This window comes from Paroedura picta, chromosome 3 (assembly GCF_049243985.1).
Source record: "Paroedura picta isolate Pp20150507F chromosome 3, Ppicta_v3.0, whole genome shotgun sequence".
NCBI classification, from domain to species: Eukaryota; Metazoa; Chordata; class Lepidosauria; order Squamata; family Gekkonidae; genus Paroedura; species Paroedura picta.
Genome location: NC_135371.1, coordinates 115,110,623 through 115,182,711, shown reverse-complemented (window position 1 = coordinate 115,182,711; position 72,089 = coordinate 115,110,623). Strand labels below are relative to the sequence as shown.

Here is a 72,089-nt window from a genome sequence, read left to right as displayed (position 1 = left end):
GTAGAAGGGGCATGGGGCGGCTCGGGGCTGCAGCGCCTCATCGTGCTCTGGTGGATGGGAGAAGCCGTGAAGTGACCAAAGCGGCGGAGGGAAGCTGGCGTGAGGATGTTGGGGGCTGAGAATAGGGGGCGGAGAAGGCGGAGCGGGGTGGCAGCGGGCAGCGGGGCTGGGCCGTAGTTGGAAGAGGGGGGGCCAGGCGTGGTGGGGATCATTGTCGGAGGTCAGGGTAGATGGGGTGGGCGTTGGAGAGCGGCAGGTGGGGTAGCAGGCAAGGCAGGCAAGCGGTGGCGGAGGAAGGGTAGGGCGAGCATCTGGCGAGGTGGGTCGGTGGGTGGTGGGCTGGGAATGGCAGGCAGCAGGCGAAGGCAGGCGACGTCGGGAGGTGGGCGGTTCGAGAGGCAGGCTGAGCAGCGGAGGGCCCAATTGGCTGATGCAAAGCGCCAGCCGATTGGGCCCTCCGCTGGTCAGTTGGGGGCAGGAGGCGAATCATCTGCCTTCCCCATCGTGGACGGACTCCTCCCAGGGAGCCCTTATTCTTTTATTTTTAACCGCGGAGCGGTTAAAGATGGTGCAGCCTTATTAGGAATACAGTGTGCAGTCTTGGTCACTGTATCTCAAAAAGGACATTGCAGAGATGGAAAGAGTACAGAGGAAGGCAATCAAGATGATGAGGGGGTTGGAGCACCTTCCCTATGAGGAAAGACTGGAGTGTCTGGGATTTTTCAGTTCATAAAAGAGATTCCTAAGGGGGGAACATGATAGAGAGTTACTAAATTATGCCTGAGGTGTAGGGATTTAACAAAGAAAACTTGTTCTCCCTCTACCACTTGACCCTCTACCCATGAAGCTGGTGGACAGTAGGTTCATGATGAACAAAAGGAAATGCTGCACTACACAGAGAATGATTACAATGTGGAATTCACTGCCAGAGGATGTAGTGGTGGCCACAGGAATGAATAGATTCAAAAGGGGATTGGATATATTTATGGAGGATATTAGCTATGGTGATTAAGGGGAAGCTCCATATCCTTCTCAATAAACCTCTGAATCCCAGAGCCAGGAGACAACATCAGGGAAGGCCTCAGGGGAAGGCCTAAATGAGACGTTGATGGGCTAGATGGACCATTGGTCTGATACAGAAAGGCTCTTAGGTTCTTAATGTAAGCATGCTTACAATTATAAACGTAAAGGTACAAAGCAGTCTTACGTTGAGTTAGGAAAGATATATTACAAAATATGCATTTAGCCATGCAAGAAGTCACAACAGTTAAAATAAGTCACAAGTCTGGATGGTGTGAAGTTCAGAGGAGAACATTAAATGGATGAACATCCTGTCACAAACAAATGTTTTACTTATCACTTATAGAAAAATGAGATGTAGGGTGACACTGGAGTTGCAGCTCAGAAAAATGAGAAGGAAACTAAAAATTGAGAAGAAACAGAAGAAAAATTCTGTTTGCTATAAAAATAACATCAAAATACAGATTGATGTTCAGTGTTTTCTGAAAAAGTTTAGAAATCTGTATTTCTAGAATGATGATAAAATATGGGTAGGTAGAAAAAATAGAGAACTATAGGAAAGGTAACTTTTTTTAAGTAGGGATGGGCATGGATCAGGGCACAAACCATATTTTCCAATGAAAGTGCCCCCCTCCGGTTCGCACAGCAGTCGCTGCAAAACTGCTGACTCTATGGAGAGTAAGGGATAAGCAAGCTCTCCATATGACTGGCTCAGGGGGGGTGGGCGGGCTCTAGGGAGGGCAGGGAGATAGTTTCTGCTCCCAGTAACCATTTAATGTGCCATTTCACTTCTCCCTGCTTCTAAGCGTTGGGGAAGCAAACCAGACCAGTACAAATTGGAATGGTTCATTTTGGAAGGTTGAGTCATCTAGGTTCGGTGAACATCCCAAACCCTGAACCAAACCGGAATTTTCTAGTCTGTGCCTATCCTTAATTATAAGCAACTGCAAATAAGTTATTGATCAAAAGAGATTTATATTTTGTTAAGATATAGTGCCAAAATATGAGATAGAATATGAAAAATGTATGCGCTAGATTGAAGATTCTGTGAAAAGGGTTGATTGGGAGAAGCTATTTTTACTATCTTCCCCCCAGTCCCCCAGCAATCCCTGGTACCCCTTGAAAAACCATTCCTAGGGGTAAGGATTCCAAAATAAAATGCATATGGTAGAGGTTTCTCAGGGGGAAATATGGTTTGGTACATATACATATCCAAAAATAAGCTCTGTACAACTTTGAGACATAGGCCCCGGGACTCATTTTGGGACTGTACCTTACAAGTTGATGCAGTGTTCAGTGCAATCTAATTCACTTATTCTATTCTAAACCTATTGATTTCAAATAGCTTAAACTGGAGTAAGTCTTCACAGGACTGGACTGTTGCAATTTCAAACTCTGGAAATAAAACCAGATAATGGTGAATTTTGGAAACATCCCTATTTATTTTTTAAAAAGAAACTGTTCAGTGTCAGCAACGAAGGCAACATGCTCAGGAATCTTAGTTATAAAGACAGTAATTGGACTCATTCTGTGAATTGTAAATCTGTATTCTTTGTGGTAAATGGATTAAAAGAAATAACCATATTTACATCTCATTGCTCTCCTTCTCAAGAATGGCTTATGAATTCCAGATTTCTTCTCTTATATATTATTAGGGATTGCAGAGGCAGATCAAAACATCTGAAAAATGTTTCTTGTGTTTTCCAAATAAGGGGAAGCAGAATCTCAGGCGATTATACAACTAGTGGGTTATAATAATTTGTGAACAGTGAATTTCCAATTTACACATATGTTTATTTTGGAAATAGCAATGCCATTATAAAATTAGGAAAACTCACATAAGTATGTCTTGTTTTGTTAATGCATTAGTGAATATTTAAATATTGCCAAGGAGTTAATCTGTGAAAATAACTTTGGAATTGCGCAATGTAGTCAAAAGGCAAGACCTTTGTCGTTTGGCAATGTCAAGAACTAGAGGAAGGAGTCAGAAGTGGCTATAGTCAATGAAGAAGAGGGGCAGCTCCCCTGGGCCCCATGCTCCCAAAGGGATGGGAGAAAAAGTACAGACCTTTGCTGCCACTTATATCTGCCCTATCTGGAAAATGGCCAGGTGGATTCTAGTGACTGCAGCTTCTTCCCACCTCATGCATGGTAAGTCCCATGCCTTGTTTAGCCCTGGTTGAGGACAACAATGGGGTGACAGTGACCCATCTGGGACCCATCCTGGAGTTTTCCCTAGGGCCTCAGAATCACTAAGATCATCCCTGAACAGAGGGGTACAATTAAAAAGTGACTCTGCATTTTACAGAAAATGGGGAGAAATGAGGCAGTCCTTCCACATCATAAGGAGTGTAATCGGTTTCCTGAATTTGGCAACAGAGATTCTTAAGTTAAAAAAAAAGTTCATTCTGCTAAGTCCAATGATGACCAGACCTTGTGAAGAATTCCCCTGACACTATTGTCAGCTCCAGATATTGTCAAACATTAAACAAGTTGCATTTATCCAAATCTCCCTGGACTTCACCAAGTAGGATTTCCTTGCTGTAGTACATTTGAAGCCCTTGACATTATATTCCTTTGGGATCACTGTCACTCAGGAAACATGTGGGGGGAGAGGGGAAGCTGCATGGGAGGAAAGAATCAGCAAAATTAACTGCACCCTCTTCTGCAAGTGGAAACACTGTTCTGTTGGAGGAGCTGCATAGCTGGATATTGATTGTCAAATATCAGTGCCTGAAAGCAAAATTTCATTGGGTAAAAAATAAACACACACATGCAAAGAAGAGAATGTCCAAGCAGTTCAGCCCTTTTTTACTGTTGAGAAACCCCAAAACATTCTTCAAGCTTTGAGAAACCCCAGAAGTGGCACGATTGTGCAGAATGTTGTTGGGAAGCATAGCTATGTACACACACCTGGGGCCCCTCCCCTTCCTACTCCCTCCAGGCCCCTCATTGCCCATTTTAGGGGGTGGGTGGATCAACATGACCATATATGGTCCTATCATCTGATAAATGCTTAACAAATTAAAAACAAATATATTTAAAAATGCCCACCCATTTGGGAAACCCTTCCAGGCCATCAAGAAACCTTGGGGTTTCATGAAATCCAGGCTGAGAAAGCATGAAGTAGTCAGATAACATCTAGGCAGTATTCAGCATCACAATTCAAAATTTTGCTCAAATGTTTTCATTTTTAAAAGAGGATACCAAATACTTTTATACTAGTGGTTTTCCTTTCCTCTCAGATAACCTCCTCCTTTTCCTTCTCATCTGGGAAAGAAGCCCAAGAATAGACCTCCTCTTGTTACCATCTGCCAGATCCCTACTATAACAGTGTAGACTCTAATGTTTCAAATGTTGTCACTTCATGTGCTAATGTGTTTTATTTGCATGCACATGGTGGATCTCTAACCCATGAGCTATAATTTGTATCAGCCTCATCTTCCTGACAATGTTCATTATGAATCTGATTTAGCATGCAAGGGGGAGCAGCATTGTTTGCTATATTTCAGAGGCTGGAGCATGTCACTGTCTTTATTCAATGTATGTAGCACCAATCATGCAGTCATATGGCCAGTGGCAGCCGCCATTCAGAGGAGAAATTCACAGAACTATAATTCTCTATAATGTGATTAAGCTTTTGGTTTCTTTGTACTGATGGAACAAAACTTGCTTTATGATCTAGGTCTCAAATTCTAAACGTAGTATCATTGTGGTCTATTGTTCATACATGAAAAGAAGCTCAAATTAGAGCTATGGGGACTTCAGAAATGACTTGTATAGATTGGAGGAACCACATTAATTTTGTTTCTCTCTCTACCTGCAGCCTCACTGTAAGGTGTATCTCATGCAATTCCTGGGTTGTTTTTTTTTAATCTTCTTGGGGCAGCTCTTAAGGTTTGGAGTACAGGTGACTTCAGAAAGAAGGAGGCAGGAAATATCTTTGTAAAGTGGAACTTATCTCGTGGTTCTTTGGATTCTGACAAATATATACGTAGGATATAATGGCATCTGTATATATGCCCCTAGGGTAGGCAATGGATGATCTACTGCAATTGGGCATACTGAGGGTAGCTGTGGAGTCCCCAGGATTAGAATATTGGCAACAAAAATACTGTACTTAGGACTGTTTCAAGAGTTATACAGACTGTTTTGTTGATGTGGCAATGAGCACGAATGATGCCAATTGAGGTTTGACTCTAATGGAACTTTGTCATAGAATAGTATTTAAATTTCTCATGTTTGCAACAAATTTCTCATGTATGCAACAAATAAGCCACATTATTCAGCAGTTATTTTTGATGTCTAATGTCTCCCTTCAGCTTGCTGTATTACATGAAGGATATTTACAAGTGTCTTAGTAAAAACCTGAAGACATGTGCAGCCCCTGTTCTTTCCCCCAGAATTTGTACAGGGGAAATTCCAATGGGACAATGGTTATGATGATACAATGGAAGTTACAATGGCAACTGCGTGTGGAAGAGACACAAATCCAATACTGCATTAATATACTGAGGGTTATTTATTTATTGACTTTAAGTCCACCCTTCCCTGAGCACTCAGGTCAAGTTACAGCAAATTAAAAACAAAAACAAAACAATTCTATAACAAATGTGACACATAAAATCTCACATACATTCTAAGAATATAAAATACAAAATATAAACTTCATGACAGTATAAAATATAGCATTGCTTGCACCAGTTCTGCATTTTGTTTGGGGGGGGGGGTTATATATAGGGATATCAGCTTTCTAATCAAATTGATTAGATGGACTCAGGCAGGGAGGCCAGCTGAAACTGGTTGTACCTTAAGGCCTCAACCATTGGCCCAGTGGAAGAACTCTCTCTCTCTCTCTCTCTCTCTCTCAACTCCATCCACATCTGCAATAAGGGAAGACTAAAACTGACCTATTATTACTTAAAGGATTGCTGAGAAAGGGAAGCATTTTAAATATTCCATATAAATGGCATATTATTATCAGCATCAGGGGAATACCAGATACTATATTCCTTGAGATCTTCTATGTACTCAGATAAATGAAACTCACAACCCATATATTTAAAAATTAGACAATTGAGTAAGCAGTGCTGTATTTAGCCCTCTGAATTCCACAGGGCTTATTTTAAGGAAGGTGACTTTGCAATGAAAGACGGAATCAGACGGCCTCCATTCTATAATGTAAACATTGCTTCTGTGCCATGATTAGGAGCATTTAAAACCCGCGTCACATCAACAAATATGACAGCCATGTATGGCTGTGCAGAATTGCTCTGGGATTTATATCGTCATTTGGTGGCTTGATCTACAACTAACTGCTTCAGCATCTATAAAACACACATTGTGCTAGACTGGTGGACATATCCATCCAAATAAAAAGCACATTCACATCACATTAAAATGGAATAGGCATAATATTTTAGCAAAGGATCTCATAAGCCTTTTTGTACTTTTACATAATAGCTAATTAAAAAAAAACCTATGAAAAACATGATTGCATCAGATTTCCCTTGAAGTCTAATGTGCTGGTTTGTAAAATAGGTATGGTGCCTATTTGACAAGTGTGTAAATAAGGCCCCTTGATACTCATGTGCTCACACTCCTCTTCATACTGGCATGCTGCAGGGACATATGAGGAAAGGACAGAAACACCTAAGGCCTGGAGAAAAAGGAGGCAAAACAATACAATAATAATTTAGGAAATCCATGCTTTCCTACTAGCTTCATAGAAATTGTGAACAGTGGCAGATGGATGATGAAACTAAATCCCAGGTGTTGCTCCTCCCCCATCATATATTTAGCACACCACAGACAAATTTTAATACTTTATTAATTAATGGAGTATATGCTCACCAATAGTTTATTGCACTTAATACAGTGGATACTAATAGCAGTTTCTGTAGTGAGTGGAGTATCCTAAATCCATATTTAGGTAAATGTACTGAGTTGGACGATATTCAGGTTTTGGGATTTGGATAATGCTATTTTGGGATGGGTGGACCTCATGGTGCATGGAGAAGCTCCCTGCAGGACCACTGAAATCCAAACCCATGTCTTTGACTTCTGCACATTATTTTTGCCCTTCATTTTATAAGCAAAAAGGGGATTGAAAGACTCTCTCCCAATAAGTACAAGAAATAATTACATTTTTTGTTGGTTGTCATCATAAGCAGCATAAACCTCTGGATCACTGAGCTTCAACCATTTGATATACAGCATAGTTAAGAAACAAATGCTAAAGGAAAAATAGTAAAACAGAAGAAAAAGGCATCAAAACAATTTTGTGGATACAATCCATTATTAGTATAAATTGGCAGTATAAATGCAAGTGGAGCAAATTCAGAACCAAGCCTAAAAATCATATATCTGTAAAAATATTTGTGTTTAATCATGTGAACAATGCTTTGGTTCAAAGCAATGGAACAGATGGCCATTTCTATTTTAATTTGTGATCTGATCTGTTGCATGCTAGTAAATCTCTGAATTACACTTGCTTTATGCGAATCCTTTGGCTGTTTCAGGACGTTATGTACCATATACCACTGATATCAAACTTAGGCCTATGTATATTTCAAAATTTAAATTAATATAAAATATGTTTTTATGTGGGCTATAGATATATTTCCCAAAGTCATCTACTTACAGAGCTATTTTGTGAAGAAATTAATACATGGATATACCTTCTGCAGCATCAGTCTTACCAGTTAAATATGCAGAAACAATTTCTGTTCTGATTGTTTGCCAGACACATGTTGCAATCTTTAATCTAATTAAACCTAAATACTTTTTAAAGGCATGAAGAAGACTGTCCTAAGAGCCTTTTACATTTAATTGACCCAAGCAGGACTCTGAATACTGCTGCCTAAACACTGTTAATTTCAATGAGAAAATGGATCTGCCAGTAAGTATGGTGCACTCCTGTGGAGATTTTGCCTGTCCTTTCTTCCACAGATCATTTAGGCTTATGATCGCTTACCTTCCATTTTCAATAGGCAAGTGATGTCTAATGTTGTGTAATAAAAGTGGAGAAACATAGTATACTAAGAACCCAAATAGGGTACATGAACCCACACTTTATGGCAGAGGAGAGAGAACTTGACAAGGATCATTTCAACCCCAAAGGTTTTGTGCCAGACTGCAGGGGTGGGGGATTAGAGCCAGGGCAGGTTGTGTCTCCTCTTCCTGCTCCCACATGGGGGAGCATTTGGCCTAGTGCATCTCATCTGCTCCAGATTTGTGTTCCCACATGGGAGCCAGGGCAGCAAAGTTCCCAGTGCAGAAACTGTCAAAGAGAAACCATTTGGCTGAAATCTCATACTGTGGGTAAAAATGCAGTTCTATAGTTAGGAACGATCAAAACTTACAGTTAGAAATGTTGGTGCTGCTTCCCCATAGCATTTACCTCACCAAGTTTGAATGAGGCATGAGACTGAAAGCATATATACATATGAAAATCCCTGCTGGAGTAGACCAGTGGTCCAGCTAGCCCAGCATCCCATCTAATACAGTGGCCACCTAGTTACTCTGAAGGGCCAACAAGAAGACAGAGAGGTTCCCTTTATTTACTGTGACTAGTAACCACCAATAGACCTATCCTCTATGAATCTGCCTAATTCCTTTCAAAACTGTACAAGGCTATGTCCATCACTACGTCATCTGGCAGGGAATTTCAATCCCTTTCCTAATAATTTGGGATACAGAGTTTATCTTTTCCCTCTGCTTTGTGGCACGTGTGGTCATTTTCACTTGACCCCAATGTCTCTTTACTTCTCAGTCTCAGCAAGTTCAGACCCCATTACCATGAGAGCCAGCATGGTGTACTGGTTAAGAGTGGCAGCCTCTAATCTGGAGAACCAAGTTTGATTCTCCATCACTCCACATGGAGCCTGTTGGGTGACTTTGGACCAGCCACAGTTCTCTCAGAACTTTCTCAGCCCATCTACACCACAAGGTGACTGTTGTGTGGAGAAGAACAGAAGGCAATTGTAAGCTGCTTTAAGACTCCTTAAAATAGAGAAAAGCAGGGTTTAAAAACAACTCTTATTTTGCTCTTGGGATTTTTTTTTTGTTCAAATATGCATTATCTTATTACACTAACCTTTATTCACTGCAGTGTTAACCACTCAACCCATTTATAGAGACCCTCCTCAAGCTCTTTTCAATCAGCCTCAGTTTTCACCATCCTAAATAATTTGGTGCCCTCTGCAAACTCAACCCCAGTTCCAGATCATTTATCAACACATTAAATAGCATCTGCCCCATTGTGAAAACCCACACTTACTTCTCTTCACTGAGAGAACCATTATTGGGTTTTTTTTCTCCTCTTAGTGCCTGACTAGGAAGCAAGGTGATCATTGGTGAGAAAGAACCACACAAAAGGCCCCACCTTCAGGATCCACGTGTTTTGGGCACGTGGAAGTAAACTACCTGTAAGTGTGAATTACTTGCTTTATTAAACAATTAAAACCACTTAAATTAAGTGGGTTATAAAGTCTTATCTCCAAAACCCTGACCCAAAGACTAACTAAACTGATGTTTAATGATTTCAGCTTTTAGGTAGCAGAGCAATAGTTAGGTCAGTGAGCCTGGGTTCAGGCCATCCATATTTTCCAGTAGTTCCACTGACTTTGGAGACACCATATCAGCTGGTATTTTAATGAGACACCTCCAAGGAATGTCAGGGTTGTGATGTGGAGGCAGGCAATGGCTGGAAGTGGCTTTGGTTAGTCTCTTGCCATATAAACCCCATGGGGTTTCCATAAATTGATTGTGATAAATTGGCTGGCACTTTCCACCACTGCAAGTGCTACCCACATGTTATTCAATGTTTTTAAAAAGCTGTACTGAAATGAATTCAGGGGAAAGGATTTGCATTTCCTTTTTCTCAGACAGATTAAAATCAACAGTATACTAACAAAAATACAACTGAATTCTACTGCATATATATTGTAGCACTTTGTATGTAACTGTGCTAGAATGCTGAATGATAAATTGTGCTGATCATAACTAGCAAACAGAGATATGTTATTTCTTAGCATGTGATACCCAAGTTGCTTCTCTTTCTCCCTCGCTGTCCTTTTTGTCCTTTAAAGATATTTCACTGCACTACCAAGCCCCATTCAAATGCTATGAAAACCTCACTCTAAACCCATCTGCAGTCCACCCATTCAAGGTTGGTGGTAACATTAAAAATATCTGGTAACTTTGAAAATAGCAAGGAAAATCTTTTTTTTTTTAATGAACATAGTGTTGAAAGATGCTTTGCTTATTCATCTTCACTGAATGCCATAATAAAAAGCCCCCAAGACTCATCTAAAGGGGGCCATTGCCGCTGTGGGGGAGGACCGCCGACAGGGACAGAGAACTCCCAGCACTGGCATTCTCTGGGCAGGGTGTGTGTTGGCATGGCAACAGGGGGCGTGGCTGAGCTAGGCGTCAGTTAAACGGATGGCCTGACATTGCTCGGACTCTTTTCCCCATCAGGGTGCCCAAAGACGCGAAACCTACCCTCCCTCCCTATTTATGAATTGTTGGACTATTGGTTAGATGTTGGAATTGTAGCATGGGAAGGATCAATTTTGGAGCGGCCAAGCTTGCGCGCTGGCCTCCCCTAGATTTGGGGGGTCCCTTAAGGGGCTGTGTGGATGCAGAGCCTGGTTGAAGGCTTGCATTTCCGGGAGGCAGGAGAACCCAACAGAGGCTGATGCCCGGAGGGGTCACTCCATGTTGCCTCCCCCCTTTTTCAGCCTGCCATTATGTCCAGGATTCTGGGCTGGATAGCCAATGCAACCTGTTGAGGGGCAGGCTGTGATGGGCTGCCTTGTGGTCAGCTGACCACAAGAGGGCAAATTTCTCTTCCCATGCTTGCAGCGCTCAATGTTGAATAAAGGCTGTGGCCAAATATTTTACACCAAATTATGGTTGTCAGTGTCCTCATTAGGCAGTCAATATACCCCTGCAAGGCAAAAATGGTTGTGTATTTTAAATTCAGGCAAAGTCTCTGACTAGCTCCACAGTTGAGCAATGGTCAATGATAAACCCTTGTCATGAATACTACCTAAAGGCCATGTATAGAAAACTCTAAAGGCTGGGGTGGATGTGGGGGATATTGATGAGGCTATCTTATGTGAGGCCTTTAGGTAAGATCCAAGATGATACTTGGTGACTGGCATTGTTTCTCAGAGTTTGCTATTCAAGACAAAAACAATCCAAAATTGCCATAATACTCAAATTACCATTGAGCACCTCCATCAAAGAGCAGTTTAGGGATTTGACTGGGTAAATTGCTCATGTGAATCAGAATTTATTCTCTTAAAGTCTTGTAAAATATTGACTTCCAGGGAATTTTTATAAAAAGGAACAGTATGAATTATCTGGGAGCAGCTTCTGAAGAGATAATTCAGATGTATGGTATGTATCTGCTCAATATGCATGACTGCATAACAATCAAAAATATCCTGGACTGGGATATTAAAGACAGAATGAAAAGAGCTACTTTGTTACATATGGTTTCATCCCCTGTTGCCTGTTTGGGATGTGCCCATGTACAGAAACCTGAGGGCCTTTTTAAAAAGAGAAAGTCATACTTGGGATCTGGTCTGAAGAGGCCAAAGATCTGATTTTATGCCACTTAACTGAGATTAAATCCCTTCAGATTGATTGGAAGTAACTTCTAAGTAAATTGGTGTAGGATTGCTCCATCTCTCACACTGAAGGTCCATTGAGATCAATTGATAACATAGGGATCTTGCATTGAGCAGGGGGTTGGACTAGATGGCCTGTATGGCCCTTTCCAACTCTAAGATTCGGTGATTCTGTGGATAAGAAACGTCCTCTGAGTGGAAGCAATGGAACTGGTAAACATGGAACTGGGCCCCTCATTTACAACCCCTTCCTAAGCACAACATAAACATCCTAAAAGCAGTCCACGGTTTCTTAGTTTCACTCATACATGAGTGTCAATATTCCCATACTTCAGATTTATCTCCATTTCACTAGGCCCATTCCACCCCTCTTTCAAGGAACATAGACCTGCTGCTGTGTGCTTGCCATCCCTGAAATTAGATACTGCACAGAGATCAAAAGCCCAGCAGACCCATTGTCCTTAGCCAATTCCAGCATGCAACAGATGTAACAGATAGTATTCGAGGGCTGTGCACAGGGCACTCAAAGGCTGGTGGGACTTCCTCTTGCAGTCGACTCCTGTGACGTTCAAAGTCGTGCCCTTTTCGTTGAGGCTTTCCAGCACCATGGAGAGAGGCGCACCGAGTCCTCTTGCAAGGGAGGGCTGCTGGAGAGCGAGAGCCTTTGCCAATCCGCTGTACGTGGCTTCTGTAAACACGTCCATTCATAAAATCGGGCGCCATATCCCACAGCTGGGTAGTGGGGAGAATGAAGCAGGGCTATCTGTCTGCCGGGAAAGTGTGCGTGCACCCTGCATGTCTAGGGAAGCCCAGTATTCCAGAGGGCACGACGGCGTCTTATTGGCCACCTGATGTTATTCTGTCGCTAGGCAGTGACAGATGCATCCTTGAACCGGCCTTGACATTGAAAGGGCGCTTGGCACGAAATTGATTTTTTTTTAAATCACAAGGATATTAAAGAATCACTTTCTCGCACCATTTGGCAAAGGCAGGTGAAGCGTTTGTTCAGAAACAGAAGTGGCACTGGTCTTTCTGGAGTGACACTGCCCAAACCGGGCATCAGACCCTCACCCCACCCCTCTGCCCAAAAAAAGCCAGCTTTGCCTTGTCATTCATAGAGAAAGGATCCCTCTAGCCCCAAAATATGTTGTCTCCTCCGGGATGTGGAGAAACCAGGGCTTGGATGGCTTCCAGTCGCCAATGCAACGCATCTTCTCCATGGAACAGAATAGCTATGCACACATGATCTGGAATTTCTCTCCCAGCTTCCCCTTCATTCATATTTATGAGCAGCCTGAATATTTGATCCAAAGACTGAATAACAAGGAAAGGGGACTGGGAAACTGGGGAAGAAGAAGGTGCTTTTGTTTACCCCCCACTCCACCCTTCCAAAGAGCTCGGTTACATCTGTCCGAAGAGTGTTCGCTCCCCGCCACTCCGATCCTCCCTCCCTCCTTCCTTCCCCATTCCCAGTTCTTCATCACCATCACCACCATCACCACCATCACCACCACAGCAGATTGTAGCCAGCCTTGGAGTGGGCAGCTGGGGGGGGGGGGCAGATTGGGGCGAGAGCGCTGGAAGTTAAATTGTGCTGCATATTTTAAAAAAGGGGGGGGGAGACGGAGAAGAAGACGGAGAAGGGCGGATTGGTCTCTAGATGAGAGCTGAGTACCACCTTCCTTTCTAAAATAAAATCTCTCTGGCATGAAGTCACAGCCTATTTCACATCCGGTTTACCCCGGGACGTACTACTACTGCCTTGGTGAAGAGCAAAGCCTGGCGGTGGGGGTTGTTTTTGGTGTGGTTTGGTTTTTTCCCCCTGCCTCGAGCTGCCATCTGAATCCCAGGCAGAGAAAATCGGGGTGTTAAAAATCGAAGAGCGGAGCAGGCGGCGGCAGCACAGGCAACAGCGGCGGCGGCGGCGGCGGCGGCGGCAGAGTCCATGATGGCTGAGAGCGCCTGAATGAGTGAGGCGGGCAGCAGCAGCAGCAGCAGCCGCCGCTTCTCCGCCGCTCCAAGGCGCCCTGGTCCCTGCCCGCCCGCCGCGGCTTCTCGTCCGAGGCGCTTCTCTCGGGCGGACTTGGCCAGTGCAGCGAGGAGGCGGCGCGCGGAGGGTCTCGAGGTAACAGGCGCTGCCTTTCCTCCTCGGGCGGCTGCCCCCTCGCGCTGCCTCGCTCTGGCTGGCCGACGGAAAGAGCCTGGCTGGATGGCAGGGGCTCATTTCGCGGGCTTCTCCCAGAGCAGGTACAGCGCGGCGGGCAGGCTCGCCCCGGCTTCGCTCCCCCTCCCCACCCCCACCCCCACCCCCACCCCCCACCGCATCCCCCTCCCCAGCCCGAAAATCCGCAGCGATCGATGGGCGATTGATAAGAGGGAGGGGGATACATGGGGGGGGGGGGGGAGGCGGCGGCGGCGGCGGCGAGGAGGGGGCTCCGGGAGCCGCTCATCATCCTCATCCGCTCCCATTGGGAAGAGGGTGAGGAGGGTCGGGGGGGGGGGCGAGGCTGGGGGTCGGGGGGGGGAGATGACTTTCTGAGCCAGGGGTGAGAATGCAAAGTTGCCATGCAAAAGGCAAGTCTCCGTCTCCTCCTCGGGAGCAAGGCAAGGATTCGCCGCTACCCGCTCCGGAAAGGCAGCTGGCTGGGGGCTGTTTGCCGCCCAGCATGGGAGAGACGGGTGGGCATCTCCTCTCGGTCTGGCTCTTTCACGGAAGGACTGGGCGAAAGGGTGGGGTGGGGTGGGGTGAGGTGGGATTGTGCTCCCCCTGAAGGGCCGTTGGGGTGGGGGGCATTTGTCGTGTGTGTGTGTGTGCATGTTCTAGAGGCTGCTTCCCAGCATATATGACGACCTGGTGATTTTCCTGTGCATTCGTCTATATCATGCCACCCTGGGAGGGTAGTAGTGCAGGAGAAGCTGGCTGCCGGCAACTGGCATTTTATTACTGTTTGGCCGAGGAAGAGCGGAAAAGTTGTTAGTGGTAAAGGGTGCTTGTGCTTTTTTTCCGCGTCTACAGATGCAACACTCCTTTTGCCAGGGAAAGCAAGCCCTGCAACTCACAGCCATGAGGATCTCTCTCTCTCTCTCTCTCTCTGTCTTTCCCCTACAGCCTCTATGGAAAAAGCCCCTCTCTTTTTTGCTCAGGATCCTTCAGTGTTCTACTCCAAGCGGATCTCTTCTCTGACAGCAGTCTTTGCTCCCTGGTAGTTCCTTGTCTGACAGTCTGCTTCCTTATTTTTGCCATTTTAAAGAAGAAGAAAAAAACCCACAATGGTTATTCATTATTGTTTTTGGTGTGCTTTTTAAAAAAAGTGTTTTCCAAATAGTCTCAGTGCCAGGATGAAGTGATGCATCTTTTTCTTTTTGCCTTCTTGGGCCGAGCCGAGCCACTGGAGTGGATTCCAGCACTAGGCAGAGGAAAGCAAGAGGCAGGCAGGCAGGCAGGCAGGCAGGCAGGCAGCAACAGGGTTGCCTGGGCGAGCCATGTGAATGGGGAAGAGAAAAATCATGGAAGTTTGAGACAAAAAGGGGGGGGGGAGAAGAGGCAGACTTTTCTCCCCCCCCCCCCCGCTCTAAGCATGGGGCTGTGCTGAATCCCCGAAGTGTCAAAGAAAATGGAGTCTTTGGAGCAGGGGTGTCTTCTCAGCACAGGCTGAGAGAGTGGATGAAGATATAGGCAAGGACCATCTGCATGCCAGTCTCTCCACCTGAGTTGCCTCTGGTGCCTGCTCTCAAAAGGCTTTGTGTATGGCTGCCAGGCATCCCAAACCAGGCTCTGAAGGGCTGGACTGCTTCCTTCATGTCCATAGGCTTGGCAACCCAGAGGATGGGCATGGAGAGAGCTTCAGTTCTTTTCATGAGGCCTCTGATAGAGCTTTGAAACCACTGGGGGCATCCTCTCAAGTCTTGAGGGACATGGTCAGGGGATGGTTTCTTCCTTGCTGAAGCAAAAAGTATATTTACATTCTCCCTGCCCCCCCCCCCCAATGTGCACCATTTGTGTGTGTGTGCATGCGGGGAAGAATGCTAGAACTTCATAAGCCATTTTATTTGACAGAATTGGGGCTCTTCAACCATAAACGAAATTAAATGCAGGTTGCTTTGCTGAGTTCAATGAAGAATCTACTCTCTAGAAAACCAGAAGTGGAAAGTGTGAAATGGACAGGGCCTTTTGATTTTTCTGTGAATGGCCCATTATCATTTACTTCTCTGACTACAAGGAGAACAGCCTACATTTATTTTAGATCTATTTCAAGTCAGTTCTGATGTTCACTGCATGGAATATTTACTTACATTCTTTATATTTTGTTTTCAGTTCTCCTAACCTACCATGAAGATGACAACTCTTCCCTATGATCGTCTTTGGGCCTGTGCTCTCCTCATGAGCACACTAACTGGAAGAAGGTGGGAAAAAAGATTTTGTTAATATATATATATATATATATATATATATATATATATATATATATATATATATATATATATATATATATATATATATATATATATATATATATATATATATATATATATATATATATATATATATATCCCAATTTCAGTTTGGAACTCTCATTACAAGAGAAACAGACAACACATGGAATGGGCTACTGCTAAAGTGTATTTGAGGGAAGTTAATCCTGCTCAAATCCCGGCTAAATCAAAATACGAGAAGATTGAAAGAAACATCTGTAGTGCAATGCTGTTCAGAAAGGCTTCAGGAAAGACTAGCCACACTAAGGCTAGATTACTGATTTAAGTGCAGTGAAGAGTACATAGTCTTTTATACAGATACAATGTGCAAGACACAGCTTCCTTTTTGCAATGTATATGTGGGTTTCTTGATTTCTCCCCCACCCCGCCTCACTGAAATAAGTAGGACTGGCCTGTTACTACAAATACTGCCCCCCCACACAACTTATTAGTACTTGCTTAAACTTGTTAAAACAGAGTTTACGCTTCAAATCTATTTTGGATGTGAAAGCTTCGGCAATGCTGCATAGAGTCAAATTATGCTATGAATGGGAAGAGTTAATTTGTGGCCAATGCAGAAATTTGTCATTGGCATCATAGAAAAGAGATATCTTAAATACACTGAATGGGGTATGGGGGAGAACTATTAAATTAGCAAATGGATCTAAAATACTATAGTTTATCAATAATGAATAACTGAACATATGGTTTGACTCTGAATTGCAAATGATGGGGAATATTATTGTACCAATATCTCAGTCATCTGAGTCACATCCTTTATTCAGCAATATTTAAAGCATTGGGATAGTTCATTAAGGGAAAAAAGCTGCATTTGTGTAGAATTGGGATGGTGAGAATAATCAAATTGATCTTCAGCACTTCTTCTCAAGGGAAAGGTCAAGAAAATAGACAACAAGAAAAAGATGTTCACAGCCTTAGCTTGTGTAGCTCACTTTTTTAAAACATTTAATCAGGTTTTTATAAATAAAAGGAAAAGGAAATTATACCTTGGCTATCTTTCTCCTGTATGCATCTCATTCGTGTCATGTGATGGCATGTATGTTTCACCAGAATTGCTGATTTGGAAGTGAAAATCAAAGATGCATTTGCTTGCCTTTGAAAAATTACATGAAGTGTCACTATTATAATGACCTGTAGATGGAGTTAGTACACAGTGTTTTATTACACAGTTGTTTAGTGTGAAACCACAAATGCAGTAACTGACATTTCTCTTCAATATGTTCAGACTACACGTTGAAAACAATCATTTCTGAAATAAAATGTTTGCCCAGCCAGGTTTGCCTTATGGCTGCTTACAAAATGTGTTAAAGTCACCTGTTTGTAATTGGGTAGTGCAGTTTGTAAATACTACTTCCAAAGCTTGTGATAGTTTGTTAAGATATATGACAAAAGGAACTATTTGTAATTTAATAAAATCAGAGTCCAGTAGCACCTTTAAGACCAACAAAGATTTATTCAGGGTGTGAGCTTTCGAGTGCAAGCACTGGAAAGCTCACACCCTGAATAAATCTTTGTTGGTCTTAAAGGTGCTACTGGACTCTGATTTTATTGTGCTACTTCAGACCAACACGGCTACCCATTTGTATCTATTTGTAATTTAGCATTTTAAAAGTTTTGTTATATAATATTAGAGCACGTTGTCCCTGCTATTATTGTATGTTGACCTATTCATGGGGAAAAAGGATAGGGTGTTTATTCAGGGTGGTGGTGATCCAGGATCTTTATATATCATTGCAATCCAAAATAGGCAAAATCCCCACTACACTGTTATATCACATTGGAATTTAGATGTATTTATGCACACATGTCAACTTATTGCAGGAGTATTCGAGAGGTCATAACAGACATTGAATTCAATATCACTTAAGGCTTTCACTGTTTATTATATCCCCATTAAATCTCAATTGTTTTTAATGGGACACAGCAAAGAATTATTGCTGTGACCATTGTTCTAACCACCTGTCACCTCAAAATCAAGGTGGAAGTTAAACAGCACTAAGATTGCCAGGAAAAGAAACAAACTAATTTCCCAAGATTTTGGTTGACTGACAATTACTGACATGTGCCCAGGGTAACCACTTAAATGTCATACTGCTTGTAGAGAATACACTCTTGAACTAAATATATTGAAATCTGGTACTTCGTCTAAGAAAAGATGGATCCTGCACTTCTGTTGAGTGTATCATCATAGCAAATATTTGAAGGGGATCTTTCTGACTGAACAACAAAAGACATATTTGTGCAGGGAAATATCTATCAATTAGGGCTGTTGAAGGCATGCTTATGGTGCATTTTCAAACATACAAAATGACCTTCAAATGTTACCAAATGGGTATAGTTGACCCATGGTGGAATTGCAGAGGCCTAGCTTTTGTTGAATCTTTGATTACTCTTACTTGTTGATCAACAAATTATACAGGCTTTCAAGAATTAGAAAAGCTTCTCTTCTGATGCTTAAAAACATCATAGTTTGCAGATTCATTTTTACGATTATCATTAGATTAGCTTGATTACATTTAAAAAACTTATTGTTAATTATTACATATATAAAAAGAATATATATGTATTAACAATAAAATAATATATATACACAGACTTGTATTAATTTGAAGTTGTAAATTACAGGAATATAACTGATATGTTTATTTGTATTGAGCTCTCACTGGAATTATGAAGGGAAAAAATAGCTGTTTCCATTGGGGGTTGTTAATTACAAATTTATTTGGACAGACTCTTTCATCCATAAAATAAAATATACAAATTGATTCTTCTCCATATTTATGCTCTTGGCAACATTTATTAAGGTTAAATGATAGTTTAACATCATACTATATATTTGTTACTATTGACAATTATTGGTCAGATTAAGTGAATCTTACAAAACACTGATTCCATTGTTCATGAAAACATGCTTCACAAAGAGGTTTTGGAAAAGATATTGCTGTGAATCTTATCACACCAGATACATAAGGAAGACTGATTCAGTAATAATGTATGTGACAAAGTGATCAAGAGGAAAGTAGCTTGGGGTTCAAGGGCTAAATCCTGCTGAGTTTACTCTGGCAAGTGTCCCACTTTGCAAATAGGAGCTTTCCCAGTTAAAGGGCAGAAGAAGGACTCCAAGATTTGGCTCTAAGACAACCATGATAGATGATTAAGAGAAAACAGCATGACTTGTACTTGAGAGTGCAGAAGGGGAATCATTATCTTAATCATAAGTACTTGAGGTATCTGAGAAGAGGCCAGAATTTAGCTCATGTCCATGGTAAACCCACAGGAACAATTTGCTACAGAAATTTATATACTACTGTTAAATTGCATTCTGGAGGAAAGGAAACCATACTGACTATGGAATACACAAACCACTGGTAAACACTTTTTGCTATGATAATATAAAATAATAACCTGAACCCCAAACTTGCCACATATCAAAATGAAATAATTATACTGAATTTGCTAGGGTGTTACCTTGTACTGCAGTCATTGGGTGCAGAAGTTTGGGTACTAAGTCTGACAGCTTGGGAAAATATGGGTGAACACCATCTAATGTTAGCTCAAAATATGGTTTCTTGGTCACAAGGAAATTATCAAAGTACATAATAAGCAAAAGTAGACCAATTTTATTTCAATGAAAATCTGATTACATATATTGTTAAGGCATCTGCAGGGATATGGACAGGGATTTATAATGTAAAGATGGCATCGCTGGTTACAATACTTCCTCATAATCTGGGACATTTCTAATCAAACTATATGTTTAGGAGCAAGCTATTAACTTACAAGCTGAATTTTTTGGGGGGTGGGGGGGCTTTTTTAGATACACCACCAATTTCATTCATGACACATTTAATTCCACAATAAAATAAAGCATTTTGAGGTTTAGTAAGGAAACATAGAATCCTGTGCTCACAAAAGCAGCGTAGAAAGGAGAAATACTGCAGACAGGAACTATGGTGTAAAACAAAAAAAATCCAGGAAAATCATTCATTTCCAAGCTTGCCTGTGTTTTGGTGTGACCTTTATAATGGATATGCTTACTTTGGATAATATATAGGAGAAATAATACTATAATGCTCTCACAATCTGGCATGATGGAAGAGGTTTTGTACTATTAGCAAAAGGAAACAGAGTTCATAGTAATGCCTTTATAGGTTTATTAGTGGATAGTATATATTTTTGACGATAATGATTTTTTTCCAGCTATGGACAAACTTCTTTACAAGACGAAATTAAGGACAACACTACAATATTCACTCGTATTCTGGACCGACTACTTGATGGTTATGATAATCGCCTGAGACCAGGACTAGGAGGTATACATTGCTGTGATTTTTCAATTCATTATAGTGAAAAATAGCAATTAAATGATTGTTTGTTTTTTCTTTTCAAAATTGCTTTCTTCTATGTTATAGGACCATAAGGCTACTTACTAAGATTTGGTAATTAACTAATCAATCCTGCTGTATATGTCAGCATTTGCACTAGGTGCCATGTTACTTACTGGATAAAAGTCCACATTCTGTGTCTACATATTCTGGACTCCCTGATAATTTTGATAGACAACATACCTATGAAAAATGGGCTTCTTCCCTCATGAATGAAGCATCAGACTAAAAGAAAAAAAATCATTTTTATTTTACCCCTCAATCAGAAGATTAAATCAAGTTAGTCGGAGGTTTGTGATCAGGGTGTCACCTACTGAAGTATAGGGAATTAATTCAAATACTACCCACTCTGTTTAACTGAGCAGAGGACAAAGATGCTTGAAAACAAAATCTGTCTACCCCCCTAAAAATATATATATTGTCCCCAAAAGCATGATAATGTGATGTCTCTTTGGTTTAAAAAATACTGAACAAAAAAGGAGGGCTTCAAACATAATGTTCTGAACCAATACAGGTAATCTGACTGACCTGCATTTGTGCATGGCGTCCACACTTTGACTTCTGTGTGCCATTAGCGTTTGGTGCAAATTACTCTATCCACGCAGTTCTCCAGTGTTCACTGCTGAATTTCTATTCATGGATCAGAAAAGACATTCTTTAAAATACGTTATTAAATTCTACTTCTATACCAAGAAGAAACTTGCTTACATACAACTATAGTAGAGGAATGAAGCTGCAGTGGTTTATATCATGTGATTTTCCTATTTTTACTTCAGTCTGTTGTTAAGGATATTCCTGAAGGTCTTCCAGTAGGTCTTGTAGTATTCAGCAGCAAACTTGAGGGTGATGTTAAATTAGGCAGGAGCAGGAGTCAAGAGATGTTGTTCAGCATGTTTGATGCATAAACTTTGCACTGAAGAAAAACATGCTGTTGAGTCACAATAGACTCATAGTGACAGCCTCCACAGGAGGTTTCAGGTAATCATTTACCATTCCCTTCCTCTGCATAGCTACCTCTGGGCAGTCTCCCATCCAAGTACTGACTGTGGCCAACCCTGCTTAGCTTTAAAGTCCTGATGAAATCAGGGTAAGCTGGGCTATTGAATCCAAGGTACATCACACTAACAGCTGTCACCAGTGGCATTGACCAGATGTGCTTCACAGTCTTTGATGTATTGTAAGATCAGTTTTTAATACAAACTCAGTGAATATGAACTTCTGCTGAATTTAATAGCTGCTGTCTTTTATATCAGATTTCAGGGTCTTATACATTTCCAAGGTCATAAGATCCTGGAGAAGATATTTGTGCAAATGGGAAAGATCTGAGTTTGCAGGCAGAGTGTTGAGTTCCATGTCTGGTTAACCCATTTCCATAGTAATCCAAATGATGCCTGACAGTTCAGAAGTTGGGATTGCCCTGTTCCTGAAGATGTCAGAGTACTATATCAGCTGAATTGCATTTTAATTATGACCAGAACTATGCATAAATTAAATTCACTTTCCAGTTGTATAGACTCAAAGGGCTCCCCTATTTCCCAGCATTTTGGACAAATTCATCACCATAGGCCATACTTTGCTTCTCCTCACCTGTACCAAACCTGTACCTTTTCCTCTCCTGTATCTATCAACCCCATCTCCTCTCACTGTCTAAAGCAGTGGTTCTCAACCTTCCTAATGCCGTGACCATTTAATACAGTTCCTCATGTTGTGGTGAGCTCCAATCATAAAGTTATGCTAGTGTTCTTTCACAGAAATTAAACCGAAACTGACCAATGGCATGGAGATCCATTGTTCATGATTGTGTATAAATTGGTTTCTTCCTGGGGGTGCTGCTGGAGCAGCTAGCGGCCAAATGCAGGCAACTGCAGGAGGAGCAGCAACAGTGGTGGTGCCCCCTGGCCAAGCTGCTCGCCCTGCTGCGAACCCTATGAAAGGATTGTTCGACCCCCAGGTTGAGAACCACTGATATAAAGGTTCAAATGCTGATGCACAGCACTGGGAACCATTACGTCTTGAGTGAACTGCTTGTTCCCATTCTAAAATGTCTCAGCATGTTCACCAATCTAATCTCATAATACGCACCTTACCTACACAAATCATGACCAACCCTTTAGGTTCAGCTTTGTTTGTGCATAAACAGATGTGAAACAAGTGAAAAGGGTTAATTATCCTGGCTAATCATATAGGGGCTGAAAATTTCTATCCAGATTAGAGTTGCCAAATCCCCCCAGCTGCCCATGTGGCTGGGTAGGGTAGTCAGGTTGGAAAACTCATGGAAGTGGAGCCCGGGGGAGGCCAGGGACCTCAGTGGAATGCACTGTTATAGAGTCTACCCTCTGAAGCATCTAGTTCCCCAGGGGTACTGATCTCGGTAGACTGAAAATGAGCTGTAATTCTGGGGAATTCTCAAGTCCTACCTAGAGGCTGGAATTCCTAGCTCAGACCCAAGGAGTTCTCACATTACTGCCACAGAGAGCTCCACAGTAAAAAAAGAAAAGAAAAGAAAAGAAAAAAAGCCAGGTAAGGTGGGAGTGCTTCAGGTGACTTCCATTTCCCATTGGCAGTACAGCTGGAGGCGACTGTTCTGCCTAACCCAATGTCTGCTGCCTCCTTTCTGAGGGGGTGGAAAGCAAAGCTGTTTCTGCCGCTATGTAGGCAGGAAACATGCTAGCTGCAGCAAAACGCAAAGCAAAATCCCACCACTTCTGTGTTCTGTCTCATGCACACAAGGCCTTTTTTGGTTCCCAAACCATTGGCTAAGCATAAAGAGATCAAAGAGCACTCAGGTATCAGGTATGCACGCGTAACTAAAAAACAAAGAGCCAGACACTTGTTGCCTTTATTTTTTAACAACCTGTCCTCAAAGACGCTTTCATGGACCACAAAAGAGAAAAAGGTGTGTCATCTCATCTAACATAGCATGCCTTTTATCTGTTAATTCTATCATTTTCTACTCAATAGATGGGGAATAAAGTCTTTGGTTTCATTTTTTCCCCTTTGCATTTGGGAATGATTATTCTTGAACTTCAGCTTTTTAGACTGTTCATATAAAATTCTGCTGTTAGGAACTTGAGAAAATAAAGGCTTGTTTTTTGACGGAGGATTTTGAATGTAACATGTAACAAAACAAGTAATCATTTTGTTCACTTGCTGTGATAATGTTTCCTCTGCTTTGATGTAAACCCTGGGATTAGTCCAGAATAAATATTTCTTGATCCTTGATTAATACAATGGTATTAATTAATACAATGGATTAATACAATGGTTTCAGTCTGCCTTAATGGCAAGTATTGCTAAGTATATTATAAAAGCACATCTGGGTACAACTTGGTTAAGGAGAATTGCCAATGTTGTCCCCCCCCCCCCCGTTTCTTGTTTGGTTGGATTCAACACTATTAGATGTGGGTCAATGCAGTTATCTCAGCCCTAATTCTCCACCCATCTCCTAGAGACTGGCAGGGAACAGGAGTGATCTAGGTCTGTCTAGTGACCATCCTGGCAGCTGATCTCAGGATATTGCTCTGTGCCAGTTTCATGGGGCCTTTCCCATCCTATTGTGCAGCAAGCCCTGCCTCCTTCAGGTGGCCTGTCACACTCTGAACCCCATATGTATATACAGGTTTTGCATATGCTCAAGAGTTCAGAATAATAGTCTGCTGGGGAAAAATAATTTCATTTGAGTTCATAACCAAATATAACAATACCAAGTCACAGTATGGAACAAAGTTTGAGTTCAGTGACACTTTTATGACCAACAAAGATTTATTCAAGATATAAGCTTTTGGGTGCAATCACACTTCTTCAGATATAATGGTTCAGAATTATCTCAGGCAAATATATTCATTTTTCAATATGTACCCCACCACTTCCATCCAGTGGCTCGTGGTGGGTAACATCCATCCTCACAATAAAATCCCATTAAAACAATCTAAAACCCCATTAAAAACCATCCTAGATAGCAACAAATCATCCCCTGCTCAACAGACTTTTTAAAAAAGCTTCAAGGGGAAAACAGGGTCGCCAGATGGAAATGGCTGGCTCTGGGAGGGACCCAGATCTAACTTGTTCTGGCCTCAACATATACCTAGTGGAAGAGCTCCATCCTGCAGGCCCTGCAGAACTGAATGAGCTCCGTCAGGGCCCTCAGATCTCCTGGGAGCTCATTCCACCAGGTTGGGGCCAGAACTGAAAAGGCCCTGGCCCTGGTTGAAGCCATGTGAACCTCTCATGGGACAGGGATCTCCAACAGATTCACACCTGCAGAACAATGTGCCCTGCAGGGGGCAAGAGGAGACAGTCCCACAGATATGTGGGGCCAAACTGCAGATGGCCTTAAAAGTTAACACCAGAACCTTGAACCTGATCCAGGCTGCAACTGGCAACCAATGCAGCTGCCTCAATACAGGCTGGATATGGGCCCTCCAGGCTGTTCCTGTGAGGATCCTAGCAGCTGCATTCTATATCAGCTGCAGTTTCTGGGTCAGGGACCCACATAGACCGTTTATGCACTGAGAACTTCACTGCCCCAGATCCCGTGCAGGAGCTCAAATCGTGGGCAGATGAGGCACACTGAGCCAAATGCTCCTCTGTGTGGGTGCAGGAATAGGTGGGGCAACCTACCACAACTAAAACTCCAGCCTGCAGCCCGGTATGAAACCTCCAGTGCATAAACGGTCATAGAGAGAGTTACATAAGTCCAGTCTGGAGGTGATCATTGCATGGATAATTGTAGCCAAGCAATCCAACAACAGGTAGGGCAAGAGTAGCCTTGTTTGGTGCAGACGGAAGAATGCCATGCGGGCTATCACTGTGATCTATTGTTGCTTCAGACCAACACAGCTACCCACCCGAAGTCATAATACTGTTTGGCTTTTCTGTATTCCACATTTACACTGACATATATTTGTCAACCAAAATGATTGTAACTTTTTTTTGTTCATATAGGATTAGATTTTAAATGAGGTCATCAGGTTTGTAATGTTTAAAACTGGGCATATTTTTATTTGGTTATCTAACACAATAAAATAGTAATCATGATTTCAGGAATTCAAACACAAATGAAGACACGAATCAACAGAGAGTAAGAATACATACTAACCCATGTGCAGGTTCTGCTTTTGACACTAGCTGTGAGGTGTACATGGAGAGAATGGCGAAACGTGCAGTCTGTAAATTGCTGCAGTGCAGTTGGTGAGGGTCAAGTGAGCATTTGAGAACATCTGGCACTATAGATCTCCTCTTGCCATGGATACAGGAGGCTAAGAATTAATTAATGATCCACCTTTCACTAGGGAAGATATCATGAGGCTTTCTTTATTATTGCTATCATCATTTGTGAAAGTGAAATTATTAAGTGAATATATTAAGCAGTCACCTAATCACAGTCTATAGAATATCAAGAGTAATAATAAGTATAATGAGAAGCGAAGATTTCAGCTGGAGGATTATTGCTTGCTTTAGCTATGTGGGTGATGGCTAGAAATGTTTTTCTTTGTTAAAACTGCAACATTGACACAGGATGCTTCCAGAGACAGCCGAGTGGGGAGAAAGCATGGCAGCCGATGAAGGCAACCTGGAAATGGCAGGAATTACATCCACATCCTTCTGTTCCCACGACACTCACAGGTGCCACAGCAAATGTGCTCAGCTGCCTCAGGGCATGGAGCCCTCTCCTCTTGTTTTGCTTTCCTCGTGAGACAAATTGTGCTATACAGCAGTGTTCTATAAAGAAAGGGATTAAAAAACAATTTCAAGGGCCAGAATGGTGGGGGATATGACGTGGTAGCTCATTGCTACGTGTCATTTTGCAAGCAAAGCTAAGCTTCAGCCCCCCAAACTCCTCCTTTGGGTAATGCAAGGAATGTTTACTCCTTCACTTTGCAGATTCCCCCTTGACCAAAAATGCCTATTCACTTAAAGGGGAAAGCCACAGAAAAGCCTCTCAATACCCCCTTCCTTTCTGTTCCCCCATGCCATGGACAGATGTAACCTGCCATAGTCAACAGGCAGGAAAGATAAATGATGGCTGGGATGGGTAGCAATGGTGGTTAGGTAGTTAAGTTCAGTTGTTAGTGAGTTGATGGCAAATTTTAAAAATCTTGATTTTAATCTTAAGTAGACAGAAAACTGTTTAACCATGTTGTAAACTACCTTAAGCCCGCTACTGGAGAGAGGTGGTATAAATATATAATGATGGTGATGATTAAGATGCCCTGTAAGGTAAGCTGAGGTAATGGTATCACCACCACATACCAGAGCCTGGAGCCCTCCAATCCAGACCCAGACTGGGCTCTAGTCCAAAATTTGATAGCTTTTGATCTTGGAGATCTCCAAATCCAGCAAAAATTTCTAAGGTTTGCAAAGCTCTCTGTATCTCAGTCAGTTACAGTTCATAAAAATCTGACTGTGTACTATAATCCATCCGGGAATACATTCTTGTACATTGTCTATATGGTGTCTTAAACGAAGCATTTTAATGATCCCCTCTCCCCTTTCTTGGCCAACATGAAAAATACTCCAGCTCTTGTATTTTTCTATTTGTATAAATGAACTAAGAGAAGCTCTGCTGGATAGATTTGTATTTTATGAATTTCTGCATTGGGGGAGCATTCCTACCACTTGTGAAAACGATGCAGTTGACAGGATTCTAATCCCCAAGCACATTCCGATTCTGTTTTCATATTTATCTGGCTCGAAGCTATACGATCTTGTTTAAACAGAATACAGCAGGTGGTGAAGGTCACTTTGTGGTGGCTAGATGCTATCTATTAGGCAATCAACTATTCTGTAGCAGTTCTTTCTTTTAAGTGTACTGAATGAATCTCTAGATTGAAATCTAGCTCCCATGAACAGAAAATGTAAAGAGGTCTTGGATTCATATAAGCACCTTGGAGAGAGAAAAAAGATTAGATTCTTTGGTCAGGCCACTAGCTATTGTTGTTGTTAGGTGCAAAGTCCGACCCATTGCGACCCCATGGACAGTGATCCTCCAGGCCTTCCTGTCCTCTACCATTCCCCGGAGTCCATTTAAGTTTGCACCTACTGCTTCAGTGACTCCATCCAGCCACCTCATTCTCTGTCATCCCCTTCTTCTTTTGCCCTCATTCGCTCCCAGCATTAGGCTCTTCTCCAGGGAGTTCTTCCTTTTTTATGAAGTGGCCAAAGTATTTGAGTTTCATCTTCAGTATCTGGCTTTCTAAGGAGCAGTCAGGGCTGATCTCCTCTAGGACTGACCAGTTTGTTCGCCTTGCAGTCCAAGGGACTCGCAAGAGTCTTCTCCAGCACCAGAGTTCAAAAGCCTCAATTCTTTGATGCTCGGCCTTCCTTATGGTCCAACTTTCACAGCCATACATTGCAACTGGAAAGATCATAGCCTTGACTAGACGCACATTTGTTGGCAGGGTGATGTCTCTGCTTTTCAGGATGCTGTCTAGATTTCCCATAGCTTTCCTCCCTAGGAGCAAGCCTCTTTTAATTTCTTTGCTGCAGTCCCCATCTGCAGTGATCTTGGAGCCCAGGAAAATAAAATCTGTCACTACCTTCATCTCTTCCTCATCTATTTGTCTGGAATTGAGAGGGCCAGATGCCATGATCTTTGTTTTCTTGATGTTGAGTTCTTAAAGCCAGTTCTTATATATACCAGTTCTTATATATATATACACACACAAATGTATATAGCTGTACAATAAGTCATGCTCAAAATCCTACAAGCTAGGCTCCAGCAATATGTGGACCGAGAACACACACTCCTTTTTTTGAGGAAGAGACACCTCTCCTCGAAAAACCTCCCAAGTTTGAAAAAGGTTGGAGCAGGATCTAATTCCATCAGCCCCCAAAGAAAGTGCCCTCATCTACCATTGTTTCTATTGGAGGAAAGGCAATTAAACTTTAAAGGGAATGCAATCCTTTAAAAATATGAATGTCTTCAGCAAGCCATGGTAGTGTGTGAGTGAACTCCAAATACATCTAAAGGCTGCACAGTCCCTTTGAATGTCTTCTCCAAGCTGAGAGTTCACTTGAAAAGAATGTAAAGGAAGTAAAAGGCCTTTAAATGCACTTTAGCTGTGGCCATCCAGTGGTCCTGAAGAATCCCAGATATTTTCAGGATTTTTTGGGCTGGCCATTTCAGAAAACCCTCACCCAAAATCTGACTGACATAATTAGGGATGCTTTAGTATTTGGGGTGTTTCCAATCAAAATCCTTGAATCCAAAAGACCCAGACCCTGAAACAAACTGGCTACATTCAGACTGGTCTTTTTCACTTCCCCTTGCTTAGAAGGAGGGGAAACTAAATGGAGCACTGAAATTGAAATGGCTTGCTTCTTCTTCATCCTCACAGTGTGGCATGCACATCTGTTCACTATGAGCCCCAAAACAGCTGCCAACCATTTTAAGATTCCATTTTGCTTCTAAGGAGGAAGAAGCAAAATTGATTCCTGGAATGGCCTGGAGCCATTTCTGAAATGGCTTGTACAAAATGACTGAATTGTAGCCATTTCAGTATCACAGCAGGACACACATGCCTGTTCACTGTGAGGCCAAAAAAACCTCCATTTTGTTTCCCTCCATTTGAAAGGGGCAAAATGAAACAGAGGGCTAAAATGGCCCGAACCCTGAACCAAACCAGACAAGAGGTCTGGGAAATGATCATTCAGGGGAAGGGAGGGATGAATCAGTGAAATTCATAATGGATTTAAGTTTATGAACCAGTTCATGCCCACTCCTAGAAATACTACCTCAAAAATACTGATAACATATTTTATGGGTATTTTTTCAGCTCATATTAGTCAAATGCACATCCTTATCCGGTGTAAAGTTTGCTAATAATGTTGAGTGGGTTAATTGGTTTATAATTAGATAGATCACCCCTCCTCCTCCCTTAAAAATGGAACTATAAATGGCAGGTCCCAGTTCTTAGGGAAATGGCCAGAAGTATCAATAGGAGAAACAAACTCTCCCACCCAAATCACTGGAGCTACGAGCAGTACCAGCCAGGGATCTGCACAAGGATCTTTTCCTCTTCTGAGTCGGCCAGTTAGTGATTTAACCTCTCTTATGTATACTAGGAGCCATTTAGGCGAGTCCTCTATTTTTTGTAGGGGGTGGTGGGGTCATAAGAAAAGTCTTCATACACCTTCTGGAAATACGTTTCCCACGTGTTTGACAAAATGAGGGATTCCAAGATGGCTATTTAAATGCATAGATCTTCTTGCCAAATCCTTGTGGCAGGTAAGGCAACTTGATCCAGTCCTATTAGTATAGTAGGATTTAAACTGATTTAGTACTACTGATTTCAGACAGAATCTATACCTTGAGATTTCATGCCAGCCAAGAACTGCACCAGGAAGGTGCAAAACAAATGTTGTGCAGCACAGTGACATTATGTTCCCGGGAGAGAATAACAGTTTTGTCCCAGCTTTCTACAATGTTGGACAAATGAGGGTGGAGTCTCAGCTCTAGCATCAAATGCTAGATCGTCATGCAAAACCATGGATGGGGACAGTGCCAGTACAACGTGAATAGCCACTGTCTATGATTTCCAGACGTCATATAATATCTAAAATGAATACCTATTACCTAGCACAGAATGGAGGGTGAGAGAAAATGAGTGGGATGGAATAACTAAAAATCATCTTCAGACATTCTCCATTAAAATATAATTCTGTCTTTATTTGGGAATACTTCCAGATGTGTGTTCAAACTATGGGAAAGTGTCCCAAGTCTTCACAAAGACCAGGTTCTAAAAGATTATGAAACATGATGGTGGTAGTGGAGGGAATGTCTGGTTTTAGAACAGGATATGTACTGTGTTTCATGGAAACTCAAGAATCAGTTTATTCCCATAACAAAAAAAATCTATATTACAAAATAGTAATATGGATATTTTGGGAACTGGTTTGAATTCTGACCATACACTTCATATAAATACTACCTGAGAGTCCATTAAAAACTTTCTCCCCGGAAGATCTATTTTGAGAGATAGCAATTTGGCACAGAAATAGGAATCAGATAAAACTTTAGGAATTCTTTCTATCGTGCAGGTCGCTCCTGTGTATATATAATATAACATCTAATTCTTATTCTGGCTAATTTTTAGCATACTAAAATCTAGAGACTGGAACAATGAACAAACAGGAAAGATATTTCTATAAACCTGAAAAACACCCCAGGCTTGCCATTTTTTTGAAATCTAAAAAATTGTATTCTGGAGGGCTAATCCCCGAAATAATAAAATGAGTGCCTGCAGCTTTTAGAAATGAATGCAATCGGTGCCTAGCAACTGCACAGAATTGCTAAAAATTCAGGCCTTGGTTTCAGTCAGGAAAAGGCAGGGCCCTTTCCAGGGTTGTTATGACCATTGAAGGAGGACTTATTGGGGCCAAACCCAGAAGCAATTCCTGGGTGAGAAGGAGAAAAGGAAGCAGGCAATGATAAGGCTGTCTGGAGTAGGGGAAAAAATAGTGAAAAAAGTACTCTGGGGATCTAACCCCCCAATAATAAAATCAATGTCTGTAACTTTTAGAAACAAATGCCATCAGTGGCTGTTGCTAGTATTGCCAACATTCAAACCTTGAAGCAGGTTGATTGCTTCCAGTGGGTATACTATGCCTCCACCTAGTTGCTAAGAATAATTGAGCTGCAGCATTTTGCATCAGCTGGAGTCGATTTCATAGGGAGACCTATGTAGAATGCATTATAATTGTCATTTCTCATGCTTTCCAATCTGCCCACATCTGTTTTGGCTGGATTCAGTTCCGATTTGTTTACTTTCAGGCATTTAACCCCAGCATTTAGGCAGTGTCTCAGTACCTCTGCCACATTACCAGGGGATCGGGACAGAGAGATATAGAACTGGGAAAGACATATGTCTCTTCATACATAGCGATATATGCTGAAGGCATCCAGTTCCAAAGATACTGATTAATTATCCTAAAGGTTTAACACAGAGGTTGGATAACATGAGGAATAAGACTGCACCATGAGGAATCCCACATGTTAACCTGTAGAAATAAATGCATGTGGCCTGCAATGCTCCCAGTGGTGCACTGATGACCTCAAAAAGGAGGGGCTTGTTCATCCCAACCAGACAGTAGCATTGCTGGGGCACTCAAGGGGGAATTTGGGGAACAAAGTATATTGGGGCATATTCAAATGTCTCATTTCCATTGTTGCAGCTTGAAGGTCTTCCTTTTGATTCCCTTGTGCAAATTATTCTGCTGCCATTTTTCTGTTTACTCCATTGAATTTATCCAATAAAAATGCTTTTTACTTATTTGTCCATATTAAGGATATGGATTGTAAATATCAGTATTATATAAGTGGCATGCAAAATCACCAAACATGCATGAACAGTACAAATAAACCTGTAATGGTAACAATTAAAAATATAATACCTGAGAAAAACAGCTTTGCCCATATGCAACCTATGTTCCACTCTGTGTAATTATATGTAGTGGCCTTTTCAAATAGGGATGTACATCTGACATTACAGATGGTTTTTCTATAATCGCTCCAATATTCAGGAATGGTCTCCCACTGAAATTTCAAATCACCTGCTCACTGCTTGTTGCAAAATGGCTTGATAAGACAACCTTTGCAAAACCTTATCTTCAGGATTAGTCAGGTGGCTCTGTTTTGCATAGATTTTATGTATATTATCTTTCTCTATATTGTATTTGAGTATTTTTTCAGAAGGGCAGTCTCTGCATCTTTTAAGAAGTAACTAAATAATTATAACTAAATAAAGAACTGCAACTGTTGGCACAAACAGAAATGTATAAAAAAAGAAATGAAACAGGAAACAGTTACTTGTCTCCAAAATGTGTACCCAACAGAATTTGTCCTTTTTAGAAACTCTTGTGCCAGATGATAAGAATTGTATTTCAAGAAAGATTTCAGAAATCTGAAGGCACTGTCTGGGGGTTCTTCTGAGAAGGAAATTCAGAGAAGAATTTGGATATTTTTGCCAGCATGTGATGTGAATAGGACTTTGCAGACCTTGGATTAAATCATTAGGATTATGTTGTCGATGAGCAAGCTGAGAGCTTCACCAGGAGAACGTATCTTAATCAACTATTTCCTGAACTATATACAAGGCAATCTCCTGATGTGCCCTGATGACATTCAGGCCCATTCTGCACAAGGACCAATGTTGCCAATTGCTTTCACAAAGCAATAATGGTATTTTAAATAGTGGAATCTCGGCGTTCCACATACCTTCATTTGTAGTGGAATCCAGTAGCATTTCATTTGTTCCCCACAGGTTTCCGGTCTCGCAGGAATCGGTAGAAAGGAAGCGATTTTTTTCTGTGTTTGTTCCCACCCCTGGCCGTCAATCAAACAAACAGCCAATGGGCGGTTGTTATCATGCTCCCGAAAAGCCCCTTTCCCTTTAAGCACAGGTTTAAAACACACACACACACATACACATTTCAACGAATATGCCTTGATTCTTCCTAATGTAGAGACCCATCTAGCTGGCGTGTGAGCTGGCGAGTCACCATTACCACGCTCCCCCGAGTGGAAAAAAATCCCCCCCCTGCACGGGTGCGATTTTTGCCCGAAAGTAAAGGGAACTGGGGGGCTGTGTTGTGCTTGGGGACTTAGGGGAGCTTTAACACACTTCTGTGGAGGGACTGTAGCTGGAGAAGCCTCGCTGGGTGAATCAAGCCTCACTAGTTTGTTGCTTTCCCCGCTCACTCCGAGGAAAAAAAATGGCGATTGCTTCACCGGAAGTTCGGAGGAGAGAGCCTGGGGGAGGGACTTTGTTGCAACCGCAACATTGAGAATGCACATGTCTTTTTTGCAAGTGTTGCAGGTTGTTGGCAGGAGTGTAGTGATTTTCTGAGGGTGAATCCACTTTTCTGGATTCCTCGGAAATCGCTACAACAAAGCGATTTTCGTGCTAGTGTTGCAGGAGTGTTGCAGATTGTGTGCGACGTCATGCGGAACGTCAAATTTGTAGCATTTACCTTATGTAAGACTTCTGCTACTTTTAACTCATGCGGAATGGACCTCATTGTGAGCCCAGTGCATGCTGAGCAGCTTTGCCTCTGCAAAATATCCAGATAGTCAATCCAGCACTCTCCAAAAAGATCTGCAATCCACCTCCTCCAAATTCATACTGAATGGGATTGATGCAATATCTTGATAAATGTACTGGTTTTAAAATAATTTGATTGTTTAACATATGTTGTCACCTGCCCTGAGCTACCAACAAGGGTAGAGATTTATACAATAATAAAGATTTTTTTTTATTTAGTCACTGGAAAAGTCACTCGGGTTATTACACTAACCAGCTTTTGTAAATCACAGAACTGCTTGCGATTTCTCCTGACTTTAGGCCTGCAGAATCATATACATCCTTTAAATGACTGACAGTAGACAGAACATCATGCCCTATTTTTGTAGCCATGCAGTCATATCTAGAACTAACTGAAGATTATCCAGGTTCATGGACAGATACTGAAGTCTTTAGTAATATATCTCACCCTCAAAATCTCCAAGTGATTTAATTTTATTTTAGTCTGTTCCCGTTAAAAAACAGATGTGGAGCAGAGAGGTGGCAGGAGATGGCAGAGGCAATGAAGCAATCTAATCATGTGAACAAACGCCCATGATCATGTCATGAAAACAGACATGTTTTGGTGTATTTAGAAGCTGAACAAGCTTTGCCAAATGATCAGCTGCCTGTTTGCGATTGGCAGGCGGAACATGAGCTGAACAAGTAGATACCTGAACATGGTTAGTGGTGGACCAATTTCAGCATACCTAATCAAAGTCAATACATGCTCTGTTTTGATAAAAGCTTCTAGTAACTGATCTGATGAAAGGTATCGATAAGCACTCACAGTCCTAATTTCCTGCTTCATCAGAGCGTGTAACTGCAGTGAAGACTGACATCTTTGTCACCAGCTTTGGGCCTGTTTCAGACCATGATATGGTAAGTGACATCCTATATTTTGTTTTATTTCTTAGCTTTCAAAGAGAGCATGGAAATCTGTGAGAACCTATTTTGTTCGACCTGCTTTCTAGACAGATACCATCTGTTTTTGCTATGTTAGCCATTGCCTTTCACATTGACTCTTTGCACAAGAGCTTAAGCTCTCATCTGTTAGGTTCACAATACTGATTTGGAATGCTTTTCATCATTGGTTCACTTGGTATCAGTGTTTGTAAACTGGGCCAAGCACCACAGTAACTGGGCAGGAAACTTTTCCTATGAATTTCAGTGTTCAAGGATAAAAAGGAAACAAAATGTTTAATAAATTAGAGACATCCAGAAGGTATTAAATAACTTCCTGACTGATTGTTTCCAAACATGATCAGATGTAGCTATTATCAGATGTATCTTTTCTCTCGCTGCCCGGCTTCTGTTGAATTGCCTCCTGGAAAGTATGGTGCCTTCTGGCAAGGCTGGAAGGCAGAACAATTTAGAAGAGTTTATGGGACAGCTTGAATCAGCTCTGAATAATTTCTTATTTTTTAACTATATGTTTTCTTTACTTTCTTGAATGGCATGTTTTGATGATTATTTTATAGTGTATTTATTGTTATCTACTTTGGATCCAGAAGAAGGGCAGGATGGATAGACAGATGACAGCCAGAAAAATGGAAAATACATTGACATATCTGTTTCATTAGTTAGATCACTCCTCCTCTTCTCTTAAAAGATGGAACTATAATTGGCAGATTAGCTGCTAGGAATCGGTGGCAGCTCAGTGCAGCCACTGCCATGCATAATTGGTCAAAGCTTTCCTGTATCCTTATCAGCTCAGCAACTCTTTAAAGTTGGATATAAATGAATAAATGGACCAATATCTCCTCATTAGTCTGCTACTTATTCCCATTGGCCACATTCTTTCTGAAGATATTTGATGCGACTGACCCAAGTGATTAAAGTTTGGAGTTTTGCTTTGCATGGTGTTACCATGTATTTTCTTGGTAGCAGGAAACATAATTAGTGATAATTAGTGATAATTAGTGATACGTGACATGTACTGATTATACACAGGGAGGGAAGGGTGAGTAGGCACCTGCATGACAGTGGGGCTAATCCCTGCTTATGCACAATGCTGATACCATCCAGGGCCCCTCCTGGCCCTGGGCCATGTTAGGGCTTCTGATGGCTCATGGCAGATTCTTTCTTGTCATTCCCTTTCTTGTCATGGTGGCCATTAGAGGCCCAGCTGGGTTGGACCCATGCATACAGGAAGAGCTGGGCCAGCCCTGCCTCCTCCTCCTCCCACCTATGGTGTCCCTGCATGGACACAAAACACCCAGTTAGGCTTTATGGTGCTACAGACCCAAACGGGGAGGTTTTACCACAACACGATGGTGGGAAAGCAGCACTGCAGTGGAAAGCTGCCACTGCTGTGCATAACTAGTCAAAGGTTTCCTGTATCCGTTTCTTTAAAGTTGGCACTCTTTAAAGTTGGATATAAATGAGTAAATGGACCATAATAGCATAAAGAAAGAACGTAGTGTTATTTTTCATTCAAGACTGATCTCAGTAGCTAAGCAGAATCAACTCTGGTATTTGAGTGGGAGACTTCCAAGGATTTGGGTGGTAAAGGTAAAGGTAAAGGTATCCCCTGTGCAAGCACCGAGTCATGTCTGACCCTTGGGGTGACGCCCTCCAGCGTTTTCATGGCAGACTCAATACGGGGTGGTTTGCCAGTGCCTTCCCCAGTCATTACCGTTTACCCCCCAGCAAGCTGGGTACTCATTTTACCGACCTCAGAAGGATGGAAGGCTGAGTCAACCTTGAGCCGGCTGCTGGGATCGAACTCCCAGCCTCATGGGCAAAGCTTTCAGACGGCTGCCTTACCACTCTGTGCCACAAGAGGCTCTTTTCGGGTGGTAGTTCCTCCAAAAGAACTAGCGGTCATGATGCAGAGGCAGGAAATGGCAAACCATCCCTGAATGTCCCTTGCCTGGCTGCTCAACAATCCTCAGATTTTCTAACTACACTACACACCATATGATAAATAATAATGTCGATTATCCCAACACACATTTGTCAAGCCAGTTTTTAGGAGTTATGTTATAAATATGGGTTATATGTCATATACATCTTTTGTACATAAAATGTACCAATTATAAAGATATTTCAGTAATTGCACACACACTTGCAAAACCAATTCTGATCTTAAGTGCCATGAAGTTCTTGGAATTGCTGGTACATTTAAGAGAATATATATATTCTGGTTGCGCCCCGGTCACCCAGAAGCTGCGCTTTCTTCTGCATTTCGCTAACGCGGCTTTTTCGACGGCATGCACTGAAGCTGCGGCCGGTTGCAGCCAGCTCCGTGCATTATCGGTGGTTTTAGTCACCACCATTCTACCCCAAATGTGCGTTATTCCTCCCATGCATAATGGGTCAGAGAGATGAAAGAGAAAAGCCAAGATTATCTGAAAAGTGACCCTTTTCCTTTTGAGTATTCACTGTTGTGGCTAAGACTGGAAATTTCGGTTTTGAACTTAATGTGATTTAAAAGTTCTCTGTTCTGTGATCTCCTATATGGGCTTTTCATGTTGATTATTTTGAAGAACTAGATGCAGGAGAATGGATGAGAAACACGCTGCTTAAGCCAGTTTGAGGTTTCAGAGACTCATCTGTGTGGCCAAAATGGAGAATATAAGTTTAAATATCAACAAAATTATAAACTTCCTGTTCCATTAGGGAGATCACTTAGCCTCAGAACCAATTTCATGGTATGTTGATGTCCTGCTTGCTGGTGATTTCAGGGATCTTCTTTTTTTATTAGAGAGAGATCAGTCACCTGATTTATCCTCTTCATATCAAAAATAATACATGTTATTTTTTTAAAAGCTCAGTATCAATCTTGATTTTCTGTGCCTCTCTATTGCTAGATAGACTGTTTCAAAACACCCCATTTTCTAATTTTAGGAATATACAATAGATGTATTTTTCCGGCAAAGCTGGAAGGACGAGAGGCTGAAGTTCAAAGGACCCATGACGGTCCTCCGGCTGAATAATTTAATGGCTAGCAAAATATGGACACCAGATACCTTTTTTCATAATGGAAAGAAATCAGTAGCTCACAACATGACCATGCCAAATAAACTCTTGCGGATAACAGAAGATGGGACATTGCTCTACACAATGAGGTGAGAATCACATAGTGTCTTCTTATTTATGAAAAACTACCATAGCAAAAATAATTTGCATGAAGAATTCCATATTAGTCCTTTAAAAGCTGTTAGAATTTCAGATTCTTTACAATCGTGAATGTCAGCCCAGAAACAATTTGAATATAGCTGTCTGCATTTTCCTCTTCTCTCTTCATGCTTATCTTTCCTTTTGCTGACCTGTAAGCAGTCTTAAGCCTACCAAAGTATTTGGAATAAACCATGCTTCCTACTTCCTTTAAACAAGTTTCGGGATTAGGCTCTTACAGCTTTAGCTGCTGCACAGTAATAAGCAGCTTGCTCCATAGCATTCAAGTAACATTCAGTAGATGAAAAAGAGTGCTTGCACTCGAAAGCTCACGCCTTGAATAAATCTTTGTTGGTCTTAAAGGTGCTACTGGACTCTGATTTTAGTGGGCTACTTCAGACCAACATGGCTACCCACTTGAATCTATCTAGGCAAGAAAGTCTGCTGTCCTTTGCCATCCTTATCCCCATTCAAGTATTTAAAGGGACAAGTGGAATATAGTTGTTTGTTACCAGACCATATACTTACTACCCTCTACGTGGGAGGGGGGGGGGCAGGATAAAAATAAGTCCTTGTCTCTAAAAAGCTTTTCTGAAATCCAAGCATCTGGTCTTTGTAGCTTTCTAAAATTTCAAAGTTAGAGTAAATGAATTACAGACTGGTCTTTGCTATGGCGGACTAATCTCTGGGAATACTTTGAAAGTTTGCCAAATATCTATTCACAGTTTGGAGTTATAAATGACTGCATGGTTCTTATACAATAAGGAATTACCCAGTGTTCCATTTTTAAAAATCTATTAATTTTGTACAACACAATATTCTGGTGCAAAAAACTCAATGAGCAATAGTATGTCTGATTGGGTTCTTTCAAATGATCATTTAATACACTGCATTCACCAACGTGCAATGGAATACAGGTCTCTATATTATAATAGGTTGTAAAACCACTTCCTTGTACTAAACTATTCTATTACCTGTGACCTTCCTCCCTCCTTGTAGACTCACAGTGAGGGCAGAATGTCCAATGCACTTAGAAGACTTTCCCATGGATGCACACGCTTGCCCTTTGAAATTTGGAAGCTGTAAGTCACTTTTAACAATCATCCCTCCCCCTTTGAAAGGCCATTTAATTATCAGAAGAGAATATCTACGAACCTGAGATGGTATATGTGTGTTCATGCTTTTTAGTCTGTGTAGCTTTATTTCCTAAATGAAGATGATTTTCTAAATGAATGAATATAATCCAATATCTGGCACAGCTGTGAGCCAAAAGGGGAATGAATACACTCAAGATACAGAACACTGTATTATAAAGTATACCATATCTTTTTGGCTCAACTGTAGCTACATTTTTATGGGAAACAATATGTTCAGCAGCACATAGAAAGAATCTGTAAACTGGTTCCAGTGATAAAGAACGATCATCAACCATGACATTAAAAAAAAAACACAATGATTTTCTTTTTTTTTTTTTTTAATTCAGTTTTTATTGTTATTTGTTCTTATAAAAAGCATTTACAGAAAAGCAAAAAACAAAAACAGAAAAGTAAAAAACAGAGAAAGCGACCAGCTGATAAGTGTCATCAATACACGTATATCATACTTGATGTAGTCTGATATTATCTCAAGAGATATATAGTCAGTTCCCATTACATATTGGTCCTACTCTAACAGTTACTGCTGTCTTTCTTAAGAAAGTCCAAATAATCACTCCACTGTTCATCATATTCTTTCGGAGATCTCTTCTTAACCATGTTGGTGAGTCTTGCCATTTTTGCTAAGTCCGCTAATTTATCAAGCCATGTAGAAATAGTTGGAGTCTCAGTCGCCTTCCAGTGCTTCGCCCACACCAACCGTGCCGCCGTAGTTGCATGGAAGAAGAAGATTCTAGAAGAAGTAGGTAAAGCACTTGGGTGGAAGCTTAGCAGCATAGATTCAGGCTTCATTGGGTATCGCATTTTAAATATTTCCTGTAACACCATATGTATTTTAACCCAATACTTTTTTGCTTTTTCACAATTCCACCACATGTGATAAAAAGAACCTACTGCTTTATGACATTTCCAACATTTATTATCAAACCTATCTGAGATTTTTGCAATGACCTTTGGAGTAATATACCATCTATAAAACATCTTATACCAATTTTCCCTTAAAATTTGGCTGTTAGTTTGTTTAGGAATTTTGGTCCAAACTCGCTCCCATTCCTCCATACCAATTATGGAGCCCAGGTTTTGCATCCATTTAATCATACAATTCTTTACTTGTTCTGACTCAGTCTCGTATTTCAAAAGAAGTTTATAGATCTGGCCCTGTAGGTGTGGTTTTTTGAGCAATAACATGTTTTCAAAATCACTAAGAGGTGAGTTTTTGTCCACTCGAATCTCAAAGTCTGTTTTTAGTCTGGCTTTCAGTTGGTTATACTCCATCCATCGTAGCTCATATCCTTCTTTGTTTAATTCTTGCAGACTCTTGAGCTCACCTGTTCTCGTTAACAAGTCCTTGTACATTGGGCATGTTATTCTTCTTTGCTGTTGTCTGGAAAAATACGCCTCTATTGGCGATTTCAGTAAATATGATGAGGAGCAAAGTCTTGTTTTGTATTTATTCCAGATCTTTAGTAGGGATCTTGTCCAAAAGCTGACCTTGGGTTTTTCCTTTCCTTTTGTTTTCAAAGAGGGCCAGAGCATTTCATGGAAGCTTTGCTTACTATCTGCCTTTTCCAACACCAAATCTCTTGTCATTGGATCAATTATCCAGTCTGCCACTGCTGTCAGTGTTGCCGCATGTAGGTATAATTTTAGATTTGGAACGCCCTGTCCCCCTCTCTTCTTGTCATCTTGTAGAATTCTAAAGGCAATTCTTGGCCTCTTATAGTTCCAAATGAACTTATTTATTTCAGACTGCCATTTATTTACCACAGAGTCATTAATATCTATTGGCAGAGTTTGAAAGAGGAAGTTAAATTTTGGTAATATTGACATTTTTACTGTGGCCATTCTTGCTGACCACGAAAGGTTCAGGCTGTTCCACTTCTTAATGTCCTGTTGGATTTGTGACCAGAGCTCCCCGTAGTTGTTAGCAAACAAGGTATCAGAGCGATTTCCAATTTGTACTCCTAGATATTTGACCTTTTTAGGGTTGATCTCACACCTTAGTGCCCTTTTGACTATCTCTATGTTCAAGTCTGATATGCCAAATAGCATAATCTTGGTTTTAGAGAGATTTATCTTGTATCCAGAGTGTTTCCCAAAGGTGTTTATCTCTTCAAACAACAATTCTAAAGTGGTGCTTGGATTGGTTAATACACAAACAACATCATCAGCATAGCTTTTAAGTTTAAATTCTTCTCCCGCAATCATAAGTCCCGAGAGCTTTGCGTTTGCTCGAATTTTACGAGCTAGTGACTCCAATACCAGGTTAAATAGTAGGGGGGATAGCGGGCATCCTTGTCTAGTTCCCTTCCCAATTTGAATAGGGTCTTTAGTTAGCATTCCATTAACCAAAATTCTTGCCTCTTGTTTTGAGTATACATGCTTGATTAGATTCCAAAAATTGTCCCCACATTTTAGTTGGGTAAGCGTGGCTAGTAGGAACTTCCATTGCACCTTGTCAAAAGCTTTTTCAGCGTCCAAAAACACAAAAGCCGCTTGAATTCCTTTAGTGCGGACCACCTCCATTGCATTAAGGACAAATCTGACGTTGTTTTTCATGTACCTTTTGGGCATGAATCCTGTTTGGTCTGGATGGATGATTTCATTAAGGCATTTCTTCAGTCTTTCTGCTAAAGCCTTTGCAAAAATTTTGTAGTCCACATTAAGTAGTGATATTGGTCTATAAGCATTTGGTGATAGTGAGTCCATACCTTCTTTATGTATGAGTGTTATCGACGCTTGCTGCCACGATTTGGGGAGTGATTTTCCAGAATTGTCCACTACCTCATTCACCATCTGTGTCAGGACTGGTAGTAATATATGATTTAATTTCTTATAATAAGTTGCGGAGAGTCCATCTGGGCCTGGGGCCTTATTTAATTTCATAGCTGTTACCGCTTCGGCCAGTTCCTGAGCTGAGAATCTCTGATTTAATATCTTTCGTTGCTCATCTGTGAAGGTTAAGGATGGGGTACCTCCAAGATATTCCATGCTGTCAGGTATGGTTTCTTCGTCTGTTTGGTATAGCTTTTGGAAAAAGTTTGAGAGACATTGTTGTATTTCCTGATCTGTACGAAAGTGTTTGTCTCCATATTTAAGGCTGGATATAACACTTTTGTTATGATTTCTTTTTAGTTTATATGCCAGCCATCTTCCAGGTTTATCAGCATGTTCAAAATTCTTTTGTTTTATCCAATCCAGTTTTTTCCTCATATCTTCGGTTTCCAATGCATCTCTTTTTAGTCTTAAGAGCGTTATTTGTTTGGCTGTCTTCTTAGACAGATGGGCTTGGTGCTGGATTTCTAATTGTCTGATTGACCAGACAATTTCGTTCAGCTCTTTTTCTTTCTTTTTCCTTTTGGCGGTGTTCAGGCTTATCAATCTTCCTCTTATATACGCTTTACTCGTATCCCAGACCGTGGATAATGGAATCTCTTTTGTGCAGTTAAGTTTGAAAAATTCTTTTAAGTCAGCTTCGCACAGATTCAAATTCTCTTTGTCTTCTAGGATGTATTCATTCATTCTCCATCTTCGCATACCAGCTCTGCAGAAGGAAAATTCTGCCCATATTGGGTTGTGATCTGCAAAGGTGTTGGGGAGAATTTCCATATTTGTCACTTTTGGTAATAACGATTTTGAGCACCAGCATTGGTCTATTCTGGAATATGAGGAGTGTCGAGAGGAATAGAAGGTATACTGTTTGCTTTTGGGGTGGAGTTCTCTCCAGAGATCTATTAATGAATTGAGATGGATATTGCGTTTGGCCGATTTCGGAAAATGTGCTCCCTGTCGGTTATGTGATTTGTCCAACGATGGGTTCATTACCGCATTAAAGTCTCCGATTATGATCCACTGTTCAGTAATAGTTTCTGTGTGCTTCTGAAAGAATTCTTCAAAAAACTTATCCTTCGCATTGTTGGGAGCATATATGTTTGTCAATGTATATTTCTGACCATCTGGTAGTTGTATTTCAAGTGTCAAAAATCGGCCGTCATTATCTTGGATTTTCTGCTCAACCTTAATGTTGGGGTTTGCAATGTAAGTAATCACCCCTCTTTTTTTCACTGTGGCAGAGGCTGCAAATTCTCTTCCTAGTTTTCTTGTTGACAATATATTTAGATTTTTTTTCCTCACATGTGTTTCCTGTATACAGTAGATATCTGCTCTCAATTTTTTCAGTTGATTGAAGAATTTGGTGCGTTTGGCCGGTGAATTCAAGCCATTAGCGTTTACGGATAGCACCTTTAGCTTCTCCATTTTTCCGTGTTGGGGCGGTTGCTCCTTGTTCTGCTTGAGAAGGGGTGGCTTGTGTTCCCGTTGCTTGTGTTAGGTAGGATGATCTATCGTCACAGAGTTGAACTAATCGACGCGTAGTTTCCGCTCTTGTTGGGGAGGTCCTAGGTGATCCTGCCCCTGAAGTGCCTTGAGATAAGCTGTCAGCAAGCTCTTGAGCCTGTTGGAGCGTTCGGATAGTTTTTCTTCCCGATGGTAATATCACTTCCAGGGCGAATGGGATTCTCCAAAAGTATCTTATCTCTTTGGCAATTAGGATCTGTCTCAAAAAATGAAATTGTGCTCTTTTCCGTAGTGTGTCTGCTGGCAGATCTTGAAAGATTTGTATTTCTTGGCCTGCCAATTTCAATGGCGTCTCCCGATGCTTTTGGAACAAGTTATTTCTTACTACTTTGCTATCAAAACTTACAAGAATATCTCTTGGTTGTTTCTTGCGTACGGCAGCCTTTGAGTATACTCTATATACTTTGTCAATCCGGATTTCTTCCTCCTCCAGGTACTCTTCAAGGCTTTCGGTAATTTCCTTCCTCAGGTCTGTTTTCCCAAATTCTTCCGATACGCCTTTAAATTTCACGTTCCTGGCTTTAGATTCTACTTCCAGGACTTCAAACTTGTCATCTGCTACTTTTTCCCGCTCCTGCTGATTATCTTCCACGCGTTGGATTCTCGCTTGGTGTGTTACCAGCTGGTTTATGTTTTTGCCTACTACTTTCTCCAGACCATCAATTCTGTCTGAAAGTTCTTTCTTAATGTCTTGCACCTCCTTATCAACCTTTTTAACTGCTTCTAGTATTTCTGAATTAGCCTTACATAATAGGCGGTACATCTGTGCATTGGTTAGGTTTTCAATATCACTTTCCTTCTCTTCTGCTTCTGTTCCCCCAATCTGTTTCTTTTTTTTTTCTGCTTCTGCCTCCTTTCTTGCTTCAGCCATCTCCTTTTTCCTCTTCCAAAAATTGGTTATAGTGACTTCTGATTTAGGGGATCTGATTTGCTTTGGGCGAGGTCTTAATCTGTCTGTCATCAAAAAAAATTTTTTTTGTTTTGTTTTGCTCAAAACCAACACTATAGTTTGACTTTATGACCGCTTTCACAATGCCAGTACAGTAATTAGAGTTTTAAATACAGAGTTATAGATTAATATATGTTGCTATTACTTCTTCAACTTTAGGTGCTTGCTTTATCACCTTACAGTAATCATTGAACCAATACTCTAACAGAATAACAACCTGAACATTCACACTCTCTGTTAATCTATTATCTGTGCAATACTAATTTTTTATGTCAATATAATAGGCCTAGATTGTTGATTTCTTCCAACCTGGTTGGTGGGGCTGACTCTCTCTTTAGATCCTGCAGATAACAGAACAAAACAACAAAAAAGCATAGGAGGAAAGGGGGGGGGATAAGGGGGGATAGAAAGATATGTCCTTCCAGAATCAGCTATAGCTCCAAAAATAACTTGTAGAGGGGTGTTGAAATTTTTTTTTTTTTTAAAAAAAAAAAAGGAAGAGCCGTTGTAGAAATAATAACCACAAATAAGCAGGAGCTTTGTCTCAGAACAAAAGCCAAAAAGTGTTACAAAAGGTGAGGGGGGGCCGGGGCTATAAAAATATCAATAGGAGTGTATATAGAAAATGTCCCCCCCCCAAAAAAAAGAAAAAATAAAAAGCCACCAGGAGAGAGGGAAAAAAAAAAAGAAAAAAGCAGAATCGGCAAATTATAATCCACTCAGACAGGCGCAGGTTAGACGTCTAAAATGGGTCCTTCCTCCATTGCAATCTTCGTTAACTCCACTGCGTAGATCCACCGCAAATCCCAAACAGGCGTCTCGCGAGAGTTGAGAAGCCTGGTAGTTATCAACCAAGCGATCTCCGTGAATTGTAAACAATCCCTGCCGCTTTCTCTGTCGGTAAGGATTTAAGCTTTTCCTTCTCTCTGTTCTGCCCAGTGAATTTCGCTAATTTCCCTCCCGTCTGTGAAGAGCATTTCCATGCAAATTGATTAGATAAGGGGGGAGGGAGGTGGTGTTGGGCTAATGCCTAGCTTTGAAGTAATAGAGCAGACAGAGAAACTCACAGTCTTTATGCTAATGATTCCGTTCCGTTCCTTTTGTCAGTCGAGAGGTGGAGAGAGTCGGCAGGAGAGATGCAGAGTTTCATACAGCTGGTCGTCTCAAGCTTAAAGATTCACTTTCAGTTTTGGCTAACGGCTGGCTACTGTCCGGGCCTCTGACACAAACTGCGGAGATCCGGAGAAATTGTTCTCCACGGATCTGTAGGACCCTCTGGGTGCCGTTCCCGGCTCCCGGGGCGACCACGAGCAAGGTTTGCGCACCTCGCTCAAGTCTGACAGGAGTTGCTGCCCCTGCCCCTCAGTTAGGTCTGAGAGACCATAAGATATGGTCTGCTACAGTGCCATCTTTCCGAAGCTCCTCAACACAATGATTTTCTGTTAAGTGTAACTGGTTTTAGACTTATTTGGAAATGGACCAGATGTCAAAAACAAATCCAAATTACAGTTGTCCTTTGGTAATTTTTGACAGTGGAACTATGTGCCAATATATTAGGGAAATATTCTATACATACTCCTGTTCATTTTGAGACAGCTTGGTGTAGTGGTTAAGAGTAGTGACCTCTCCACTCCTTAACGTGCAGCCAGCTGGGTGACCTTGGACCAGTCACAAATCTCTCAAGGCTCTCTCAGCCTTGTCTACCTCACAGGGTGTCTGTTGTGGGGAGAGGAAGAGAAGGCGATTGCAAGGCACTTTGAGACTCTTTCTGGTAATAAAAAAGCATAGTCAAAAAATCAAATTTTCTCTTTTTGATTGGGCTTGTGAGAAAAGTTGCCTGGTCTTCAAAATGAAAACTTGAAACTGGAATAGTGAATTTGAAAGAGCAACGCACTAAAAACACACCTTCAAGACCCAGGAATTATCCCAAGTGATTCCTGAAAGATGAAGAGTATATATTCTTTTTAAATTATAATCTCTTTCTATCAGGAGCTGTAGTTCATGATGGCATTGTTCCAGGTATGAAAGATATCCTGGCATTTCTGTACATGTCTTAAATTCTAATGCCAGAATTCATACTGGTGAAGAGTCTCTTGTTGATGTAGTATAGATAACATAAAGATCAAAACATTACCAGTCAATACTGTCTTGTCACAGGCCACCTTGAAGAAGAGGAGGACTTGGTTCTTTTATGCCACTTTTCTCAACCAGGGCCTAGTCTGCACACAAAGCACTTTCAATGTGCTTTGGCAGCTGGATTTTCTTGTGCAGAACAGGAAAATCTACTTCTAAAGTGCATTGAAAGGACATTATCCATTGTGTGCAGACTAGGCCCAGGAGTCTCAAAGTGGCTTACAGTGGCCTTCCCTTTCCTTTCCCCACAACAGACACCCTGTGGGGTAGGTGAGGCTGAGAGAGCCCTGATATCACTGCTCAGTCAGAACAGCTTTATCAGTGCTGTGGCGAGCCCAAGGTCACCCAGCTGGTTGCATGAAGGGGAGCACAGAATCAAACCCAGCTCGCCAGATTAGAAGGCACTCCTAACCACTACACCAAGTTGGCTCTTAGGAGATGTTTTGGCTTCCCAATGAATCTTCTATAAACTAAAAAATAAAAGCAGAGTTTGCAACAGACATGATAGTCCAGTTTAAAAAGGGGCCAGGCAACAATGATCATTTTCTTTTTTAAAAGACACTCTCCCCCTTGGACATGACATTTTTTTCCCATTTAGATGCTTATACTAAGTCAGAAGTGCTGTATGAGTGGACACGGGAGCCAGCTCGGTCAGTTGTAGTTGCAGAAGACGGATCTCGGTTGAATCAATATGATCTCATGGGACAAACGGTGGATTCTGGAATTGTTCAATCCAGTACAGGTAGGTGATAAAACTGTGTTTTTACTGGAGGAGGGATTATTTGTCTTTCCCCACCAAACCAGACTGTGAAGGGTAATATAGTTACAAACTGTAATAGGTTTAGTACAACTATCATCAGCATCAGCATCTGAGAAATAAGATAAAATAGTATATTGTCAACAAATGTAATAATGACATAGCAATAAGAGAAATGTAGTTGTTATGCATACTTTAAAAAATTGCATCCATCATTAAAAGGCACTTAGAATCACTTAAAAATCATAACAGAAGGAGATGCTAGCCTGTGAAAAATCAAAACAATTCACTACTTCGAAACAAGACTCACAAAATTGCAAGTAGAGGATCATAGCTGTCTCAAACCATCTAACGCCTAATAAAATCACAAAACAAATCTAATAGCATCTTTATTGTAATGCGCTCATTAGATGGGTTTCATACATTTTCAAATGATTGTACTGAAACAGTTCTCATCAACTGCTCTAGAGAGAAAGTTCCACAATAAGGGAACATCCACAGAAATCTCCTAAGCCTTCTGGAATTGAGCACCCCATAACTGTCCAGCAGGTCCTTCAAAATCTGCAGTGCCTTCATTTCTCTCATTCTTCCTGCAACACATTTCTTTTTCTCTAATGCTGTTCATGCTACACCAGATTAAACACCTAAAAATTCTTGAATTTTGTATGGGGGGAACATTTTGAAGCTACCTTTGATCTCATGTAGAGAGAATAAATGTTCAAAATAAAAATCAATAATCCATTGTCACTGGAGCACAGCAGACTCACTTCAACTGGACGTCAAAATGGAGAGAGTTCTGGGAGCTAGCCCTGAAGATGGCTGTTCTATAACCTGTCTGGAATCTTTTGAAACATGCAGGTCATCCAAGAGACAAACTGAGTTCATTGCTTGTTTCTAAAAAAAGGCTGAGTCTTTAAAAACAAAACACAATTACAGCTTGGAGAGGTCTCTTACTGCTGCTTGGAATGAATGTTCAATGAACCACACTAAATCATCCCTTTATGGTATGTAGCCACATTCTGTGATATGAAGCTGAGGTTGTGCACCAGTCACTTTGCCCGAGGTCTCATTAGCTTCCTCCTCACCCATTTTGCCAAGTCTGCCATGGGCATAAAGGAACACCTAAGGCAATGCTCAGTTGGATAAGTGTTCCACAATAAGAGTTTAGAGACCAGGAGCTTTCAGCCGTGGCTTTCCATACTATGTGAGCATTTTTTACCCTAATTATATTTCAAGAAAGATAAACAAGACACCAGAGTACATTGAAAGTGAATACATTGAATTTATTAATACCACTTTGTGGAGGACTCATTATTGCCACTGATGAAAGTATGGAAAATAGCAAAATCATCTAGACACCATTTTGGCTGAGTCCAGGTGGAAATTATAATAAAGAGGCAACAGAGACTCTTATATTTTGAATATTATTTGATTAAGACAATGGACAGATTCTTTTTCTCTTCTTGTGTTATTGGAATCATCTGCTTTCTTCTTGCAGTGAGTTGGTTAAGTGTGGCAGGCTGCTTATCTTCAGACATTTCCAAGCAAGTCTGAATTTCTGGCCAAAACATGAAAAAGAAGGAGCTAATGGATAGAACATCATCAACATTCCAGTCACTATTCACAGCATTTTGTCAATTCTGTCAGGAATGAGGCAGCTCAGGCAGAAAGAAAAGGAATTCCAATTTGCAAAGATATCAAAACAAAATTAACATAATGTCTAAGAAGGCATTAATCATTGTTATATATGATTAGTGCCAAGTTCTGCACAAGATATTTGTTTAGATTACTTAAAAAAAAGAAAGGCCCTAATTTTAGGGAAAAGAGCAATAGTAAAGAAGGAAAACAAATCTGCTTATGTGCAGTTGAAGCTGCTTCCTTCGAAGAGGCTAGAAGGATTCTTACCTGGAGGTTACAATAATATATAAACATTATTCATAGGAACATACAGAAAATGACATCCATTCAGAAAGCTAATAGAAAAGTATCTATCTATCATCATCATCTGTCCATCTGTCTGTCTGTCTACCAACCAACCAACCAACCACCAACTTACCTACCTACCTACCTACCTACCTACCCACCCTGGGAAAGGAGCAGTAATTCACTGAATTTGGATGTGCCTACCACATATAAAAGCCCAGGTCCACTTCTTGAGAGTTCCATTGATTGCAATAAAACCACATAAGGAAAACCTCAATTTTTAAGAGAAACAAAATATTTACATTTTTTAAAAATATATAGAAAATGGAAGAACATTTTTCTCCTTGATTATGATTTTAAATTTGTTGAATACTGTCCATTACTGAATTGTACCAAATAATAACAAAATTCAATGAAAATGAGGATGGGCTGGTGGAGTCACTTATTTTAAATATTCTCTGTCAGGAATGTGTGGTTTTTAATCTTTTAAAACATATTTTGAAATAGCAAAATTTGTAAATTTAAATGCTAGCAAACTATTAACCAGATAAAGAGATGTGATGAAAATGCAACCTTAACTAATTATATCAAGAGTGTGGGAAACATAAGAACCAATACAAAGCCTAATTTCAATGAAAATTCATGAAGCCTCCTTAATTCCCATTCATTTCTGAGACAGACCAAATGGGATTCCATGGGGGAGATTTGTTTTCTTTTTAAAATACTTAGTAAGTTTCACAAGTATCTCAGCATTAGGAATTCTTAGACCTTATGATGTGGTGCAAAGAGTAGGGAGTAGCCAGTGAACAACTATTCATTGCACAGTGGTCCCAAACCATGTGAGAGTCTCCTCATGAGAGTCTTTCATTTCTGAATCTTTAGATCCAGGGCACTGGAAGAGAGTGTATCTATATTGTTTATTTTAAATATTTTTTATTCCATCTTTCTTCATGATCAGGATCTTCAAAGTGGTGGACATAAAAATCTATGAAGCATTTGAGCGATTAAAATATATTTTAAATTACAGAATAATTCAATTAAACAAACATAGATAATACCAGAAAGAGGACCAATAACTGTTATTGGAAGTATGCCAGATGAAGCAGAAAAAAAACTCTTCTCCTGCTGGCAAAAAATGCCAATAGAAGGAGATTGATGAATTTCCTGAGGGAAAGTTCCAGAGCTTATTTTAACACACAAAACTATTGGACCTCAAAAATCGGTCCAAATCAACCTTGAAAAACCTTGAAATTTTAGCCTGTTAAAAAATCCTTGTCTTTTGCATAATTCAATATGATTGGATTTGAATCACATGATACTGAAAACAGATTAAATCAGTGGTCCCCAACCCCCGGTCTGGGGACCGATCCCAGTCCGTGGATCAGTCAGTACCGGGCCACGGCTCTTCCTTGTCCTCCTCCCCGGCTGCTGCCTCAGGGCTGCCCTGCCACTCTGCTGCCAGCTCACCTTTGGTGCACTCCAGCAGCCACCATGGCAATAGACTACCTCCCCCCCGGGCCTCAGTAAAATTGTGTTGACCGGTCCCCGGTGATAAAAAGGTTGGGGACCACTGGATTAAATGACAGAGCATAATATGTTTTCCTTGTAAGTAATGTGGATTCAAAGTACTTATTTAATACAAAATGACTATCAATATAAAAGCATGCAATATTTTATCTTCTGTATTCTATTTGAGAGAAAACAAGATGAGCTCATTTGAGTTTTCCCATAACAATGTGACAGCGCTCGAAAAGCATGTTCTTCATAATATTTCCACAATGTGTAGCTATTAAAAATATAAGAACAAGTGGCAGGAGACTCACTGGTAGCCACCTTTGGCGTGGTGGTGAGGTGAGAGGGAAGGAGGACGCTCCCAGGGCGAGTGTTGGGCAGGGAAAGGACATGCACGGTCTGGAGTAGCCGCATCACGTGGGAGGCGCAGGCCCGCGGCACCTATGTGTCCCAGGCCTGGTCTTTATCTCCCCAGCAGCAGAGTGAGCAACTGCCCACCCTCCCATCCTGGTTCTTGGTTTGTTATGCCACATTGGATGTTTTGGTTTGGTTACTGTATCTTGCCACAGCTTGTGGTGATAGCAATGGGATGGAGCCTGTAGAAGTTTCAGGGAGTCTGGATGTGGAAAAAGACTTGCTGCCTTAGGATTGAGGGGAAAAGGGGGTTGAGTTTACCCGGCTGGGTAGCTCAATGGGGCCCAATGAGTGGCTGATCTGAGGGTGGGCCAAGGGAGGTCTACGCTGCGTGAGGCACCATAGGCACATACTCATAGGCTAAAGCCCCTCCCCACAGCAAGGAGCCCTGCAGGTCCAGTTGGATACTGGGCGGGTTCTCCAGGGTGCTGTGGAGGGTATGGGGGTTAGTAAGGCCTAGGGGTCTGGGTTCAGCCTCCCTCTCCCCTTGATGGCCAACACAATGTTTTGGAATTGTTGGATTAATAAATAAAAGCTGTGGCCTATTTTGCCAAAGAGTTAATGGTGTGAGTATCTCCTTTCAGACCAAGAATTTCCCACCTGCGTCAACTGCTTACTCAACCATGTAAATCCAAGTTTACAATAACCGCCACTTGCGGCTAATAAACATATATGATAAACATATCATCCTTAAGTTAAATATATTAAAACATCAGCACATATGTGGCAATGCAATCAGAAAAGCCTTTTTTCATGCTTAACTTTTTTCTCTTTGGAACCTATTGCTGTTAATCCCTGGATGATCCTAAATTTTAATGACAATTTTAAAATCTTCCCTAATTTTTTTCTAGCCTGTATATGTACCAAAAGCATCCTTTCCTTTGATCTAATCTCTATGAGAGCCAGTTTGGTGTAGTGGTTAGGAGTGCGGACTTCTAATCTGGCATGCCGGGTTCGATTCTGCACTCCCTCACATGCAACCAGCTGGGTGACCTTGGGCTCGCCATGGCACTGAGAAAACTGTTCTGACTGAGCAGTGGTATCAGGGCTCTCTCAGCTTCACCCACCACAGAGAGTGTCTGTTGTGGGGAGAGAAATGGGAAGGTAAACCGCTTTGAGCCTCCTTTGGGTAGGGAAAAGCAGCATATAAGAACCAACTCTTCTTCTTCTTCTATGTAATTCTACTAGTTGGAAATGTCCCTCAGATCCATTGTAAAGCAGAGCTACATCCTTCTACCCCCATTTACTTCAGTGGGCTTGGAAAGATATAACTCTGCTAAGGAAGGCACTACCCATCTGTTATATTCTGCCAATTCAGTCTCTCTTCTCCTTACCACTCCTTCTGACTTTTTTGGGCTCCAAAATAAATATACTAATTTTAAAATTACCAATATCTGACTGATCTTTCCACCCCTGATTCAGAGTAGCCATTCTGATTAGCGTTGATTAATTAGCATAATCTGTAATAGCTAGATATGAATTGCAATCTCCATATGTAATGTTTCACATTAAATATCTATAATTATTTACAAATTATTTCCTGTGCAGTTTCATAGGGAAGAAATCCATGTATATATATTTTTAAGAAAGCATCTGATATTCAGCATTGTTACTGTTTTTTCTCCAGGAGAATATGTTGTGATGACTACCTATTTCCACTTGAAGAGAAAAATTGGATACTTTGTCATTCAGACATATCTGCCATGCATTATGACTGTGATATTATCACAGGTTTCTTTTTGGCTCAACAGAGAATCTGTTCCAGCAAGGACTGTGTTTGGTAAGTGCCGTTTTTTAACCAAATTGTTGGTCATTCAAAAGTCAGTGAACACTGAATAATATAATATTGTAGCAGTTTCACCACTGACTGGAGGTAGGGGGCTTATCTCAAAGCCAGAGGTTTGGTAGCTCTAACTTACAGGCTTCAGTAACAACAGGTCAGTTTGAGAGTATTCACAAAAGTATCTACTGGAAGCAGATATTTTCTTCAGATCTTGCCTGTATTCTGGGACTCTTGTGATATTGTTCCACACAAAAAGGGGTGCTCCCTGCCATCCCAGCCAAATGGGGACCACAAAGGGTTAAAATTTAAAGGAAGTAAAAACTGTCTACAGCCCAATGAAAACCAATTTTCTTTGATGCAGCAAAGATAACAACTTTCTTTTATACATTCCATTCTTTTCTTTGCCCCCGTCTCATGGTTGGTTATAAAATTATAACATAGCAAAAGTGTTTGTTTCATTATGATTTGTTATAAAATTATAATGTAGAAAAGTGTTTGTTATACATGCATGACTTTCTACATTATATCAGCTTCCTTCTGATTGGTTCCTGTTCTTGCATGTTTCCTCTTTCCATGTTATCTTCCTGGGAACTCTGTCACCTTTACTGCCTAGTGCAGTCTTATCCTTCCCTTTCCCTGCTATTGCTGCTTCCAGCTTGCAGCTCAGAGCTTCTTCACCAATCCCAATATCAACAACAGTATACCATGAGAATACATTAAGCCAAATACAAAAACCCACTATGTAAGCAAGGCCAACATTGTTTTTAAAAAATGCTGACAGTATCACAACGACTCACATTTAACAAACAAACACAATACAGTGATAGGTGCAAACCGGTGCAAAACAGCTTTTTCTTTTCTGGCACAGTGCCTCACAACATGGCACCATGCCCAGTTTACAGTCCACAACTTCACTGGCTTTGTCAAACTTGCAATTGTGGCATTGTGGACCTGCAGAAACTTGGCAATATTCTTAATCTTGCAGATCACTCTAATCACGGTATTGTATGTGTTTGTTAAATATGAATTGTTGGCTTTGTATATAAATTCCTTGTGATGCTGTCAGCATTTATGAATTTTTTGTTCACCTTGTTTACATAATGGGTCTTCACCAATCCCAGCTGTTCCTCTGCTTTCCTAGCCATGTGTAGGCTCCTAACCTTCTGCTGATATCATCTCTCTCCCACCCCCGCCCTCCAAAAAAATCTATTCACTGTCTTTTTAAAATATGTGACTCATCCCCACAGGTTCCTCCCCTTGCCTGCACCTCCCCATGCTTGACAGCCTGGATTACTTGTCTTCCAGTAATGGGCACACTGGATTCTGCCTCTCTCTAAGAGCAAGCAATAAGTGTGGATGGAATATTGAGAGAAGGGTATTTGAAAAACAGCAGCTAAAAACAACCGTTAAGGGGTTAGTAGCAGAGAAGTGGACTGCTTAAGGGATGAGATGAAAAGTGTTTTTTCCCCTTGACTGAGGGGAACTATATAGAAGAGCTGCCTTGAACCAGCTTTTTAAACTAAATGATCCCTTTTTAGGCATAGGACATCAGTTCAAAAATTCAATGGAAGAGAAATGGAGACAGTTTGAAGTTTCCTGTTGCTGCTCAGGCCTAAAGGGCTTGCTCTGACAGCCACAGGTACAGTGTGGATGTCTGCAATGGGAGAAGGGAATCAGCAATATATTTCTCTTTTGTGTGAAGGTGTGCCTGAAAGTGAAAGAAACCTGTGATTTAAAGCTATTAAGCTGACATTCTTCTCATCTAAGGAATCTTTTATAGGGCCATAGAACTCCATGCAAAAAGGATCATTGTCTTCCTCCTATTTATGATTTTCTCTTGGCAAACCTATGCAGTAGTTCTATTAAAACACAACTCAGTTGCATTATCCTATGAGAAAGGGAGCCAAATGGATGAGTCTGAATCTGGCACTTATACTAAGACCCATACAGAGAACAAACTGCTGCCTATGGGTTGCTTCATATGTTGGACAAAAGCCAACCTGACTCATTGGTTAGCCTTTTAAAAAGTCATTCCCCCGCCCCCCCCCCAAAAAAAAAACCCTTGATATTTTTCCCTGTCTTCCATTCTCTGTGTTTAATGGATTGTTTTTTGCTTTATAGCCCAAATCTGAGAGCTGCTGTGGTGGTGGTGCCCAGCTGCCAATGTAATAGAAGCAGCTCTGGTCTGATTCCCTTGAACATTCCACAGGGGAAAAATAATAATGACATCTCCACACACCCCACCCCAGGGGCAGACTGCATAATGAGCATGCTGCAGTTCCTACAACCCAAGCAACACCCACCAGCCAGGCAACAGCTCTCAAGGATATTCTTCTGAGTGGCACACACACGTACAGCCTATTACTGCCTTCTGATGCAGCCACAGTCACTTGAGGTCACTCTTCCCCCTCCCCGATCCCCAGAGGACAGGGAAGGAAGATGGCAGAGCCCCAACAGGGGCACATGGCCCAACTATACCTCCAAAGAGCTCTGCACTCTGCTAATTCAAACTGGCTGGTGATCTTTGGTCCCTGAGATTGACGTGTAATCTCAACCAGTGTCAGTGCCTTCTTGGTCCTGGCCCCAGCCTCGTTGAATGAGCTCCTGGAAGAACTGCGGGCCTTCAGGAGCTTACACAGTTCCAAAGGGCCTGCAAAACAGAGTCCTTAATCCAGGTATTTGGTTGAGGCCACTGAACCATAGAACAACATTGAGTTGGCCCCTCCTACAAGAGCCTTATAACAACCCTCCCTTGGAATAGGAGTCGTATCAGCAAGCAAAGCTTGTACACAGGTGTATAATGGAATCTGAAATGTACTTTATTGTTTTGAACTGTTCTAATAATTTTAATGTTAGATGTTCTAATATTGTTGTAAACCTCCCCATGTTGGCATGCTTGGAGGAACGGTTAAACCCAAATATAAACAAACAAGCAAAATGCCCCTCCATAGCCCACAGGAGAAGGGTGCTCATGAAGTGGACAAGACACCACCAGCCCCCAATGGCAACAACCATGGGAAGAGCCTAGAGTCAGACAAAAGTTTGGAAGCTGGCATTTTGTCTTTGTAACTGCAGAAACGGAGTCCTGTGCTGCCCACCCTCTCACCTGAGTTATGGGGTGTCCTGACCTAGGTTTATGTAGTGCGTGTGTGCGTGTGGGAGGTGGCACCTGTGATTTGGTGCAGGGAGGAGATTTTGCTACCAGTACACAGGGGTGTCATTGGCTGCAGCTATTGTTGGGGGGGGGGGCTGCACTTAGGAGAGGTGTTTTGCTTTTTTTGTTTCTAGGGTTTTTCTGGAATATGTTGCAATTTTTGATGGAGTCTGGGGAGCCTTCCCAGAATGAGGTGGCTTAGGGAGCACGCTAATTCCCCTGGGCCTGTCCCATTCTCTGCAGAGGGTTGCTGTGAAGTGCTAGGGCAGGAGACTGTGGAATTGCCATAGTGGCAGCGAGCATAGTGTAGCAGCATCAGGCAATATGACAACATATCTCTAAATAAATTTAGAGTCAAGTGGCACCTTTAAGACCAACCAAGTTTTATTCAAGGTATGAGCTTTTGTGTGCATGCACACTTCCTCAGATACAATGTCATTTGTCTCTGACAATTGTCTTTTTTACAGTCTTGCTCTTCTCTGCCACCATTTCACGCTTCTCCCCCTCCACAAACGCTGCTAGAAATGTCAGAAGAGAGTAACACGATTTATATGTGACTTTCTTCCGCCTGTCAATCAAGCCAGGCAACCAATCCCCTTTCTTCATGCTTTAAAGGGCCTGCGATGCCTGCTAATTTTTAAAAAATCAATAGTTCTCCATTCAAATGCCTATACATCTAATCATAGATACATAGTGCTTCTTTATTGCCACTGCTTCTGGAATCACAAGTCTTGCTTCTTTTAAAAATAAATCTCATTCCTAATTAGGTGAGGGAAGCTTAGAGAGGCATACTTTGTACTACAACTTTGGGGAAAAAATTTTTTTGCCTTTACCTGCATGATTGAATGCCTATTTGTTACTCAAGGCAGTTCACTAAATAAAAACAACTCCCGTCCCCAGGAGAAGGGAGAGGGAGGCAGGTGTGAGGGTGAGACATTGTAGGCAGAGATAGCGCTTCTTCGCTGCCATAAATTTTTTTTGCTGGTGGCCTCCTGGTTACCTCTTTGGTAGGTAGCACTACATATGTTGGTGAATCCACTTTTTGGGATTCACCAACTAGCACTTTAAAATGGAGGGCGTAGCTGGTGCGGAAATCCCTTAAGAGATGCTCATGCAGCAGCTGAACAGTTCCCTGAATGCTTTCATCCTCCCTAGGACTGCTTTGATAGCAACGCCCTAAAGGAGGGGAGGAAGCCTAAATATATTAATATAATCCTATAAAATCAGACAGAGACTAAGCAAAATTAGATTGCACTTCTACTCATGGTTCGAAATCTTAAATCCCACTAAATTCTGTAGGCTCAATGAGCCTAACTGTGGAAGTCTGCTTGCTGATTTTCCGATGCAGATTGTTATGCAGAAAGTGACACTGCAGAACAAGGACGACTGATAACAAAATGCTTGGATTTGGTCTTCAACCCTCCCCACTTTGACAATAAATAATACATACTATAGGTAATGCAGGTTATTTCAGATTTCTGTGTGTTTTGGCTAACTCTCGATACAGCAGAAATCTACTGTAGGTGAGATTTAATACAGGAAATAGCTGCAGTTGTCAAGGTAACTGGTGACTATGTGATTTAACACAACGATAAGCAATGTAATAGAGGTGCATACTTCTTACTATCAGTAAAAGCTCCATGCCTAGTTAAAAGATGATTGTTCAGCAGCTGGTGTGGAATGGAAAGTCTACTACCACAGTGGCATCTCCCCCCCCCCCTTATTTAATCAACATTCATAAGTAGCCTTTAAGCACAGGGAGAGATACATGAAAATGTTGTTGCAATAATGTGCAATAGAATTCAGGAAGGAAAGGAAGAGGAATGCAGTCAAAAGTGCCATACATTTAATTTTTAAATATTGTGATGGTAAAGCCAGTGCATCCAACTCAGGGATGACCTGGGAAAATGGTATCTGAATCCATGTGGGTAAAATTATTGTACTTCATTGGGGATGAGCCAAGATACTTCAGAGTCCCAAACAGGAAATATAAGTAGTGACCCTCCTGGTGGATAACAAAAATTGTAATAATTCTAAACTCTGAGAATATTCATTGTTCAGTGGTGCCCGGTACAGTTGCCAGCTCTGGGTTGGGGATACCTTGGGGGTGGCGCTGGGAGTGTGTGGAGTCCACCCTTCAAAACAACCATTTTCTTCAAGGTAACTGATCTCTGTCTCCAGGAGATGAGGTCTAACACCAGAGTGGTGGTCCTCAGGTCCCTCCTGGTGACCGGCATCCCTAAGGCTGGCTCAGGTGATGACTTCCCTCTGCCTAATGCTACCCATTTTATTCTCAATGTTTCCCCCCCCCCCATTCCATTTTCCTCAAATTGCAAACCAAGTTTCATTTCCTGTAATCAGTGCATATTTAAGATGGAAAATATTTTATAGAGACATCATAAGGGGATGTTTGTCTAGGATCTCAGTGTGTAAAAGAGAGTTAGAGTAGCTGCACAACACATGTTCAGTATTGGGGGAAAATATTTGTTTTCTACCAACACCCAGGATCTGAAATATCTGTCACTACATGCCTTCCTAGTCTTTCTGTCATGTTTCTCAAACAGCATTTCCCCTGCACAAAACTGCTTTTGAAGAAGAAAAAGAGTTTTGAATCACATTAAAATATGACGTGATGATCTGTTCAAAATAAAAATAAAATTATCCTGAGAGATTCCTTTGGATCCTGGGCAACTGAAAAGCCCTCTTTCTAACAAGGAACAAGTATTTGGAAACAAGTATTTGGAATCTGGAAACATCGATCATCTAATTTTTAATTACAGTAGCCTACAGAATAAGTGAGATTACTTGTGTGCATTAAAAGGAGATCTAACAATATCCAAAATGTCCTTGCTTTTCAGGAGTGACAACCGTACTAACAATGACTACCTTGAGCATCAGTGCGCGAAATTCCCTTCCCAAGGTGGCCTATGCCACAGCGATGGATTGGTTTATAGCTGTGTGTTATGCATTTGTCTTCTCTGCATTGATTGAATTTGCAACAGTTAACTACTTCACAAAGAGAGGCTATGCGTGGGATGGCAAAAGCGTTGTTCCAGAAAAGGTAATCACAGTATTAATATACATTTTAGAATGTGGCATTGGCAACATGAGCTTGCAGTCCCATTCAGCAAAAGTACATGGATTTTTTTTTCACAGTTCCTAAATCTTACCCAGTAATAGCACAAACAACATTCAAATGGCTTCCCTAAATTGAAACCTAGCTGGGTTGGTTTTGAACTTATTCACTTCATTTTTGTAGCACCTTTCTCACAAAGACTCAAGGTGAATTGCAGAGCAGGACTAAGGCCCATTATGCACGGCCGCCGAACCAGTGATTTCGGGTCACATGGAAATAGCAGAGGGGGAAGACGCAACGCACACCAGTTATGCATGGGACGGGGCACGACGGCGGCAAAACCCAGAGTAACCGATTATGCACGCGGTGATCCGGGCGCCGCTTCTGGTTGCGCCCCGTTCACCCGGAAATAATATTGAAATGTCCTTTGAAATTTGGGACTCATTCCAGTACTTTATCAGAAGGTATCATACAAGAGTATAAGAAGGACAGTCTAATAATTAAACCAAACAGAGAGAAACAGACCTATCCAATAGCAATACAATAAATATATTCATAAAAAAAGAAAAGTGTCCTTTTTTGTAGTTTTCCTTATTTCTTTATTCTGTAGGACATCTGTTTTGACAGAAGGACACTTTCTTTCTTTTATGAATATATCTAGTGTATTGCCATTGGATAGGTTTGTTTCTCTCTGTTTGCATAATCAGAAGGTAGTCAAAAGTGAATTTGCACATTCATTGCCTTATTTTCATTCAGCTAGGTGTTTCGTGATCTATCCTCCCCATGCTGTCACTACCTCCCTCTCCCCTAGAGCCACAAGTAATAAATTGTATTTGTGAAATATCTATCAGCAATGTGACATCTTTGATACACTAAACTAGTGTGGTTAAGGCAGACAAGTTCTGGGAGAATCAGTTTCAAAGCCACATTCTGCCACAGAGGATCGCTTGGTGATCAAACACTCTCACTGTGACCCATTATGTGACCCAAACTTACCTCACTGTGACCCATTATGCATGAGGGCAGCTATGCCACGCTGCTGCCGTGCAGTTGTAGTGGGGAACAAAGCCCTGCCATCCCCCCGTGTATGCAATGGGGCATAACTCCCGGTGCATGCCAGCGACCCCGGCGCAATGGCCCCGTGCATACAACGGGGGCCAGAAGTGCCAGGAGCACTTTGAAGTGGCAGCAGCAGCAGTGGTGGGGAGCAAGGGCATGGGGCCCCCACCGCATGATGGTGGGGAGCAGCATGCTGCTCTCCCACCATGGTGGGGACAGGGGGATGCCCCTGTCAGCTCCGCGGATCCACGGAGCTGGCATTGGCAAGAGGCGTCCCAGGAGGGACACCATAGGTGTGGGGGGAGGAGAACTTGGGCCAAAAGCACGGCTCCTCCAATTATGTACAGGGCTAGCCTGACCTAGCCCTTGCCTGAGCCCTCAGGAGACTCAGACCTCCAGAAGAATCCGCGTTTCGTTAAAATCACCAAGAACGCACGCCGCCACCACAAGTGCAGGCACCTCCCGGGCTGGGGCTCCAGAAGACCCGCGTTAAGCGAACGCGGGATCTTCCGGAGCTTCCTAGGTAAGCCTGGGCTGCGGCGGCCCGGTGCTGTGCATAATCGGCAGCGCTGGGCTTGTCGGGCCACCCAGGCCCGCCCCTGCGGGCTCTATGGTGGCACGAAGCTGGCCCCGCTCCCCCCGGCCCCTCCCCACCTCTCCCGCCCATGCCGCTGCACTTACCTCGGCCAGGCCTTCTAGCGCCGGTGTAAAGCCAGCGTGCGGAATCTGGCACTGTGCATAAAGGGCCCATGCCATGTCTAAACAAATCCCGGAATATTTTAAATATTCAAATGTATTCCATGATGTCCCCTATCCCCTTGTGTATGATGGCACCTGATCAGAGGTCAACACTATCTTTGAACCTCCAGGCAAAGGGCACCCCCTCCCCCCACATTTGACTTGTGCTATTTCTGACAATCCTCATAACCTCCTAGTAATCAGCAGGTCTAGTTCTTACTGGTCTCCCACTAATAAGAGAATCCCAGGTTTGATGGGCTTGGCATCTCTGTGAAGCTTATCTTCTTTGTCCTGTTGCAACCAGTCAATTTCTGTCCACAAGCTTATAGGAAACCTCTGCAGATGCTAGAATACTGTTGAAATACACTCCAGCAGTTTGTATCAGTTATCTATGGAGTTTCTCAGTGAGCTGGAGTAATTTCTTATTACCAGAATGACAAGCTGACAAGGACTACAGGTTTAAAAGAGAAATGTTAGGAAGCACTAAATAAGTTAGAATGAAAACAAATCTCAAAAAGGTGGAAACTACTCCTGATAGTGGACAGCTAGTGCAAGGACTCCTGCCCTTGAATAAATTTTGATTCTACTCTGCAGATGGATTAACTGTGCTTACCTCATCCATTAGGTAGAAACATACTGCTGTTGTTATGCTCTAAAGCAATGGTCTCCAACCCCCGGTCCGGGGACTGGTCTCGGTCCGTAGATCAGTCAGTACCGGACCGTGGCTCCTTGTTCTCCTCCCCAGCTACTGCCTTGGGGGCTGCCCTGCCACTCTGCCGCCAGCTCACCTTGGTGTTCTCCAGCGGCTGCCATGGCTGGGGCTCCCTCCATGGCTGGCAGCACCCCCCAGCAGGTGGCGGGAAGTTAGGGGCACCGGCAGGAAAGCAAGTGGAGCAGGGGCTCAGGCGGCGACGACGTCACTTGGCAAAAGACTACCCCCCCCTGGGCCTCAGTAAAATTTTCAAGCATTGACCGGTCCCCGGTGATAAAAAGGTTGGGGGCCACTGCTCTAAAGCATATGAAAGATTTCTTTTCTCCAATCTTCCATTCTTTTCCATGCCTTTAAACAATAATAATATGGTCATTAGTTATCTGGGATTTATTTGAAAAGAGGAACAACAACAACAGCAACAACAAAAATGAAATGCCAGAAACCAAAAAACACCCCAAGAAAACAAATATTGGGGTGCTTTAAAAAAAGGCAGAGTTGAATTTTGCAATTCTTCCAGGGTAGTTTCCACAGTTGTGTGGTAGCCTCCAAAATGTGTCTCCTCTAGCTGTACATCTCAGAAAGACTTCTTGAGTAGGTGCAGTGCTTGTAACTTAGCATCTGGTAATGAAAAATACTTACAGATCTCAAAGAGTATTGATCAAAATTACTGCTACACAGATTACTCCTGTGGGTTGTGCCATATGTCTCCAATGTCTTCCCATCCCCCAAACACATTCAGTGGCTGAATGGACTTTACTGTGTCATTCTGTAGGCACAAAGCCAATTGCGATGACATCACTCAGTCAAGCCCTCTCAAAATTTGTTATTTGGCTTTTCACCTACCATCTTGGAAACATGATTAATCGTTCAGTACCAAAAGAGAAAACATTACACAATTTAATATTGTTTTAACTGACAGCATATTACATCATCCCTTTTGTGCCTTCTGTACACATTATACCCAGGGCAGGAGTTCTTATTACCTCATCTTTGCTACTCTACTGATTTAAGTGCCAATATCAACTCCTGCTGGATCTTCTAGGTGTAAACTGCATGGAGCTTTTATTCCAACCCCAGATCGATTCAGTCCCTGCCCTCTACACAGAATGCAATTTCCGTTTGGATTTGGGGCGATTTAAATTTTCCTTCTGCAGCAAGAAGGATTGATCAGGAGCGACCCTACCTTTATTGTGCAGTATCTTGGAGTGCTTTTAATGCTCAATATATTTTAAAATCTGGATTGGGAAACCAAGCTCCGTGGTAGAGAACCTCTGATCATGTGACACGCTTGCCTTAAAGGAGAAGCCCCCAATTTCTCTCAACTTCTGTCGGTCCTGGATTTTTCTTCCCTCCTCTGCCTTTTTCGATCTTTTCCCCACCCCTCCAAGAAAAGAAAGAGGCTTCCTGCCTGGCTGCTCTCCCCCCCTTCAAGAAAAGAAAGAAAGAGGCTTGGCTCCCCCCCCCCTCTAAACTACCCTAACCATGTGCAGAACACTTTCCTGTTTCAATGGGGAGGGGGGGGAGAGGAAGACCCGAATCCAAAGCAATCTGAATTCAACAGGATTGACAATGGAATAAAGAAAGTTAGCAAACTCTTCTCTAGATTGCAGACCACCCAGGAGCTGAATTAACCTACAAATTAAGAAATAATAAATATTTTGTGTCTTAACAGTATTTGGTTCAAGAAATGTCCTCATATCTATGTCAGCTTTACACTGACTCTCCCTTTCTCTGCTAAAATTGGGTCTGGAAAAGTGGAAGGCTACGTAGGCCTTCAAAGCCTATGAAGGCTATGAGTAGGCCTTCAAAAGGGTGTTCACAGTGGCTGTATATGCAAGGTATGCCATAATACTGAGAGAAATACCCATTCAGGTCTTCATCTGCAAACTAGACCATCCATGGTATCCAAACAACATCCCTGGTGTGCACAAACACATCTAGGCTTGTACTAGAGTTTCTGTTAGTTTGAAGACCAGTACCACTTTGAAGACTGTAGCTCCTTAAGCTTAGCTGGAGACTGCTCCCCAAAATTATCTTCAGTCTGGCAAATGGTTTGCCAGTGTTTCTTATGTAGCCCTTTTGATCCTTGTTTTGCATTAAAATTAGAGATTGTTTTTTAAAGGGAAGTTATATATATGTTAGTGTATCCACAGCTCTTCCAGCTAGCTCTCCAGAGATATTCAGTTCACCCCCCAAAAATTAAAAATATAGTAAGTTATTTTGTGGACTGAATATTGGAGTAGCTGTAGGGAGGCGTTTCTGAATATTTATTCTAGTCATTCTCATTATGATGTTTCGATAGCAGAAGATATAAAGTATAAATGATAAAGTACAATGACTTCATGGGAATGCCTCCAATTCATGGCATTACATCTAATAATGTCTTTTAAAAGTATATTAATCTTACTATACTATCATTTAACCCATGATGCAAATATTAGTGAACATTGTTGTTCATTATTTCCACATCATTTGTCAATGCTTTATCATTCTTATTCAGTTTACACTGCAGTATCACTTATAGTTACATAGAGCAATAGTATTCAATCATTTTCATACCAGGAACCCACTGAGTATGGGAACCATGTATTACATGAGAGTAAGGAGATGGGGAGACAACCAGAATTATGCCTTTACTGGTCTTACATCCAGGACTTTAGGAAGCTGACCAAAAGAGCTGGAGACAGCAAATACAACCCAAACACTAGGAAGTGTAACATAAGGAAAAATAAGTACCAACCTTGCTTAGCTTCTGAAATCTGATGAATACATGCTGCCCACCCTCTTTGTGTTACTTTTAGCAAACGCTTAGTAGACATATTTATATTATATACATCACAGAATATTTCAGTTAAGTATCATCATTGCAATATTTATAAACTTTAACAAACATTAAAATGTGTTCAATTAAAATCTCTTTTTTATTTCTAGCCAAAGAAAGTAAAGGATCCCCTCATTATGAAAAATAATTCATTTACAGCACCAGTAACAGCCACAAGCTTCACCCCTAATATTGCAAGGGACCCTGGACTGGCAACCATTGCTAAAAGTGCAACAATAGAGCCAAAAGACGTCAAAGGAGAAACAAAACCTCCGGAACCCAAGAAAACGTTTAACAGTGTCAGCAAAATTGATCGACTATCAAGAATAGCATTCCCATTACTTTTTGGAATTTTTAATTTAGTGTACTGGGCTACTTATTTAAATAGAGAGCCTCAGCTTAAAGACCAAACCCCTCCGCTCTAACCCTGCTAACCATATCATTTGTTCAGTCTCTTTTGCACTGGGGATTGTTTTTTTGGTTTTAACACACAGCAATTCCCATTTCCTTCATTGCCTCTGTCTTAAAGAAATGGAGATTTTCTTATTTTATAAATTAAAAGTATATGATATATATAAATATAAATATTATATATATATACAAAAATAGAAAAGATACTAAAATTGTACTCTAGGGCTGTAACAATGTGATGTAGACATCAGATTCTGAACCGCAACTTTGAACGAGAGGTAAATGTAAGAAATCTAAACCACATGTAGATAGCCTATTGCTGAATGTCCCCCATAAGAGATGCTGTACATGTCAGAAGAGAAATATTTTTATGCAAAATGATAGAAGGTAAAACAGTCTTTATATATGTTCATGTTGCACATACAGTATTGTACTTTCCATTTTTGAAGTGCTGCTTATTTTAAATTCTTTTATAAGATATACATCTTTCCAAAGTGGTGGATTCCAGAAGATACAGATATTTTTCCTAGATTTCTTTTTATCTAAATTCCTGACCACCAGTTTTAAAATATATAGTGTTATTTACATACAAGGGGAAAAAATGTACTTCCTAATGGTACAGGTGATCACAAAACAGCACATTAATTATAATGAATGCTTTAATATGCTCTCTCATTACAATCTTATTTTAAGCATCAGATGGTCACTTGACTTGGTAACAGTCAGTCAATTGCACAATTAAGTGCAGAGTTCAAATTCCTTGAAAAATATTAGGTATACCAACATTTGGATGATTTGGAATGGATTGCTTTATTTTAAGAAGGAAAAGAAACCTGCACTGTTTTGCAAGCTCTAGATATGTTGAATGTATTATTTTATAAAATGGTACATTAAAAGCTTTAGATTGATACATACAGTTAGCCAAGAGACAAAAAACAAAAAAAAAACACTATTATTTCAATAATATCTGTAAATATACAGCATGAGATTGTACATTTTAAAAACTTTTTTATGTTCTTAAACTATTGTGTAGGGTTCACCTCTTTCAGCTCTGAATATGTTGTTATACTTTACAAAAAAGAAACATATTTAGGGCTTGCATTTTAAAAAGTCAGTGGTACTTGAAAGAAAATGAAAAGGCAAAAAATAAAACAAAGATAAAGATGAGAGCTTGGGATTTGTTCCATTTGTAAAGTGGCTCTGTGTACAGTGGCTTGCAGTTTGAAACTGTCATCCAGTGTCTACCATTAGGCTTATGACTGGTATGCTCAGGTAATGCGCGGATTCTAAAATATGGAATTATATTTGGTAGGAAAATGGTAAAATATTTAAGACAAAAATCATCTGTATATTATTGCTATATTTGCTGATACATAACTGTTAACAATAAGTGATGTAATATATGTAGCATTACCTACAGGAAAAACACACACAAAAGAATGTACAGGAAAATAAATTTTATTGAGTAAACTTATTACATTTCATTTTTACTGTAGCAATATATTTGTAGGAACAATATGTAAGGGCTTTAAATACAAGATGTCCGTTTTGCAAGTTATTAGTAATCCCCACAAAACAATTCTGGCCAATTTCGTTTCTTCTGAGAAGTTATTTAAAACAATGATCCAATTCCAGAAATGAATATTTCCAAAATGTTGGCGAGTCAGATAGATTTTTGGGAACATTAGCACAGTGGTTCAGAATCCATTACACACAGTAGTGAATGCATTTAAACAACAACAACAATGTGACATGGACTTTCAATTGAAATAGCTAATAAGGTAGTCTGTTTGATATCTATATATGTTACAGGCAATGTTTTATATACTCTTTCTCAGTAAATCAAGAGGTTGCTGCTCACTTAGTATCTACAAACTGAACTCATTAACTTTTTTTTCTTTAGGAAAGAAGACTTAAAAAAAAACCTAACAAATGCTTCATTGTCTACCATCTAGTCCTGTCTAAACTTGATGAGCTAATCTGATTGGAGCTTATTAAAGAGGATGTGTAATCTTCTGGTATTATGTGTAGATATATGTATAGAAAAAATAAACTACGACTCTTTAACTTCGGTATTTGTTTATCTTGTTATTTTTGGCGTTTTAATCTAGTGTGTTCATTAAGGACATTTTACCTTCCCGATTCTCCATTTTGCCCCCTTTTGGTCTGCCTTTTGCACATTAGATGTGAATATTACTTAACTAGTCTGCTTTTTTGCTATGCAATGACAGCATTTTGTCATCTTTTAGTTTGTCAGTCTATGTGAATAGTATACTGTATAAACCTGATTGCACAGTTTATCAAAGACATTCTCTATGTAGCTTTTTTACACTGCTTTGCTAAACCATGTAATAATAGTAAGTCTTCCTTGAAATTAATGATACACTCTTATAGAGGGCAGTTTCTGTTTACTCCTTGGATAATTAAAAAAAAAGATGACATTGAATGTTTATTGCACCTCCGTGCAGTGATGTGGCAATAAAACCTAACTCTATTAACAGAGGTTGTTTATGGCAGACGCATGTAATGCTTTACAGAGTTTAGCAAAAGCTCATTATTTTATGTCAAACTGTAATTCTATTATACTAATAAAGTTAAAAAATGACAAATAACAGAAGTGAATGTTTTACTTGGTATATTTTATTTTAAAGGATGAATTGTTTTTAGGCTTTTGACAAATGACAGGTCAGACCCAAGTCACTTTTGCTGTTTTCTCGGACAAAAGGAATCTGATTTTCTGCAGAATACTTAAGATGTATGGCTGTATGACTTTACATATTGTTTTGTTTAAAAGTATTTCCTTTCATTTATTTCATTTTTAACCCACAGTATCTCATTGATGGCTTGAGACAGTCCATTAAAACACAGGAAAGCCAGCAAGATAAAATCCTCAATGGACATATGAACTGTTCTTAAACAAAACTGCTTAATATTTCCCCAGAGGTGCTGAATCCAACTGTGGAAAACAATACAGACTATTCACAAAAGAGGGGAGAGTGATAGGGTTCAATGTTATTAGCCAGATGTTTTTGGATATGCAATATAATTTGTGAAGAAGGCATATGCAATCAATGCTCTGCATTTGTCAGTGATCTTAGTTGTGTGAACAAAGCTCTCGTAGATAAATTTGTACCCTAGTAGACAATTCACATGTCAATTAATTTTTTCATACTATTAAATATTATTAATAAAAGGTGGCATATGTACAAAACAGTAAAAACTGCACAATACATTACTCCATTATAAAAACTATAAAACCCCATAACATTGCAACCTAAAAATATTGTCTCTGATCAAAAAGAAGAGGTTTTAATAACCTGCTAGCCTCAACCTTAAGGAGTCTCAAAACAGCTTACTGTCACATTCTCTTCCCCTATGCACAACAGGTACGTTCTAATGTACTCTTGCTAAGCATGTACTTTCCATATTGTAATTTGTGTATATTGTTTTATTTACTTTCTTTAACCATTATAAGATTTAATAACAACGGTGTTCTAAATAAAAGACAATGCGTATATGGAAGGCTTACAATAGCTCTCGAACTGTTGAAGCTTGTAGTTTGTTTATGCCTTTGATCAGGGGGGTTCTCAACTGCTATTTTTCTCACCCAGTCAACAAGACTTTTGTGTAATATTATATGTAATAATCATATTCATTCAACACATTTTTGTTTGATCAGAAAGGAGTGAATGGAATTTAAAGGAAGAGATACCATTTATAGTATCAAGGTGTTTAGGCCTTAATAGTTTACGGTCTGTACTATAACTAAATATAACCTACATAAAAACTCATAGTAAAACAATGTATTCCTGTGATAAAAAGAAAATTGGTATGGGATTTGTTCAAATCATAGGGATTAAAGACTACCATTTTGCATCTGAAAACCACTGTTTAAAAGAAGAACGCTTCCTAAGACAGCAAGTTCTTGAATTTTGAAGAAATTTGAAAAGAATTTTGTGCAAATTCATCAGTAGTTTCCCATGACAGCCTCCCATGACAACAAGCTTTTCTACTTGGAGGACTTCCTCATTTGCTTCTAGGTTGTCAACTACCATGGACCTAACAAAACCACTCAATTTCAGTGGCATCTTAGAGATCTACATGATTTTCATGGTATAAAATTTCAAGTCAAAGTTCCCTTAATCAGAAACTAGACTAGAATCTAGCTGTTCTGAAACTGACCTACTACACTTCCTGTCACCCGCCTCATTCCCACTCATAACAGAACCAACACAGTTGAGATACAGCATACCACCATGCCTGGATAATAGATGACATTTCCTCCGAGATATTAATCCTTGCATCTGAAAAAAAAAAAAACCATATGACTCTATCTGTATGATTAGGGACAGATACACTTTTCCCCATTGCTGAAAAATATTACAGACCAATGCTTTGAAAGGTTTCCTTGACTTTCCCATGTCAGATTTGTGGAGAAAAGCCACTTGCCTCTTTTGCACATAACGATGACACAGCTTAAATAAAAAATGTGCCTGGTACTAGAGTGCTGAAGTTATGCAAGTGAAGTATATTATCAGCCTGTCAAGCTGCTACTGTCACGTTCCATCTGATTACAAGTGATGTCAGATTGAATGAGAGAGGTAAAAGCTTCTAAATGACAAGATTCCAGAGGCATGGAGAGTGTGTGCGCGTTGTTGCTGTGGTGGTTTGTCTCGCTACAGGCCCATTTAGCTAGAGCAAATGACTTCACTGATGTTGATCAACTCATCTGATTGAACTGCTGTGGGGTTTCTGAAATGGTTCCAAGTGAATTTTGTCCTTGCAACACCGCTGTCAATTTCACAAGTTACAACAAACAGCTAAATTCCTTTTACTTACAAAACGATGCTCCAGCATGACAAAGGGCACTGCTTACCAAATGAGCTATTAAAACCAAAGAGGAGCCGTGAGCTCTGTTTTTCTAAGGCTGATTTTGAATTTCTCGTTCCCAGGGTTCCAATCTGACAAGTCCTGTTTTGCTGTGACTTCTGCCCTGGACCAATTGAGTCTACAGTTCTTTATTTTTGCATTGTTTTGTTCCCTCAAGCAGATTTTTTCCCCCCTACAAAATGTACACATTTTCAGCATTGTGCATTAATAAATAAATCAGTGTTATACATGACACATCTATTTTGTATTTAAATGATTTGCATTGTGACTTTGTACACTATTGTTTTAAAAAGCCCATCATTTTTATATGCAATTTTATATGGTGTTCATTCATATGATAAATAAAATTAGTACAGCAAAGAACTGAACTCTAGACAAACAAAAGCCTATCAAAAGAAAGAAAAGAGGTAACATTCAATCAGCTTTGGTCAAAGGGATTTTGATTCTACATTCTGCAAGTTAAGACTGGGGTTTTCCTGCCAGTTATTCTAGATTCAAAGTGCTGAGTAAGGAACCCAAAACTGTGCAGTGGCAACTTTATGCAATATTATGAAGTGAATGGGCTTAGAATACGATAACTGCTTAGGGGGTACTGCAAGTTCCATGGGGGAGGGAGACACGGAAGTTGGTTGCTTGCTTAGAACTAGACTTAGGGCACCACATAGGAAAAAATATTGATAACTGGCCATTTTTATTTATAGAAAAATATGGTTACATAAATCCATTCAATTGTTGGAATATATAAGATCTCAAGAGTCATAGAATAATAGAGTTTGAAGGGACCTCCTGGGTCATCTAGTCCAACCCCCTGCACTATGCAGGACACTCACAACCCTATCGCTCATCCACTGCATCCGGCCACCCCCTTGAACCTCCACAGAATCAGCCTCTCCGTCAGATGGCTATCCAGCCTCTGTTTAAAAATTTCCAAAGTTGGAGAACCCACCACCTCCCAAGGAAGCCTGTTCCACTGAGAAACCGCTCTAACTGTCAGGAACTTCTTCTGGTTATTTATATGGAACTGGAACTTTCTGCCCATTCATACCCCAGACTATAAAGATCAGTCCCTCTGAAGAAAATGGTTGCTTTGGAGGGTAAACTGTATGACATTGTACCCTGCTGAGGTCCCTCCTCTCCACAAATACCACCCTCCTCAGGCTCCAATCCCACATATCCATGTCTGACGTCCCCCTTGACCCCCCCCGAACCTGCAGGAAGGACGGAAGAATGATGCCCAGACTCACCCAGATGAGAGAATGAAGATGCAAAACCCCAATGCTGAAGGAAAGAAAGCCTCACCCCAAGAGAACACTGCCGCCATGTCGGGCCCGCCTGCTGCCACCAACTCCCCAGTCATGGGTCAGGAGAGCAGCGGAGCAGGCCGCTATAGCCGACCCTCCTGCCACAGAGACAGGAAACTTCAGTGCAAGCCTGCCAGCTGCCACTGTCTGAAAGGAGCCGAGGCCCACTGGAGATGGGCCCTAGAGACTGCCTTTACCACCACAGGAGCTGACGTGGTAGAAGGTAGAGAAAGACAACACCTATCTGAAGCGGGACAAGAACATGGCAAGGGTGAAGAAGAGGGGTAAGTTGATAGTAGGAAGGAGGCTTCAGGGGAGGGTAACATGGGGGGAAGAGGGGAAAATGGATTACTTACCTGGGAAAGACAGCAGGGAAAGAATCAGTGCAGATGGGCACGGACCTCCAGGCGGGACTCCTACAAAAAGGGAAACAAGACAGAGTTAGAAGGAGAGGATATGGTTTAAATAAGTTTGGACAGGGAGAAGCTAGAGAGGGGGAGGAATATTAAAAGGGAGGAAGCCAGCAGTAGGGTGGTGAGTTGTCAAGGTGCAAGAAGACTGAAGAAGAATTTGGTGAAAGGAAAGCAAGCAGTTGCAAGGAGGAAGCTGTAGAGATTCAGGGTGAGATACAGCTGGGAGGTTTGCTCACGGGCTGGCCAAAGAGACTGGGAGGAGGACAGAGTGGAGAACCTACAGGCACCTTATTCCAGCTCAGAGGCCCTGAGCCCTCTAGTGATTCGGAGGATTCAGGAACCTCTTTTGACAGTGTGAAGAGGCACCCTTTGCCCCAGCCGCCCTATACTGTACCCTCTAACTTACCTCCAATTAAAGTTATTTTGACAGAATTCTCTGTGAAGGCTGTTTTGCACCCGGCTACCTTTCACTCTACTCAGAGTGACCAGGAATTTTTCAACATGGAGATGGTATCCCCAAGAAGACAGTTGTTATAAGGGAGATAGTTCTGAGGTAAAAAATGACAAGAAGAAAGGGCTGTGTAGATAAAATGCTTGGAAGTCCCTAATTCCAAGAGTACAGTGGCTTAATCATGAACCAGACTCCCAAAAATATTGAACTCTTTTCCTTCTGCCCCCATTCAAAACGGCAAATCCATACATCAAAACAGGCTTTACAGCATTACTGCTGGAATATTGAATCCTGAATTGTTTTCACCTATGGTATCAGATGAGGATCTGGGAGACCCAGGTTTGAACACCCACTCTA

The 72,089-nt window shown here is 41.1% G+C and overlaps 1 protein-coding gene and 1 long non-coding RNA gene across 6 annotated transcripts; one reads left to right on the top strand and one right to left on the bottom strand.

Annotated features, from left to right (window-relative positions):
- Nucleotides 1–13,000: 13,000 nt before the first annotated feature.
- On the top strand, nt 13,001–66,748 carry GABRA1 (gamma-aminobutyric acid type A receptor subunit alpha1). 4 transcript variants are annotated; one of them, XM_077327199.1, is made up of 10 exons: nt 13,001–13,021; nt 15,979–16,067; nt 20,358–20,470; nt 34,418–34,485; nt 37,456–37,676; nt 38,725–38,807; nt 46,916–47,059; nt 52,551–52,703; nt 58,719–58,921; nt 64,377–66,748. In XM_077327199.1, exons 2-10 carry the CDS (start codon nt 15,994–15,996, stop codon nt 64,689–64,691), a joined length of 1,374 nt encoding a protein of 457 aa, XP_077183314.1. In that variant the 5' UTR covers nt 13,001–13,021; nt 15,979–15,993; the 3' UTR covers nt 64,692–66,748. The 4 variants fall into 4 exon arrangements, with proteins under 4 accessions (XP_077183314.1, XP_077183312.1, XP_077183313.1 ...); XM_077327197.1 differs by lacking the exon at nt 13,001–13,021 and adding an exon at nt 13,296–13,788; XM_077327198.1 differs by lacking the exon at nt 13,001–13,021 and adding an exon at nt 13,296–13,910.
- On the bottom strand, nt 17,134–21,438 carry LOC143832583 (uncharacterized). 2 transcript variants are annotated; one of them, XR_013229323.1, is made up of 4 exons: nt 21,255–21,438; nt 21,071–21,172; nt 20,726–20,767; nt 17,134–17,288 (listed from the first exon to the last, which is right to left on the bottom strand). It is a non-coding gene; the product is annotated as an uncharacterized LOC143832583 (long non-coding RNA). The 2 variants fall into 2 exon arrangements; XR_013229322.1 differs by having other exon boundaries at nt 21,071–21,438.
- Nucleotides 66,749–72,089: the final 5,341 nt, after the last annotated feature.

Excerpts from the sequence above, each read along its gene's own strand:
- GABRA1 (XM_077327199.1), top strand. The coding sequence starts at position 15,994 with ATGAAGATGACAACTCTTCCCTATGATCGTCTTTGGGCCTGTGCTCTC. Across the intron at positions 37,677-38,724 it reads ACATTGCTCTACACAATGAG|ACTCACAGTGAGGGCAGAAT; the intron begins GTGAGAATCACA and ends CCCTCCTTGTAG. Across the intron at positions 52,704-58,718 it reads TCCAGCAAGGACTGTGTTTG|GAGTGACAACCGTACTAACA; the intron begins GTAAGTGCCGTT and ends CTTGCTTTTCAG.